Source organism: Somniosus microcephalus, chromosome 2 (assembly GCF_052327205.1).
Source record: "Somniosus microcephalus isolate GS21.2 chromosome 2, FLI_Smic_1.0, whole genome shotgun sequence".
Taxonomy (NCBI): Eukaryota; Metazoa; Chordata; class Chondrichthyes; order Squaliformes; family Somniosidae; genus Somniosus; species Somniosus microcephalus.
In genome coordinates this window covers 322,079,882-322,151,970 of record NC_140988.1, presented here as the reverse complement: position 1 = coordinate 322,151,970, position 72,089 = coordinate 322,079,882, and the positions used below count along the sequence as shown (strand labels likewise).

Sequence of the window (72,089 nt, the reverse complement as noted above, 5' to 3'; positions counted from 1 at the left end):
CACTGTAGCCTCCTGACATCCTCATCAGAGCCCACCCCTCCTCCTAGTTTAGTGTCGTCAGCGAATTTGGAAATATTGCATCCAATTCCCTGATCCAGATCATTTATATATATTGTGAACAGCTGGGGTCCCAGGACAGATCCTTGCGGCACCCCGCTGGTCACTGCCTGCCACTCCGAAAACGAGCCGTTTATTCCAACTCTCTGTTTTCTATCCGCCAGCCAGTTCTCTATCCACGTTAATACATTGCCCCCAATCCCATGAGCCTTAATTTTGCATGATAATCTTTTGTGTGGAACCTTATCGAAGGCTTTCTGGAAGTCAAGGTACACCACATCCACTGGCTCTCCCCCATCTATTCTACCAGTTACCTCCTCAAAAAATTCCAGCAGATTAGTCAAACACGATTTACCCTTTGTAAATCCATGTTGACTCTGTCCGATCCTTTCCCCATTTGTCAAGTGCTCCGCTATTTTATCCTTAATAATGGACTCTAGCATTTTGCCCACAACCGATGTAAGGCTTACTGGTCTATAATTCCCTGCTTTCTCTCTACCCCCCTTTTTAAATATTGGGGTAACATTAGCTAGCCTCCAATCCACGGGTACTGTTCCCGAGTCAATGGAGTTCCGGAAGATGATCCTTAGAGCATCTGCTATCTCCAGGGCCACCTCCTTAAGTACCCTAGGATGTAGTTTATCAGGCCCCGGGGATTTGTCGGCCTTCAGTCCCCTCAACTTACCCAACACCATATCCCTAGAGATACTAATTTCTGTCAGCTCCTCCCTCTCATTAGTCCCTATGTTTGCCGATATTCCTGGGAGGTTATTTGTGTCCTCCTTTGTGAATACAGAACCAAAGTATGAGTTTAATTGGTCTGCCATTTCCTTATTCTCCATTATATATTCTCCCGAATCGGACTGCAAGGGACCGACTTGGGATTTTACCAGTCTTTTCCTCCTGATATACCGATAAAAGCTTTTGCAGTCTGTCTTTATGTTTGCTGCAAGTTTACTTTCGTATTCTATTTTCCCCTTCCTGATTAATCCCTTTGTCCTCTTTTGCTGTATCCTGTACTGCCCCCAATCTTCCGGTCTGGTGCTTTTTTTTGCCAGTTGATATGCCCTTTTTTTTGATTTTATGCTGTCCCTAATTTCCCTCGTTATCCACGGTTGAGTCACCTTTTTAGGTTTATTTTTATGCCAAACCGGTATAAACATGTTCTGGAATTCTTCCATTCTATCTTTGAATGCTTGCCATTGTCTATCCACTGTCAATCCCCCCAGAAACACCACCCAATCAATCTTACCCAATTCCCGTCTCATACCCTCGTAATTCCCTTTATTTAAGTTCTGGACCTTAGTCTCTGATTCAATTTCCTCACTCTCCATCTCGACTGAGAGCTCGATCATATTATGATCGCTCTGACCCAAGGGGCCTCGTACAAGAAGATTGCTGATAAGTCCCTTCTCATTGCACAATACCCAGTCTAAAATGGCCTGATCTCGAGTCGGCTCCTCGACATATTGGTCCAGATAACCGTCCCGAAAACATTCCAGGAATTCCTCCTCCTCAGAATTTTTACTAATTTGGGTAGTCCAATCAATATGTAAATTAAAGTCACCCATGATGACAGCTGTGCTCTTATCGCACGCTTCTCTAATTTCCCTTTTTATGCCTTCCCTCACCTCCATATTACTATTTGGAGGCCTATATATCACACCCACTAACGTTTTCCTCCCCTTGCTATTTCTCATTTCTACCCATACAGATTCCGTTTCATCCGAGTTAATATCCTTCCTTTCCATTGCATTAATCCCCTCCTTTACCAGCAATGCTACCCCACCTCCCCTACCTTTTTGCCGATCCTTCCTAAATATTGTATATCCCTGGATGTTAAGTTCCCAGCCTTGCCCACCCTGCAGCCACGTTTCTGTAATCCCAATCAAATCATACTTGTTTACCTCTATTTCCACAACTAATTCATCCACCTTGTTCCTAATGCTTCTAGCATTAAGATACAAAGCCTTCAGGCTTGCTTTTTTCACACTCTCATTATGAATTAGTTTGGCCCTTTGTGTTTCTCTCCTTTGCTTATTGCTTCTCACCTTTCTACCATCTATTTCTGACTTCATATGACTTCCCTCTTTTCCACTACCTAGGTTCCCATCCCCCTGCCAAATTAGTTTAAATCCTCCCGAACCGCCCCAGAAAATATTACCCCGAGGACATCGGCTCCCTCACAGTTCAGGTGTAGACCGTCCCCTTGGTACAGGTCACTCCTCCCCAAGAACTGGTTCCAATGCCTCAGGAATTTAAATCCCTCTCCCTTGCACCACTGCTCAAGCCACGTATTTAGCTTATCTATCTTACTCTCTCTAAACTTATTAGCTCGTGGCAAGGATGGATCCTTGGGGATGCCAGAAGTAACAGTGCAGGGTGGGAAGAGAAGCTATTACTGCAAATGCTCTGGCTACGATCTGACGGGTAAGAGTGGAACTAAGCGAGGGCAGTCCCACTGAGCTAGACAACAGAGAAGGAAACATTGGAGAAGGATGGTACGATCAGCTGTGTCAAAGGCTGCAGAAAGGTCAAGAAGAATGAGCAGAAATAATGCACTATGGTCACAGTCATAGAGGATGTAAATTGTGGCTATGATTAGAGCTGTTTCAGTGCTGTGCCGGGGCTAATTGGAGAGATTCAAACATAGAGCTGTGGGAAGAATGGGAACGGATTTGAGAGGTGACAATATATTCAAGGACTTTGGAGAGGAAGGGGTGATTGGAGCTATGGCAGTAGATTTCAAGGACAGAGGGGTTGAGGGTGAGTTTTTTGAGAAAGGGAGTGATGATAGCAGTTTTGAAAGGGATGGGAACAGTAGAACAGCGCCAGAGACCCGGGTTCGAATCCGGCCTCGGGCGACTATCTGTGTGGAGTTTGCACATTCTCCCTGTGTTTGCGTGGGTTTTCTCCAGGTGCTCCGGTTTCCTCCCACAGTCCAAAGATGTGCGGGTTAGGTTGATTGGCTATGATAAATTGACCCTTAGTGTTAGGGGGATTAAATACGTGGGGTTACAGGGATAGGGTGGGATATGTGTAGGGGTTACGGGAATCGGGTGGGATATGTGTCGGTGCAGGCTCGATGGGCCGAAATGGCCTCTATCTGCACTGTGGGGTTTCTGTGATTCTGTGAGTACCTGAGGAGAGAGAGCTATTTACAATGTCAGCTAGCATGGGACCCAGGAAGGGAAGATGGGAGGTCAGCAGTTTGGTGGGAATGAGGTCAAAGGAGCAGGAGGTTAGCCTCATGGACAAGAAGTGCACAGAGAAACTAGAAAAAGACATGGGTTCAGGGTTAGGGCATGGGGGTATCTGAGGGGAGGTTTGGCTTGCTGAACAAGGCAAAAGGGAGGAATGTAGCAGAGGCAGCTGAACAGATGGTCTCAATCTTAGTGACAAAGAAGTTCATGAGCTCCTCCCACTAGTTTTTGGAGGTGAAAGGGGTTTAAGGAGAAGGTTGGTAGTGGAAAATAGAAGCTGTGGGTCATCTTTGCTTTCCAGAATGTCTCCTTCTTCTTAGGCAGTCCCTCGGAACCGAGGATGACTTGCTTCCGCATTAAAAATGAGTTCTCAGGTGACTGATGAGTCCAATGCGGGACCTACAGTCTCTGTCACAGGTGGGGCAGACGATGGTTGAAGGGGCGGGTGGGTGGGGTGCTTTGGTTGACGTGCGCTCCTTGCGCTGCCTGCACTTGGCTTCCGCTTGCTCCCAGCGAAGAGACTCAAGGTGTTCAGCGCCTTCCCAGATGCTTCTCCAGAATGTACTTAAATAGTGACCAGATTTGTCAGAGGAGAGTTAGGCCCGATAGTGGTCCAGACAGATCTGGTGATGGATGGATCAACCAGTTGTGTGCCAGATGTGCTCAAGTCTGTGTCCTTTGTACTTAAGTGAGTGCAGATGGTGGCCATAACAGGATGGGAAAAAGTCAATGTTTTACTGTGGACAAGGGCATCAAAGGTGGAAGAGAGGGAGTGGTGTTGATCAGAGACAAGGCCATCTTCAACCACTCCCTTGCATCCTTCCCCACTCATATCCCCCTACCTCCTTCGGAACCCACTTCCTTCTGCATCCACCCTGGAAAAAACTCTCCTTCAAGTCATTTACAACTGCACTTTCAAACTTCCAAAACTGCCAAGCCTTTGGCCCTTCATTTTCCATGCTAACATCTGCAGCTACTGATCTGCTCAACCACTACCTCTTCTCCACCTTTGAAAGTGCAGTTGTAAATAAGCTGGCACCTGTGGTGTCCTATCCCTCTGCCCCTAACTCCTAACCATGTGCCCAGTGAGTCACCATGTGTAGACACCTCCTCTAACCTAGTGTGTCTAAAGTCTACCAGTGGTAAAGTCTAAAGTGGTGCCAGTATCTGAACTGGTGCTTGTGAGAGTCAGATCGAGTGACGGTATATCTTCCTGAAGGCTTGACTCTTCTTCCTTGACTGGCACAGGGGCTTCCACATTCTCAGCACCTGAAATGAAAGAGGGGTACAAGGGTTAAGCTTGTTGTGTGAAGGAAGAGCAGAGAGAGAAGTGGATGATGAAAGCATCTGGTGTTTGTCATGCAGAGTGTGTGGGTGAGAGAGAAGTCAGAAGAGACAAAGAGGATTCGGTATGAAGAATCCCTGCACAATGTCACCTCCAGCATTGCCAGTTGCCTCAGCCTCAACTCTGATCCTGCTCATGATGGCCAGCATGCTTTCTTCAAGGGGGGAGCGGGTGTGCAGGTGGCTCTTCCTCCTCCGGTGCTAGCCTGCTGTCTTGAGTTCCACGCCACCTTCTCCTGCAAGAAATAAGGGTGTGTGTTAGTGAGGGCGGGGGGTGCAGGTGGCTCTTCCCCCTCTGGTGGTAGCCTGCTTTCTTGAGTTCCACGCCACCTTCTCCTGCAAGAAAGAAGGGAGCATATTAGTGAGAGTCTTATAAGGTGTTTAGAGAATCTGGCTGTCATGATGGAACAGCTGATAGTGTGTGAGTTGTGCATAAGTGAGGGTTGTATTAGTGGTATGTGTGAATGTGAGGAGAAGGAGGTATGGTGCAGTGCTTGTAGGAGAGTGTCAGTACTATGAGTATTGTGATTAATGAGGCTGCAACGTGGGTTCAAATCCCACCACGGCAGCTGGGGAATTTAACTTCAGTTAATTAAATAAATCTGGAATAAAAAGCTAGCATCAGTAATGGTGACCATGAAACTATCGGATTGTCGTAAAAACCCATCTGGTTCACTAATGTTCTTTAAGGCAGAAAATCTGCCGTCCTTACCTGGCCTGGCCTATAGGTGACTCCAGACCCACATGTGGTTGACTCTTAACTGCCCTCTGAAATGGCCTAGCAAGACACTCAGTTGTAACAAACCGCTACGAAACACAATAATAATAATGAAACCGGCCCAACCACCCGGCATCGACCTCGGCACCAGACATGACAACGGCACAGCCAGCTCAGATGACCCTGCAAAGTCCTCCTCGCCAACATCTGGGACTCGTGCCAAAATTGGGAGAGCTGTCCCACAGACTAGTCAAGCAACAGCCTGACAGTCATACTCACAAAATCATACCTTTCAGCCAATGTCCTAAACTCCTGCATCACCATCCCTGGGTATGTCCTGTCCCACCAGGGGTGGCGGCACAGTGGTACATAGTCAGGAAGGAATGGCCCTGGGAGTCCTCAACATTGACTCCAGACCCCATGAGGTCTCATGGCTTCAGGTCAAGCATGGGCAAGGAAACCTCCTGCTGATTACCACCTACCACCCTCCCTCAGCTGATGAATCAGTACTCCTCGATATTGAACACCACTTGGAAGAAGCACAGAGTAGCAAGGGCACAGAATGTACTCTGGATGGGGGACTTCAATGTCCATCACAAAGAGTGGCTTGGTAGCAGCACTACTGACCGAGCTGGCCGAATCCTGAAGGACATAACTGCCAGTCTGAGCCTGCGACAGGTGGTGAGAGAACCAACAGGAGGGTAAAGCCTACTTGACCTCATCCTCACCAATCTACCTGTTGCAGGTGCATCTGTCCATGACAATATTGGTAGCAGTGGCCACCGCACAGTCATCGTATTGGGCAGGGCACTACCACCGTGCTAAATGGGATAGATTCCGAACAGATCTAGCAGCTCAAAACTGGGCATCCATGAGGCGCTGTGGACCATCGGCAGCAGCAGAATTGTATTCCACCACAATCTGTAACCTCATGGCCCGGCATATCCCTCACTCTGCCATTACCATCAAGCCAGGGGACCAACCCTGGTTCAATAAGGAGTGTAGAAGAGCATGCCAGGAGCAGTACCAGGCATACTTAAAAATGAGGTGCCAGCCTGGGGTAGCTGCAACACAGGACTACATGCATGCTTGCTATAGACAGGGCTAAGTGATCCCACAATCAACGGATCAGATCAAAGCGCTGCAGTCCTGCCGCATCCAGTCGTAAATGGTGGTGGACCATTAAACAACTAACGAGATGAGGAGGCTCCATGAATATCCCCATCCTCAATGATGGTGGAGCCCAGCACAAGAGTGCAAAAGACAAGGCTGAAGTGTTTGCAAACATCTTCAGCAGAAGTGCTGAGTGGATGATCCATATCGGCCTACTCCTGAGACCCCTACCATCACAGAAGCCAATCTTCAGCCAATTCGATTCACTTCACGTGATATCAAGAAACGGCTGAGCGCACTGGATACAGCAAAAGCTATGGGCCCCGACAACATCGCAGCTATCGTGCTGAAGACTTGTGCTCCAGAACTAGCCGTGCCTCTAGCCAAGCTGTTTCAGTACTGCTACAACACTGGCATCTATCCAACAATGTGGAAAACTGCCCAATTATATCCTGTCCACAAAAAGCAGGACAAATCCAATCTAGCCAATTACCGCCCCATCAGTCTACTCTCAATCATCAGCAAAGTGATGGAAGGCGTCGTCAACAGTACTATCAAGTGGCACTTACCAATAACCTGCTCACTGATGCACAGTTTGGGTTCCGCCAAGACCACTCAGTTCCCGACCTCATTACAGCCTTGGTCCAAACATGGACAAAGGAGCTGAATTCCAGAGGTGAGGTGAGAGCGACTGCCCTTAACATCAAGGCAGCATTTGACCGACTGTGGCATCAAGGAACCCTAGTAAAACTGAAGTCAGTGGGAATCGGGGGGCAAACTCTCCACTGGCTGGAGTTATACCTAGCACAAAGGAAGATGATTATGGTGGTTGAAGAGCAATCATCTCAGCCTCAGGACATCGCGGCAGGAGTTCCTCAGGGCAGTGTCCTAGGCCCAACCATCTTCAGCTGCTTCATCAATGACCTTCCCTCCAACATAAGGTCAGAAATGGGGAGGTTCGCTGATGACTGCAGTGTTCAGTGCCATTCACAACTCCTCAGATAATGAAGCAGTCCATGCCCACATGCAACATGACCTGGATGACGTTCAGGCTTGGGCTGATAAGTGGCATAGAAACATAGAAGATAGGTGTAGGTGTAGGCCATTCAGCCCTTCGAGCCTGCTCTGCCATTCAATGAGATCATGGCTGATCATCCAAATTCAGTACCCTGTCCCTGCCTTCTCCCCATATCCCTTGATCCCTTTAGCCTCAAGAAATATATCCAACTCTTTCTTGAATATATTTAATGAACTGGCCTCCACCGCCCTCTGTGGCAGAGAATTCCACAGGTTCACCACTCTCTGGGTGAAGAAATTCCTCCTCATTTCAGTCCTAAATGGCGTACCCCTTATCCTTAGACTATGACCCCTGGTTCTGGACTCCCCGGTCATCAGAAACATCCTTTCTGCATCTAGTCTGTCCAGACCTGACAGAATTTTATAGGTTTCGATGAGATCCCCTCTCAATCTTCTAAACTCCAGTGAGTATAAGCCCAATCGACACAATCTCTCCTCGTACGTCATTCCTGCCATCCCAGGTATCAGCCTGGTGAATCTTCGCTGCACTCCCTCCATGGCAAGAACGTCCTTCCTCAGGTAAGGTGACCAAAACTGCACACAATACTCAAGGTGCAGTCTCACCAAGGCCCTGTACAACTGCAGCAAGACATTCTTGTTCTTGTACTCGAACCCTCTTGCTACAAAGGCCAACATACCATTTGCCTTCTTAACCGCCTGCTGCACCTGCTTCCTTACCTTCAGCGACTGGTGCACAATAACATCCAGGTCTCTTTGCACTTCCCCTTCTCCCAATCTATTGCCATTCAAATAATAATCTGCCTTCCTGTTTTTGCCACCAAAGTGGATAACCTCACATTTATCCACATTATAGTGCATTTGCCATGTTTCTGCCCAATCACCCAACCTGTCCAAATCGTACAGGTCACATTCGCGCCACAGAAGTGCCAGGCAATGACTATCTCCAACAAGCAAGAGTCTAACCACCGCCCTTTGATATTCAACGGCATTACCATTGCTAAATCCCCCACCATCAACATCTCATTGATGAGAAACTTAACTGGACCAGCCACATAAATACTGTGGCAACAAGAGCAGGTCAGAGGCTAGGTATTCTGCAGCGAGTGTCTCACCTCCTGACTCCCCAAAGCCTTTCCATCATCTACAAGGCACAAGTAAGGAGTGTGATGGAATACTCTCCACTTGCCTGGATGAGTGCAGCTCCAACAACACTCAAGAAGCTCGACACCATCCAGAACAAAGAAGCCCGCTTGATTGGCACCCCATCCACCACCTTAAACATTCACTCCCTCCACCACCGGTGTACCATGGCTGCAATGTGTACCATCTACAAGATGCACTGCATTAACTCACCAAGGCTTCTTCGGCAGCACCTCCCAAACCCACGACCTCTTCCACCTAGAAGGACAAGAGCAGCAGGTGCATGGGAACACCACCACCTCCAAGTTCCCCGCCAAGTCACACACCATCCTGACTTAGAAGTATATCGCCGATCCTTCATCGTCGCTGGGTCAATATCCTGGAACTCCCTCCCTAACAGCACTGTGGGAGTACAATCACCACACGGACTGCAGTGGTTCAAGAAGGCGGCTCACCACCACCTTCTCAAGGGCAATTAGGGATGGCCAATAAATGCTGGCCTTGCCAGCGATGCCCACATCATATAAATGAATTTTTTTTTAATTAAAAATATGTGCTCCACCCCCCCCCCCCCCCTGCATGCCTGATTCAGCTGTGATTGGGTTTCTAGGCCACAATCTCTGGGTTGCTTGTCTGGTACCATAAAGACTAGACTACTGTTTTCACATACTGGTTGTACAGAAGAAGTGATTGTTGTTATACATTTCAAAAAATATTTTTCCTGTTACGACACTTGATTGTGAGCATTAAGTTTTAGGTACTGCTTTTGTCTCCCCCATTATTGCTGTTGTCAGGTGTTATACGGATGCAGTGCCACAGGTACTTTGTGGAAGCAGTACCACATAATAAAGAACTGCGGTAGTAGGAGCGGCCCTTCTTTCTATGTTGAGGCTGATAATTCATCTGAAAATATATGTAAGTTGTGCTAATATTGAATTAGGGAGCTAAATGCTTATGCTAGCTCTATGATTCACTGGTGGAAAGAAGCAGTATTTGAAGTTGAGAACACAGTTCAGAGGATTTTCAAGATGGTGTGCACACAACTAGAGAGAGGTGAGAGGTAATACATACATTGAGGAGTAATAAAATATCCTACATTTATTATCCCCATTATAAAACAATATGTTTTATATATTATTTTGGTAGCTATCTCCATGTATGTGTACAAAATTATGAGGGGCATAGATAGGGTAGATAGAAAGGAACTTTTCCCCTTAGTAGAGGGGTCAATAACCAGGGGGCATAGTTTCAAGGTAAGGGGCAGGAGGTTTAGAGGGGATTTGAGGAAAAACTTTTTCACCCAGAGGGTGGTTGGAATCTGGAACTCACTGCCTGAAAGGGTGGTAGAGGCAAGGACCTTCACAACATTCAAGAAGCATTTAGATGAGCACTTGAAACACCATAGCATACAAGGCTACGGACCAAGTGCTGGGAAATGGGATTAGAAAAGACAGGACTTGATGGCCGGTGCGGACATGATGGGCCGAAGGGCCTCTTTCTGTGCTGTATAACTCTATGACTTTATGTATGCTGTGCAAATGGGATGCTTGGTTTTCCATTGGTGAGAAAGTCAGTGTTTGCCATTATATATCCTCTATGTATTGAATGGAGATGCTGAAACAAACATTAAGTCAGACTTACAGATACTTTTCAAGAGGACTCTTCATCAGAAATGATACATGATAAATAGTCCTATCTGAAATGTTAACCTGCTTTTCTCTTACAGATACTGATTGCTGAAGGCACAGCCACCAATGGTGGGGCAAAGGAACTGGGGGATGGGCAAGTGGCCCAAGTTGGAAGAACGCAGAGTTCTCAGAGGCTTGGAGGGTCGGAGGGTCAGAGGAGGTTACAGAGATAGGGATGGGTGAGCCCATGGAGGAATTTGAATACGAGGATGACAATTTTAAAATCGAGACATTGCTGGACTGGGAGCCAATGTAGGTCAGCGAGCACAGGGTGATGGGTGAATGGGACTTAGTGCGAGATAGGATACAAGCAGCAGAGTTTTGGATGAGCTTAGGTTTGTGGAGGGTGGAAGATGGGAGGCCAGCCAGGAGGTTATTGGAATAGTCGAGTCTCGAGGTAACAAAAGCATGAATGAGTGATTCAGCAGCAGATGGGCTGAGGCAGGGGCGGAGACGGGTGGTATTATCCAGGTCTCCCTTTTGCTCCACACCCCTCAGCAGGTTTTCATTAAGTGTACACTCCCATTCCTTGTTTCGCCTTAATATATTAAAATAAATTATAGGAACATAAGAAATAGGAGCAGGAGTAGGCCATTTGGCCCTTCGAGCCTGCTCCACCATTCAGTAAGATCAGGGCTGATCTTCTACCTCATCTCCGCTTTCCTGCACTATCCCCATATCCTCTGATTCCCTTAATATTCAAAAATCTATCGATATATTCAAAAATGATCTTGCACTTACCTACATTAACTTGCATTTACCACCTGTCTGCCCATTTCCCTAACTTCTGTCTTCTTGAAGTCTTTTACAGGACTCCTTGGTGTTTGCCAAACCCCTTACTATTACTCATTTGTCCTCCTCCCCCACCAAAAAAATCTTTCTTTCCCATGCGTCAGGTCTAATTGTTTTGATCTTTTTTTTTGAAATACAGCCAGCGTAGTTCAAGTAACAACAAGCCTTTTTTTTATTGAAACGCACTCAGGCATTTACTAAGAGTTCATTAATAAAATCCTTAAGCTTGCCGGGTAAGTGGAGAAACACTATTCCAGTCACATTCAGTTTGCAGCCGGGGCATGGATGGAGGCTGCGCTGGTGCAGTGTGTATGAGGAGTGTGGGGGTTTCACAGAGCAACGCGACGTATCACCAACGCAACCACCTACCATTTCTGCATTGCAGAATTTTGAATCCGTCCATTTTCATTTCACATATATAAACCAGAACAATAGATTGTCAATATAATCGACTTACTTTTCTTTCTTCCCTCCCCACCCTCCCTCCCCATCTTGTTAAGATAAGCGAACAGATATGGGTCTGCTTTCGTTTTGCTGTTGAGGTGGTGCACGATGAGGATTTGCAGGATGGCTCGTATGGCGAGTGTGCTGGGTTTGGTGATGTTAAGCGTCGCTCTGCTTATTCTATCATTGATCAGCTATGTCTCACTCAAAAAGGACAACCTCTTCGCCACTCCGAGATATCTAGGCTCGGCCGGCCCTAGAATGTACATGTTACACAGTGGATTTCGGTAAGTTTGTGGGGGGGGAAAACCCGCCCTTTTTTAAAAAAAAATGTTGGGTCAAAGTCAATAGAATCTGTGGACAATTAGACGTTTTCTCAGTTGCAGCCCCCGGTGCCCGCCTCGCTTCCCCAATCGATTGGATCAGGCTTCAAACCACAGCAAAAAAAAAACGCCTGCATCATTTCTTTGTTTTTGTCAGAAAGTAATAATGGTATTGTTTGAGAAAAGGCACGCAGGCCCGTGCATCACCGCAGGCACACAGCATCATATGTGTGTTGTGATCCTGACATGTTCAATCTCTACCCCCCCTCCGCCCCCCTCCCTTCAAGCACCACTATTTAATCGGCATATTTTAGATTCATCCCCCGCCTCCGCGTCGTTTCATGTAAAATAAAATGGGGGTGGGGGTTGATGCCAGATGTTTGCGGGATAAACGGATTGTCGTGGTTTGCTGAGTGATGTGCAGCTGCCTGCCGCTCAGTGAGTGGAAGCACGGTATCCGCACAGTGGTCCTTGCAGGGCCCAGCGGTGCTGCTGAAGCGGCAGCGCTCGCCGTCGGGGTCTGTGGGCTATTTACTGCTTCCCACAGCACCGTGCTTACGGCCATCCTTTATTTAAGGCGGGGGGTTGGGGTAAATGCTTCAAACGGAAGTATTGCTGTTGTTTACGTGTGTGTGTGTGTGTGTGTATATAAACACAAATACAATTGTCCAAGTTTCATTGTGATAACAGATATGCCCAATGCTGTATCTGTAAAACAAATAACATTTGGGTTCTTTTGTGTGCAAAGGCCGCAGCATTGCTGGCCTTGGGAAGCAGTACGCGCACGCTTGGAAGAAAAACTGACTTGACATTATCATTAAATAATTCAAATTTAAAGATGAAATCGAGAGCACGATAGAGAGGAGAGCATTATAACCAAATGTGCATGTTCCTTTTTTTTTAAAAGCCAAGGGAATTGATACAGTGTCTTATTTTTTGTAATACCCAGAGTGTAATTAATTGCCAAGGAACAATTCCAAAACTAATTATTTCATGCCTTTCTTATTATCATTTTGCAGTTTAAAAAATCGTCTGAGTAAACAACACAACTTTGTGCAAGCATTCTTCAGTCTACATGCATATGAATGGAAATCTGTTTAACATTTCCCTGTAAATAATACGGGGGTGGGTTCCTTTTTCTTACAATTGTTGGAATTGAGATGGTATAAGAACATAAGAAATAGGAGCAGGAGTAGGCCATTCGGCCCTTCGAGCCTGCTCCGCCATTAAATGAGATCATGGCTGATCTACTGCCTCAACTCCATTCCCCGGCCCTATCGCCATATCCCTTGATGCCCTTACTGGTCAGAAATCTATCAACTTCTGTTTTGAATATACCCAATGACTGAACCCCCACAGCCCTCTGGGGTAGAGAATTCCAAAGATTCATCACCCTCTGTGTGAAGAAATTTCTTCCCATCTCAGTCCTGAATGGCCTACCCTTTATCTTGAGGCTATGGCCCCTGGTTCTAGACTCCCTAGCTAAGGGAAACATTCTCCCAGCATCCATCCTATCAAGCCCTGTAATAATTTTGTATGCTTCAATGAGATCCCCTCTCATTCTTCTGACTTCAAGAGAATACAGGCCTAGTTTACTCAATCTCTTCTCATACGACAGTCCCGCCATCCCAGGAATCAATCTCGTGAACCTTCGCTGCACTTCCTCTATGGCAAGTATATCCTTCCTTAGGTAAGGAGACCAGAATTGTACACAGCACTCCAGGTGTGGTCTCACCAAAGCCCTATATAATTGGAGTAAGACTTTGCTGGAGTAAGACTATAATACAACTCCTCAAACATGCTATGAATATTTGTCTAATGCAATATGTCCATGGTGCAGATTTAGAGTGAAGACTCCTTTGCACACACAACAACAACTTGTATTTATATATCGCATTTAAGACAAAAATTGTCACAGAGCTAAAGGAGAGATTAGAACAAGCGTCCCAAAGCTTGGTCAAGGAGGTAGGATTTAAGGAGTGTCTTAAAGGTGAAGAGGTTTAGGGGAGAATTCCAGAGCTTGGGGCCTAGGCAGTTGAAGGCACAGCTACCAATGGTGGGGCAAGGAAGTCAGGGATGCAGAACATAAGAACATAAGAAATAGGAGCAGGAGTAGGCCATTCGGTCCTTCTAGCCTGCTCCGCCATTCAATGAGATCATGGCTGGTCTTCTGCCTCAACTCCATTCACTGGCCCTATCGCCATATCCCTTGATGCCTTTACTAGTCAGAAATCTATCGACTTCTGTTTTGAATATACCCAATGACTGAGCCTCCACAGCCCTCTGGGGTAGAGAATTCCAAAGATTCACCACCCTCTGTGTGAAGAAATTTCTTCTCATCTCAGTCCTGAATGGCCTACCCTTTATCTTGACGCTGTGGCCCCTGGTTCTAGACTTCCCAGCCAAGGGAAACATTCTCCCAGCATCCATTCTATCAAGCCCTGTAATAATTTTGTATGCTTCAATGAGATCCCCTCTCATTCTCCTGAATTCAAGAATATACAGGCCTAGTTTACTCAATCTCTTCTCATACGACAGTCCCACCATCCCAGGAATCAATCTCGTGAACCTTCGTTGCCAGAATTGCAGCAATCGAGCGTTACTGCACTCTAAGTAAAAGAGAGAAGATCCAACTAGAGGTAAATATTTTAACAAAGCCAGGAAAACAATCCAGTGTAAAATCAAGTAATTTTTAAATTAACAACGATGAATAGAATAGATTATGAGTTCTACTGGTCATTGGTCAAGAAAAGAAGTGCAGTAGATAATATTAAATCCATTTTTATTGTGCAAAATTAACGGAACTGTTCTGAGCACCATGTGTCTCAAAACCCCTTCATAAGAAAGAAAGATCTGCATTTATATAGCATCTTTCACAACCTCAGGACATCCCAAAGCGTTCACAGCCAATGAAGTACTGTACTTTTGTAGTGTAATCACTGTTGTAATGTAGGCCTGAACACTGGGTTCAGAAGTCAACACATTAACATCTGCAAGCAGGTCTGTATCCACATAGCTACAATGAAGAGTGTACACCAGTAAAGGTAAATGTCAAAGAATGATTGCAACTGGCAAAGTTTCAGAATTAGAAGCTAGCAAATGTACGATATATTAAAAAGGGGGACAAATCGGACTTGGGCAACTGCAGGCCCACTATCCTAATGTCACAAAAAGGTAAAATGATGGAAACCATTGGGTGGAGAAGTACCATAAAGCAACAGGTGAGTAAGAAACAGCCAGCCTCGATTTAGAAGGGGAGATCCTAGTTGCTGAATCTCCTGGACCTATCTGAGTAAGTTGCCAATAAAGTAGGTAGTAGAACGCTGGGTGATAATTGTTTATTTGGACTCTCAGAATGCCATTAACCCACATGAAGGTGCCACATGAAACACTGCAAATAAAACTGAAATCATGGGAATCCAGAGTAGTACTTGGAACTGGATAAAAAGTTGGATAAGAAGTATAGAACAGAAAATACTCACGAGAGGTCTAGTGTCAGGCCATAGGGAGGTTCTGAGGAAGGAGGGTAAGAATCAATAGTTGACAATAAGAAAAACAATTTTAAAAAACTAATAAAACTTTGGAATACCTAGCCAGGACCATGTCTACTGGAGCTGTAGAAATATACTGGTGAGACCATACATGGGAGTATGGAGTACAATTTTGCTCACCATGTTTCAGAAGATGCATATATTGGAGTGGGTGCAAAGGAAAACAATAAGATTGATCACAAGTATAAAGGGGAGAAACTATCAGGAAAGATTAAAGAAAGTTATGCTGTGCAGTATAGAAAGAAAAGACTAAAGGTGGAACTTCACTGATGTTTAAAAAGTGGTGCAGATAATGTGAACCAGAATATTTCAAGGTAAGTGAGATGAGTAGTGCCAGAGAACATAGATTAAAATTAGTGCATTTAAAACATGTTTTTGATACCGAAAGGCTGAAAATATTTGGAATCATCTAGTTAAGTGGCAGAGTGAAAGATATTAGGGGCTTTCAAAATACAGGTGGGTGCAAGGGTGAGTGAGTTGGAGTACTGTAGAGAATTGCGTGGCTCAGCTGAGCACCCTTTCCATCCTTGGCCTTCTTACCTTCTTGTGACGAGCATTTAGTTGTGAAAAGATAGAGAGGAGCTCTCAGGATTCTACAGTAGCAAATTAGATAATGGGATCTGTTGAGGACTCTAGGAAAAGGCATTGTTGCATGAAAACAAAAGCGACCAGGAGTTTACACGGGAGAGCTCCGAGGGGAGGGACGGGAGTTGTATTTACTGACAGAAACAATTAAATAGCCAAAATAGTAAATATGCTCAATAGGCAGGGTAATCTTTTTTTAGATATTAAAAATAGCTTAATCATTATTTCCTGGGATGCAGACAATGAGTTCGAGTTCTTGAGGCCTCTGAGCAAAATAATTTGTAGAATTCTCAGCTCTAACTTAGTTTTGAGAAGTAACCTTATATGTGTACTTGGATAGTCGCATGGACGGCACATGCTCACGTTAATATAAATGGTCAATTTCAGATCATAACCTCGGCCCCTATTAATTTTTTACCTGTAATTTTTCCACTCCTCCCACCGCCCCCCCCCCTTTCCTTTTGTTTCACTCTCCCACTTGGCAGCTATCTCTTGCCCTGCCAGTACACTTCACACCTAATCTCAGCCTATTACCATCTCGTCTGGCTTTGAATACCTTTTATTGTCTCTTCTACTTCTTTTGTCTCTTTCACTTCTTTTGTCCAATCGCAGCCTTGCCTTCGATCTATTTTCTTTTCTTTCCAGTTTTGAAGAAGGGTTCGACCCGAAACGTCAACTCAAATTTCTCTCCACGGATGTTGCCTGACCTGCTGAGTTTTTCCAGCATTTTCTGTTGTTATTTCGGACTTCCAACATCTGCAGTATTTTGCTATCAAACAAATACTCTCGATAGGTTTAAATAACGTTTATTAGTTATAATCAGTGAAAATTTGATAACGGGTTCAGATCTTTTGCACACACATGTCGGTTCACGAACCAATTAATTGGACTGAGCACTGTTAATTCATGAGTAGCATAGTTAAACCGACAGGACAATAATACCGTGACGTGGCATAGTGGTTAGCACTGTTGCTTCACAGCGCCAGGAACCCGGGTTCGAATCCGGCCTCGGGTGACCGTCTGTGTGGAGTTTGCACATTCTCCCCGTGTTTGCGTGGGTTTCCTCCGGGTGCTCCGGTTTCCTCCCACAGTCCAAAGATGTGCGGGTTAGGTTGATTGGCTATGATAAATTGACCCTTAGTGTTAGGGGGATTAAATATGCGGGGATAGGGTGGGACATGTGTTGGTGTAGGGGTTACGGGTATCAGGTGGGATATGTGTCGGTGCAGGCTCGATGGGCCGAAATGGCCTCTATCTGCACTGTGGGATTTCTGTGATCTGTGAAATCGTCACTTCTAATTAAACCTTGACGGCAATTTTTCTTGCAGGTCACAGTTTGCTTTGAAGTTTCTGGATCCTTCTTTTTTGCCAGCTGGAAATGGCTTTAACGACAATGCTCATGGCAAACCTGCAAAGTGGACATTCAACACAACTTCATTTTTACAGCAAAGGTAAGTCATTCTGCAAAGTAAAGAAAGGGGCGAGAACTTCTTTCATCTTTATTCCATATTTTCCGATGTTTTTGTTTTTATCTCTGCAAAGTACATCCTTACCATAAAAGGGGGAGCTTTCAAATAAAGTCAGAGCCCTGGTACGGTTTTTAATATGTAGAACAAAAAGTGATATCACTATTAGAGATGGGTGTCACGAATTAAACAAAATAACTTCAGCGATGACCAACAGAATCTCAATGGGATGTGTCTCAATGGACTGGGATTACGTGATATCAGTAATGGGCATAGAGCCCAATTTCAAAGTTACAGCTTCTCAAAAGCAAACGTTTTAATCATTAGGATATGTTTTCCTTCTCAATGGCCCTTCTTGGTTCGATTTTTTTCCCTACAAGTTTAGACCTTGTCGTTTTAGCACAACCTGTTTTTACTGGGAATGCTTTTACTGCGCTCTTATAAGTACGTGTTCTGAATTCAAACCCATTGCTGAGAAGGAACTGACCTAACTCGTTCTCTGTATTTTTGCTTCAGAAAGGACATCAGTCGCTATGTCGACGTTTTTAAAAATTTCACATTGGTGAAGAAAAGCGTGCGAGTGGGACAGTTGCTGCACTATGACTATTCCAACCACAAATACGTTTTTTCTGTAAGCACTAGTTTTCGATCATTGCTCCCCGAGGCGCCCCCGATATTAAAGATGCACTACAACATTTGTGCGGTTGTTGGGAACAGTGGAATCCTAACAGGAAGCGGTTGTGGAGCTGAAATAGATAAGTCCGATTTCGTGTTCCGCTGCAATTTCGCGCCAACTGAAACTTTTGAAGAAGATGTTGGGAAAAAAACGAATCTCACGACCTTCAACCCGAGCATCCTTGAAAAGTACTACAACAATCTATTAACCATCCAAGATCGGAATAAGTTTTTCCTGAATCTTAAAAAGCTTGATGGAGCCATTCTTTGGATCCCTGCTTTTTTCTTCCACACCTCTGCTCCGGTGACAAGAACTTTGGTAGATTTTTTTATGGAGTATAGAGCGCAACTGAAGATCCAGTTGGCTTGGCCTGGGAACATAATGCAACATATCAATAAGTAAGTATGTAAGGCTCAAGGATTTTTTTTACGTGCCATTTATATAAATATTCATAAGATGGTGCACAATAGTTATGCCAGTTATAGTCTTAATTGCATATATATACATATCTTTATGGTTTTAAAAACTGTGTTGTGGCCATTTAACCTGTCGATTTTCTTCTTCGTTTGTCGACTGTATTGTTCCTCGTTGGTTGCATGACTTTACTTTCCTCCTTTCAAATTGATTGGCTACCTTTGCATTCTCCAAACAAATTTCTCCGAAATTTAAATTTTCTCCCCCTCGCAGATTGACCAAAAGGCCACAGACACAGCCGCCATCGTAATTCCTTATTGGACCCATGTATACCTCTAAAAGTGAAATGTATAACTTAGTACGCACCATAAACAATTCTAAAAATAATCACAAACGAACACATAAAACGCATTTCATCTTCCAATCTTTTCCCACATGGTCCAGTGTGGCCTCATGAACATTCCCGGCCTCGGGTACACGTTCCCTCTTTCGCCTGTTTGCCAGTCTGCCTTGGACCACCGGCGACATTCTCCCCGCCCTCTTGCTGTTTCCTACACACTCCAGATAGCCTGAGCATCTTATGAGGTCCCGGTATCTTCACTCTCCTGGACTCACCGGCTATCCTCCATTTCAAAGAGCGAGACCTGCTTCTGCTCTGCTACCCGGGACAGGCTCGACTTTGTTTCCCAGGCACAAGCCACCGCCCGTAGAACACCTGAGTTCCCCATTCTCTCTCCGACAGTTTCAGTTCTGAATATTCGAATCATTCAACTATTGAATATTTATTCAACGAATTAGTAATAGTCAAATCATTCATCTGTTGTAAATTTGTAGAATAATTTGTAATATTGGATTCAAAATTATGCTTATGCAATAATTTGTATTTACTTAGGACCCCCTTCCCTCAGTCTCTTAACCCGAGCCCCAGCCTCAGATTCTGGCTTTCCACTCCTTCCCAAACCATGTCCACATCTATCCCACTGCATCACACGGACACATGAAGACAAGATGAGAGAGGGAGAATATTACATCTACAGCTATCAGAGGTTTGGAATTCCAATCTGTTTCCATGCCTCCATGACGGGCGATAGGAAAATGTGGGAGTGTCAAATATTAAGAAAAGGATAAAGAGAAAGAGAGAAATGATTCGTATAGAGAAAGCCATGTGGAAATAATCGGCGTTGTAGACATACTGAGAATGTAAGAATGCAGAAGATGGGAGGCAGGCTAGGAGAAACTCACACAAAGGGAGAAGAGTGAAAAATAGTAGATTCCGAGATACACGAAGAGAAAGCACTGGAGAGACGGGCAAAGAGTGGAAGATAGATTGAAAGAATGTCTGAGAGAAAGAATAGAGTCGGAGAGAAGTAGAGACAGTTGCAGGAAGGGGGGGTGCTCTTCGTGAGAAAATCCACGGTAGATCGATGTTTCTTAATTGAAAAAATATTTTGTGAACTTTTTGTTGTTTTACCGTTGAACAGATATTGGAAAACTAAACAGCTGTCGCCAAAGCGCCTAAGTACAGGCATCCTGATGTATACATTGGCTTCTGCCATTTGCGAAGAGATTCACTTGTACGGATTTTGGCCTTTCGCGTGGGATCCCAACACAGGAAAAGAATTGCCATATCACTACTATGACAAAAAGGGGACAAAATTCACGACCAAATGGCAAGAGTCCCATCAGCTTCCAGCAGAATTCAAGCTGTTGTTCAAACTACACACTGACGGCTTGACTAAACTGACTCTTTCACATTGTGCCTCTTAATACGATGCTTTTGAAGTGCCAAGGCATTTTTTTTTCATTCTTGTTCGGTTTATGTTTCAAAATGCATTTTTGTACCCAATGCGTAAGCTCTCCATAGGCGACGCTTCGTGTAACACATCTCCAAGTAATTCCAACACCGTGTCACTGACGTGTTCATGAGTTTCCCTGTACTGTGCTAGTAAAATATTTTATATTTCAAAGTAGTCGGAAGCGCTTAGACGTGAATTTTGGGGCTTTCTTTTAATTCCGCGAATGAATGTATTGAACCATAAAGAATCTGTTTATAGCTGTCAATTTACGGACGGGAATAGCTGCATTACAGCGAAGAGTGGTGGGAGAGAATGGGCTGGCGATATCAGACCGAGACAGGATGGCCGTGCCAATCTATTGACGACAATCTAGCTTTCAGAATTATTTAAGCCTGGTATGTTAGGTATGGCACCCAATCAAATTAGGGATGGGCAATAAATGCTGGCTTTGCCAGCGACGCCCACATTCCGTGAATGAATAAGTAACATTTTTTTAAATCCTTATGTTGAAACCGCTACAGGGTGCGGGTGAAAAACTTAGAACGAGAGAAACAAAATCCCAGTGACTTCGCTCAGGCACGTGTATTGTCTGACCAATGACCTGTTTCAATGATGCCAATATAATAAAGCCACAGTCTGCATGTTTGGTGTGCTCGGCACGGGAAGTTGCTACAATCAACGTTATTTGAGACCCTCCTATTTTTTGTTGTTGAATTTTAGGTCAATTTCTTACATCTTAACATGAAGCAGCTAGCGAACTCTGTGTATCCTGGCTGATTTTAAAAAGGCCGAGAAGCCCGCAAAATAAAATGCAACCCCACATAAATAATATTACCAATGACAACGGTTCAAACAAGAGAGTGCAATCATTTTATTAAACGCCTCAACACAACTCTTTTAAGACAATTCCGTTGGAAGAGACGCTGCGTTAGACTGAAAGACACGGTCTTCATTAGTAGAATGTAAGAGTATTGCAAAATAATTGTTTATTTAAGCATATCCATAAATGGGAAGCGTTTGCTCTCTCTCAATCCTGTTTATATAGAATATCCTATATGGTTGTCAAAGTGGACATGCAAGTCTTTTTGTATGTATGTGTCAATCTTTTTCTTTATCATCAAATGAACGGTAAATGTATTACTTTTGTACCGGTATTTTAAAAAAAAGGCTTGTTTTATTTCCTTCACAGCTTCAAAAGCGACCAAATGAGTTTTGAAGTTACAGTGAATGCGTTTTCTTTGGTTAGTTTAGCAGCTACAAAGTTGCTATATGTCCCTGTCTCCGTGTTAAAGCAGGGTTTTCAAGGAGGGAATCTATACTTTATGTTGTAATGCGAAATTGAAGAATTTTGTTGACTCATGTCTAAATATTTTTCTCATGCCTGCTATTGTTCATCTATATTAAATTACTTATTAACTTCTGTGAGAACTTCGTTTTAATGGCTTGACCGCATTGTTGGTAAATGTATAAAGACTTTGAAAACAATGTTTCGCAATCATTGGTGGTAACATCTTAAGAGCTCCACTTAAAACATGAGAAAAAGTTATTTGTATTTTTAAAAATCATTTTTGTATTTATAGTATCATGATAAAAAAATTCAACTTTGCTTAAAGACTCCGGAGCATGCTACTAGTTGGCTTCAGTCTTGTGCGGTACTATGAAAATGAACCGGTTGATATTTTTGAATTATAGACAGAAAAAGCCACGGCCGAAACAAATAATACTTGATTGCTGTATTAACAGGTTTCCTCGAAATAAATAACGCGCCTTAGGCTTAAAGAATAAGTTGGAGCACACCGTGTCTGATTGATGTCGGTGCATAATTAAAGCTACTATTTTCATTTTGCCTTAACTAGCACCGTATAATTCCTCAATGTCGCCTTGAAAGATGAAAAGTCATGTTATATATTGAAGATAAATGCTTTTAATTTTGTGTCTGTCTATAGAGCTTCCGAGATAAAGCTTTCATATAAACCATTAACTTGGAGATTTGGGGCTTTAATATGGTAGTTGCGTATTAAATATCAATAAAAACTAAGATGCAGTTAACTGTAAGCCATCTTTAGCCTATAAATTAATTCTACGAATTACAGACTCTCTCCCTCTATATATACACGGAATTATGCGGTTTTATTTCCCACATACGCAGCAAGCTTGTATTTGGTCCTCTCCCAAAAGTTGTTTAGTGTTGTGCTGTAAAGTGAGACTCCTTAATATTTGTATTTATTCCACACTACACTTACACTTCCGGCCATTCTTGGTGAGAGGGGGAACAGGAGAATGCTGACTGTTGCTTTCCCTCAGCTGAATCTTTGGTTTACTGAGTCAACCACGGTTATTTGATCAATATTTTAAAAAATCCATAACATTAAAAAGGTTTCCGCCTACAACCACAGTGCCGACCTTCAGAAGGCATGTCCCTTTCACAATTACACATACACATGAAAATGGCCAAACCCGAGACTTTGAGGTCATTTTCCTTTCCTGCTTTATTAAAACCTATTTGCCCGATCCCTCAAAATAAATTCTTATTATAGAAAGGATGAGACAAGGCCCATCGCAAAATCCAAAGAAATACAACATTAATAGGATCAAATAACATTAACAATGAAAGCATTTTTGTAATCAAAGTCAGAACAATTCACACTACCTATATGCGCGTTAATTATGCTCAGTGTCTAAAAGATATTTTTAAAAATTCAAATATAAATCTAAGTTTTATTTGTAAATTTGGCCCGTCTAGTAAAGACAGGCTTCCCTTCTATGATATTTAAATTATTATTATTAGAAAGTCTAATGATTATTTTCTGCTAAAACTATTACACCGTATAGGCAGGTATTTAAGAAAGTATCCGTCCATGAAACCTGTTAATAAAGATGCTGTAGATGCGTGTATTTTAATTAACTATACCTGTTATGTTGTAATAACAAGTATACAGACGGCAAGGATACGGATTTCCCATTATTTCCGAGCAACTAAAGACTAAGGCTGAAAGAATGTTCCATCTTGTATAACCTTAACTGTACCAACAAACTATATTTCACATATATTTCTAGATGCGGTTAGGTACACAGCTTGCAAGTGACAAATACTTAGTACTTTTTTCAAGCGATCGGGTTGTACCTGTAAAACACACTACCTCGTATTAGTAGGATCACTTGCCTCAGCAGAGTTTGGTTTAAGCGCCAATCCCTTTTTCACTGCGATTCATTAACAACCGTGCGTGACCGTACAAACTAGCACTTGAACAGTTTAAAGTTGCAGCATGTGGACCAAGCATCGGGGAAGGTTCATATTGTTTGCGAATAGTGGAACTTTAATATCCTATCGAGAGCAATTTGAAAAGCGGGAGGGAGAACTACAGCACTCCGAGAAAGAGAAAAGTTATGCTGGCCGAATAGACTCTGCGAAAGTTTATACCATTCAGGTGAAGCATTGAGAAACAAGTGAACTTTTGAAGAAGGGTCAAACCCGAAACGTCAACTCAAATTTCTCTCCACGGATGTTGCCTGACTTGCTGAGTTTTTCCAGCATTTTCTGTTGTTATTACTTATTCAGCATTGTTCGGCAACTACCCAGCACACACACGTGTGTTTATTCAGTGTGACTGGTATATTACACATACATTAAAGCCCCAGCATCGATCAGTGCACACGGAAACTGTTCCTCAGTACCTGCATTAATCCTAAATTACAACACTACATTTCGTTCCTCGCACAACTTTTAAGCACAAAATATCCCTGAATCTTGTAACTTCCAAGTTGCTAAAGAATTACATTTTCAGTCGACGTATTGCCTTTATATCACAAATTTAAAATTCGCCCTCGGATTTACAGGAACACTGTTAATGGAGAATGCTTCTATCTATTTATGCAACACGTCCGCGTCTTTCCTTATTCATAAATTATGAGGTGTATGTCAGTTAAATGGCAACTAGAGTCAGCGTGTATTTATCTATACTCCAGCCAGTGAACAGGTAAACTGATCATGCTTAGAACAGTGCTCGGGTTAGAGAGGTCCAGTCTGTGCTTTCATCTGCGATTTCCCAATTTAAGAAGATGGTATAATAAATATACAACAGACAGTAAATAATATATAAAACGCCGTTTTCAGAACAATTCATCAACAACAAAAGATACAATTTTTAAATAATACAGTTCATGTCGAAAAAGCTCCTGTTATTTATTCGGAGAGTTTACCGATTGAGGATTCGCGAGCTAAAGAATGACCTGCGCAGAGTGATAACTGATACCAAACCCTTCAGATAAACTTCGATGTGTGTTGTTCACATACTCGCAAGGTACAGATAAAAGGACATAGAATAGACTCGTTTTTCAAGTTATCTTTTGAAAATAATTTAGGGGAGAAATAATTGTAAGCTTTAGGGCCAAAAATAATGGGTAAATCAAGTTTGAATTAACGTGTCTCCAAATTAGTTCGGTATAGTTTGATATTTCAAATTATTTTAATGTTACTATTTACTGCTCCAGCATTCGCATTATATATCTTAAGTTACATTTTAACGGTTCGATCAGCAGTAAATTGCATTAAAATATATAAGCATAATTTCGTAATGTAAATGCAGGTAAATTTTATTTACACCATCCCTTAAATTAATTGAATTGTGCAGATTGATATCAATAAATCTTAAAATATATTTGCAATCGCAGTAGTAATTATATGTTCATATAAAAATCATGGAAATCTATAGGCCCTTTCCGTAACTTTAATCTATAAATGGTTCATCCAGAAATAGTTATTAGGGTTACTTTGTGTATGCCATTTTCAGAACGAACCCCTTAGACATATAGTTCTGCACAAAACTGGATTATGTTCTGTGCTGTGATTTGAAACACTAATCGTATATGGATAATTACGATTAGCAACGAGCAGGATTTTCCAATAGGAGATCCTCATAGTTGACAATGTACCACTCTTCCTGTAAAATAAGTAACTTCAACACTGGTAGAGGATGGTAAATGCTCCTAAAAGAAAATTGATCCAAGCCGATCTGTTTCTTAACAGTTGGTATATGTATATTACTTGTCCTACCAATAGTGCTGCAAAACGGTAACGCAACTATAAGCGATGGAACCTAACCTAAATATGGATTAGGAAAAAATGGCAAAGACCAGAGATGGTTAACAATTATTGTACCCTGCACGAGTAAGCTTTAAATTATATCAGCCAGTATAGACATAAATGAGAATAATTAAGCACAAAAGTACAGCGTGAGAGCAGAACTGAGCTAACTTGCAAAACCTTCCCTTCGGTATATTGCAAGAAATTTGGTCCAATTGGGATTAGTCAAAGTAAATGTCTTATTCTGCATCTATTTAAAGGGAGCCTTTAAAACAAATTGCAAAATATCGCGCGTTATAATACATTCAACGGCATCAGTAGTCTCAACAGGAGTTCGTCACATATTCGTTGTAAATTAAGTTCTTTTTTAATAGTTTCAATTCATTTTCATCACTTCATTTAAATGTATTTGAATAATATTTACCCCACATCATTAAGCCGGTTGAATCCAAGCTTTAAAAAAAAAGTCCACTAAAAAGAATGAAATTAACTAGACGCCGGTTGGTGCTTGGCAATGAAAGAACTGCAACTCCTCCCTATTTTTCAAATTGCATCTGTCTTACACATTAATCGATAACATAAAATCAAAACTTATGATTAAAACAGGCATTGCTTCAGGCGTTAAAAAATCAAACGAAATTGATAAGGGGCTTGATTCTGCATAATAAGCACGGCGGTTAAATGTGAAAATGAATGAAAAAGGTCAAAATCGTACAGTTTTCGAAGTTTAATTTTTTGACTTCCTCTTGTTTTCCTTTTCCAACCAATTAATTTTTTTCTACTAAAAATAATACGGTGATGTCTTAATTTAGGAAATTAGCGCAGTTGTACAGAGGATTTGTGGAATACTTGTTACCGGGTCTTCTGTAAATTGTTTTATAACAATCTCTTAATGCGTTTAACTCCAGTGTTAATGATTAGATAATCGTATTATCATGTAAAACCAAGCTGAAAGTTTAAAGGACAGCGTTATATAAAGCTGCTCTAGCTCATTCCTCCCATCTATCAGTAACTATTTCTAATATACCGGTGGGCAGAGCAATTCGTTATCTGTGAAGTTTAGATTGCGATAAAAATCACAATCTTCGCATTGGCCCTCCAAAATGGGCAGCGATTATTGATTTTGTACGTGAGCTGTTCTCAGAAGATTGGAGTTTAAGTCTGTCAGGGCCAACAAAGCGTAATCACTTTAGAAAGTGTCAAAGTTTTGCCTGTGCTCCTAACCCTTGCTTTCTTACCAACATCTGTTGTGTTAACTCTGGGGTGTCCGCGTGTCCTGGCCACACCCAACCACTGGACCGTTCTTTGCACCTAAATTCCATTTGTTTTTCCATCTAGTTAATAACAGCATGACAATCTAACAAAGAATGGTGTAGGAAGCCACTGGGTTGTTGACGAGTACAAATAGTATTAAAAGAGCTATTACTAGTAATAATCCTAACAATGCGCATTGAGTCAAGACTGACAATAGTGTAATGTATTAATCAGATTCTATTGCATTCTTCTATTGTGCCTGGGTAGAGTTGACAGTCTTAATGCAAGCAAAAGGTATATCAAATACTTGAAAGGATTACGAATATTTCAGTCATGTAATGTATATTTAGTTAATCTAGATCTTGTAGAACAAAGACCTCGTTGTCGTCGTGTTTGTGTACAATCTGGACATACTTCCGCGATTAAAAATGAGATTTCAAGCAATTTGAAAGTTCCTTATTTCTAATAGCGAGTGTTTAACTTAGATGGTGCAGGAGCTGTTGAGGGAAGTTTGACTACTTCAGCATGTGTCTGCCAGCAATACTTTGCACACAACTTGCACTTATTAAGTAAAATTGGAATTAATTGCGAAATATAACATGCAGCGATGATAATTTCGCAGCCCACGTGTTAAAAAGGAGGGTCCGATTAATATAGTAACTCTGAATTTCATTTTAAGTGATTGTTAATCACCTGTCTTATAACAATATAGCTCGGGGATGCTACTTAAAATGTTATATTGCTTTAAGAACTTCTCTGGAGTTTTTTGTTAGATGATAAAATAGTTTGTATCTTTTTCGTCATTATTTATAAACCTTCGTAACCTTGGCTGAAATATTTTCATGATAGCTATTTTTAAAAGATTACTCGCTGTAACGATAATAAAACGCAAGAAAACATAGTAAGAAACGGCAACGTGCTCTAAAAGGAATAGAATGAATAGGACGGAATAGACTCTTCCCTCGAATTCTTCTTGTTAATATAAAGATTAGTCAAAAGATTATAGAAGCTGCACAAACACAAACTTTTGAATTTTGAGCTGTATGAATCTCACCAGAACCACAAACGCTGGGCGAAATTAAACTTTAATGGCACACATGCACGTCACTCTTTGAACACGGCAGCTCCAGATGTGAAGCAGCTTTGCATTCAGACCCTTCTTTAAAATCAACTGCAACTTCTGCCTCCCTTTGTAAGGGACAATACAAAGATTTTATGCGTAGCTGCCTTGTAACAAAGGTACCTCACGCCAGAGATTGTCTCCATTGCTTGACCTCTTAACAATGAATTGTTAGAAAAGCTACTTCGGTCTCAGCTCTGGAGATGAAAAGTTCTGAACTGCAATCGTAGAACTCCCCGTTATCCGCCTTTACAACAAATAAGCAGGGACACGTCCATTTATTTAACGAGCTTTAAAGTATATATTTTTTTTTAAACCTCAAAAACTCTAAAATGTCACATTTTGAAGGTTCAATTGTGTTATCTTTGGACAGTGTAAATCGACTAAGACATATGTAAATACCTTATTACCAATGAAATAATGAAATAATTTATGGTCTTGTTTACTTTATATTTGCCTTAACGGTCTTCGAGCTGCGTATCAACAATTTAAGTAGAACAATGCTTCGTTATATGTGATTTAGTTTAAAAAAAGAATGGAACACCTTTTAATCAGAAAAGGGTTAGACACGCTAAGGAATTGTGCATTGCAATTGACAGAAGAGAATTTGCAAGAGTTTAATCGATTCCAAACATTTTTTTTTTTGTTATCGTTTCCGCGTTACTGATTAAAAGGTAAAGTGCTACTTTAGAAAATGAAGAGCTGGCTTTCCTGGCACTGCGGAAAGTTGGCCTGCACTTTCAATGTTTGCGGAATAAGAACACACATTTGATATCAACTGAACAACTAGACAACGCAGAGAGATTTCAAAACACAAATGAGATTATAGACACATGTACAAAGAAGTTAAATATATGTTTTTATTTAATAATACACGCGTAGTTGAATTAAATTGTTTCAAGAGATTGAAAAAGAACGATTTGTTGTATTGCCTCAACGTATGCCTTCACCAGTTTACAATTCACTCGTGCGTATTTTACATAGTCCCCCTCCCCCTCTGTTTCCTACGCAAATGTTTTCACTTTAGAAAGGACAATTCTCGTATTTTGGGGCTGCATTCTGTTATATTGAATGATCAACATCGAGCAGTACAATTGTAATGTTGATCAATTAATATAAACACAGGGTTTTTTTTCTGGAGATAGCGTTGGCCAGTTAGATCAGGCGACGTTACAGTTTAAAGTAGGATTGCAAAGGAACACCGTGCACTTACCGCAGATCTGTTCGTATAGTTTGAGCTGTCTTATTTTTAGTTCTTCGTGGCGGTGCTAGCACACAGATACATGCATGGACTGACTGTTTGCAAGTAACGCTGGCATGGGGTCTGCGGCAAACTGAGCTCAATCAATACCCATTGCACTCACATGCCAGATGGTTTGTGAGAGAACCAAATAAAACATTTCAGATCGACCCACGAGCACTCGTCCTTTTTTTAACTGTAGGACATTCTTCACTAACGCAATTCTCAATCGCTGTTAACATGTTCAAATGATACAAAACTGCAAATGCTCAGTTTGACATTGTAGTCAGAGCTTTTTATTTTATAAAAAAACTATTTTAATCAGTTTTTAAATGTGCTGCTGACGGGCTAGATTTCGAGTAGGGAATCTCGTACAATTAAATATAGGCCTCGAGTGAAGTGGAGAAGATTAATCAGACTAATAGCGATTTTATCAAGAAGGTTTAACCGTTTTATTTGAATCATGCAGCAAAAAAGGTGTTTGGAGAATGGTCTATTCCTTACCTTTAAATATATGATGCACTTACAACTCACGCTCCGTTTGCCATTTATATATTTATTCCACCAACTGGGCTCTGATGGTTGAAGCGACCCACCTGAAACATGAACCTATTTTCTCCCTTTCAGATGTTGACTGGCCTGCTGGGTATGCCCAGCATTTCCAGCTTTTATTTCAGATTTCCGCATTTACCGTTTTCTCTTTTCTATATTTTACCACTGTTTGCTAAATGTTAATTAAGCAGAACTTTGTATTCGAAGCAATTAAAACAGTTCGGACAATCGCTGGAAACAATTCGGCAGTGTTTGTGCTTTATCGGTAAACCTATAGCCAACATACAGGGAACTCTTTTCATTTTATGGATTGATTATTTAAACAAATCGAACCTCATTGACCGTATGCTAATTTTTCACTTCATATCGAAGTAGGATTTAACTTGCAAGCTAACAAACTAAGCAATGTAAAGTTAGGTTGCCAACAATAAATACGGCGAGCTGAGAGCTAATGTTAAACGCATCGGAGATCTACTGGGTTTTAACCACATGTTTGTTCTCGGTCTATAATCGTCACCCTGTTTCGGATCACTTTACATAACATACTACACGGAGAGAGGATCCTGGAGAAAGAGTAGAGGGTGGGGTAGATCATTTGGAGAGAGCAAATGAGAGAATATGACCAAAGATGAAGACAGAAAAGATAAAGAGACAGGAATGGATGTAGAGAAAGATAAAGGGTAGAATACGGAGAAAGAGAGAAGGGAGAATGTGGAGAGAGGAACATGGAGCAAGAAGGGGAGACTATAGAGAGAGGGGCAATATAGAGAAGACAGAAACGAGAATATAGAGAAAGTAAGAAGGGGGGACATGGAAATCGGGAGGGGGACATGGAGCCAGAAAGGGAGACTGTAGAGAAAGGGAGGAAGATTGTGCAGAAAGAGGGGAAGACTGTGGAATAAGAGAGGGGAGAATATAGAGAGAGATTATAGAAAGATAGGGGAGAATGTGGAGAGAGTAAGGGGAGTATGGAGCATGCGAGGGGGTAATCTAGAGACAGAGAGGAGAATATGGAGAGAGACGGGGAGAATACGGAGAAAGGAGCAGAATGCGGAGAGGGGAGAATATGGAAAAAGTCATAAAGAAAGGAAGAAAGTGTGTGCAGAAAGAGAGGAAGAGAAAGAATATCGAGAAGGAGAATGTGGAGGGAGGGAGTGAGAGATTCTGATACAGTGTTAGAAAATAAGTTGTTTAGTTAGGTGGGACAAACTTTTACTTTTAGAAAACAAATATTTAAATCTTAGCAATTCTATTATTTGAGCCGTGAAAATACACCAAAACTGACCAGCATAAGACCTGGATTCTAATTCGATGTCGTGTATTTGCTGAAAGGTGTGGGGGTTTTATTATGTATCTGTCCATCTCATCCTTTACCCTGACTTGCAAAGTCAAACTTAACACACACACGCGCCCGCACACCAGCTAATAAACTGCTGCACCCGTGTCATTATAAAAAGTTAGCCTGCCACAAGATGTCTGCTCCTCGACTTTTAACTGTGACTAACACTGTGACTGACGTCAGTCGCGCAACGAGCTGCACTGAAATCTGTTTCAGACATTGGAAATGTTCGATTGTTGCAAATCAATTCTCTGAATAGAACAGGTACTCCCTACAACTTCTCTCTCCAGTTTCTTACAAGTTTGCTAACAGCTGAAAGTCACTGGAGGGATATTTATCCGTCAGACCCCGCTGCTCTTCCCTGACAGATGATCAAAAGAAACTAGGTCACGCGTTTCAAGCTCTTGTCCAACCCCTGTCCTTAATTACTGCCCCCCAAACAATGGGCACATCTGCGCAGCCTCCCCACCTTCTCTGCAAAGTCAAAACCTAGAGGGGGAAAAGAGCAGATCACACAAATACTCGGCTACCCTTCACACTTGAGTTCATTTTCTTGCTCTCAGTCTCATCTCCTCCCCCCCCCCCCCCACCATCCCGCCCCTCGCCGATTGAAAAAAATTCAATTAATTTGTATGAAAATAAACCAACTCATATAGTTGATTCAATAATCAGTTCATTTCAAATAATATATATTTTTAAAGTGTTGTTTTATCTTAATCAACAGTAATAATACCTATATTTAAAAATAACTGGCTCTGTTTCCGTATCATTCACTTATTTTCAAGTTCTGCCGGTATACGCGCATCATCAATAAGATGTCACTGTCTGATTTACGATTTATCTATGGCCCCCCTATAATTTGTATCATTTACATCTAGCCGAAATCTGACTACAGCAGAGGCTATCTGCGTGCCCACATTCCACAAAAGCATGAGAAATGATCAAACGATAGATCTATATCGACTCTAATAAATAGAAACGTCCAATCTGCTCTCTGCAGTTTTACTTGAGGAAACTCGTCAGTTCTTTGCTTAATATATCGAGGCAAATTATTGTCAGTCGCTATCAGACCGAAGGCTGGGAAGAAGCGGTTAAGCTGAATTGATCCCTCAGTGCGGCGGTGCGCCGGGCCCGCAGTCATTATTGAAAACAGTTGATTATATATTTACAATAGAGATGGGACATTTTACCCATTAGTTAACACGAGGAGTACAGTGGGGTTGTTCTTGGGAAGTGTGCGGTGGTGAAAACAGGAGGTAACATGTCTGCGTTCAACAAATAGCAATCGATCGTTAAAGTTTCTTTTTAACAGGATGAAATTGCATGAAATTGAATTAATTGCGATTTTCACGGTTTTAGTTAGTATACCTTGAATATTTTCAAAAGAGGAAGCGTTTTTGAACCAACTGTGAATAACCCGCAATCAGAGCCATAAAATATATGGAAAAGCTTCTTTTAAAAATTAATCAAATTAGTTTTTTCAATAAAAACGCATAATTAAAATGATCTACAGACTCTGTAAAGTTGTATACACTGGTCCAAGACTTCTAACTTGCATTTCGAAGTGTTAAATTAACATAGTAAATTAACTAGCGGTTATCAAATTGATCAAAATAAAGGCAGAATAGATTTACAAAAAAATAAATATTTATATTAAAATTACTTCGAATCAAACGTCCGGATCAGTAAGAAAATAATTATTGGAACAAGAGCAGGACAAAACTGACTTACTTGGAACCCGGAAGTTAATATAGTTTGAAAAAAAATGCTAAGGTCGCTGGCGCTGTGGTGAAGGCTGCTTGTGGACGGAGGGAGGGAGGGAGGTAGGAGGGGAGGCAGATTGTACACAACCCGTCAATCTAACCTGATAACGGACATCCCGCCCCCCGTCGCCGCGATTGGACAAACCTCCCCTAGCTCTCTCTACCCAGGCGGGTGGGAGGGAGAACGGGAGCCTCTCATAGGCTCGGGTCTGCTGTCCATCAGAAATATCCCCCACCCTTAGGTTAGCAATTTAGGTTGAACCAGGAGCAAACGCGTCTCGGGCTGGCTCCAGCTGTCTAAACAGTCGACGTAGGAGGAGGACAGGCTCGGACATGGCGAGAAACAGCACTGGCCCGTCTGAGTGTTATCGGTGATCTTTGCAACCCGTGAGGCCTTAACATTTTCATTTTTATCTTTATTTCTCTTCATATATATATATTTGTGTGTGTATATGTATGTGTGTATATATCATCGATACATGCATATATATATGTAGCAAAAAATTCTCCTTGATTTACCAAGCCCAAAGAAACAATTATAATCTTTAATGGACTGAATGAACAACGCGTATAGATGTATAGCCAAAGAGGTATATGGCATGAACCCGGAGATTACAATGGACAGCATTGGGAATTTGCATGGTGGAATAGGCCATGAGCAATCCACGGGCGATCTGATGAACAGTCACCAGCGGCAGGCAGTTTCAGCAGCTCATCGGGAACTGACGACCAGATCTGCAATGGTGTCCAGTATGGCTTCCATTCTGGATGGGACTGGGGACTACCGTCCGGAGCTCTCTATCCCTCTCCATCCGGCCATGAGCATGTCCTGCGAGTCTCCACCTGGCATGGGCATGAGCAGCACCTACACCACACTAACGCCACTCCAGCCCCTGCCTCCCATCTCCACCGTCTCGGATAAGTTCCACCATCCTCACCATCACCACCACCACCACCATCACCACCACCAGCGGCTGGCGGGCAACGTTAGCGGGAGCTTTACCCTGATGCGGGACGAAAGGGGCTTGCCTGCTGCCATGAACAATCTCTACAACCCGTACCACAAGGACATGCCCGGGATGACTCAAAACCTCTCCCCTCTGTCCAGCAACCCTTTGGGAAACGGCCTGGGCTCCATTCACAACACCCATCAGGGCATCCAGGGCTACGGCTCCAACAGCCACGACAAGATGCTCAGCCCCAACTTCGAAGCTCACACGGCTATGCTGGCCAGAGGGGACCAGCACCTGTCTCGGGGTCTTGGAGCCCCGTCGGCGGGCATGATGCCACACTTGAACGGCATGCATCACCACCACCACGGTCACTCAAGTCACCATCAATCTCACGGGCCCGTGTTGGCTTCAAGCCGGGATCGGCCTCCCTCCTCCTCGGGCTCGCAGGCTAACAGCTCGGGCCAGCTGGAAGAGATTAATACCAAAGAAGTAGCACAAAGGATCACGGCGGAACTCAAACGCTACAGCATCCCACAGGCCATCTTCGCTCAAAGGGTGCTGTGCCGCTCACAGGGAACCCTCTCTGACCTTTTAAGGAACCCCAAACCTTGGAGTAAACTTAAATCGGGACGGGAGACCTTCAGGCGGATGTGGAAATGGCTTCAAGAGCCTGAGTTCCAGAGAATGTCAGCCTTAAGGCTCGCAGGTAAGCCAGGGGATAATGCTCGCACGTTGAGACTGTGAAGAGGGAATTGGTAGTGCATTCGTATGTGATGTGGGAGGGGGGGATAAACTCACAATAACCGTGCAAAACAACCAAAAATCATTGCAATTGTTATTTGCTGTGCTCTAATTCATCGCCAAGAGAATATTCAATAGAAACTGCCTTTCTTTGTGGTTAGATGCACCCGTGCCAGTATTGCGGGGAGACCCGCGTATTTTTCTGTTTTTCCCCATTCCACCCACCGCAGCGCTCCTTCAGGGTTCCCCTTAGTCCAGTGCTCGCACAATAGCTCCATCAGAAGACAATTCACTATTCCCTCAATGAAATGACACACCCACAATCGTAACGTGGAACGGCATCAACATCTGATTACCATTCAATTAATGTACCTTAAAAACCCATTTAAGAATGCAGTGTTCAAATGCTTCCCCACCCCCCTTGCTTGATGACCATCAACACATTCGCAGTTGCACTATCCAGAATCCTACGTGCTGCCAGCCTGTTTAACCCATGTCAGACTCTGAACTGCTTTTTTTTTGTCTCCTTTGTAGCACAGTAATTCCCTTTACTAACGTTAACTTCAGCCCCCCTGCTAGAGATCTGTAAGGGCTAAAAATCGGACTATTGTTGTCCGCACTTGCTCATGCCAGCTCTGCATCGGACAGAAGCAATTCGACCGATTTCTGTTAAGTCTGCAGCACTCGGTTAGTTCTCGGGTTCTTCATCTACAACGCCGTTATTTTTTTTTAAACAGAATTCTGCCACCGCTTTTTGTTGTTCTGCTTAGTCCGTATAATATGTGAATCAAAGAGAAAACATATACAGTGTTTTACGCTTTTCACAGTGTTGTAGGGTGCCGAGTGACAAGCCTTGAGCTGTTTTGCGTGTATTTAAACGAATAGGTAAGACTAGTGCAGTGCTATAAGTAAACGATCGTTTTGTTGTGGTGAATCGCAACGATTGAGAACGAGCTTCGGTGGTTGGCAGTGGGATTGGGAAATCGGAGGAATTGCGTTTCCGCCCTCTAGCGGCCGTGTTGGTCCCTCAAATCCGAGCTCATCCCTATTGTGTGTGTTTGGACGCATAGAATTTTATTTGTCTGCAGTTGGGGACTATTTAATATAATGTAATTAACATTGCCATTTTTGAAAGACTGTTCAATGCATTGCTCTTAAATCTTCTTTAATACCCAGTAGGCGCGATTATGGAATTCTACCCTACAAGACAAATAAGTGAAAGTAATATTTGATCACATTGGGAGAGCGCATTTTATTTCAATATATATGGAAAAATACTCTTGCATTCCTTGGCAAATAGGTAACTGTTCAAATCCATACGGCGCCGAGAGCCATCATTTAACCTTCGTACCTCAAAAGGACAATGGAAGCAACATCTATTACAATGTCTAATTCGATTCGATATCTTTATTTGACTACGTAACGTGAACTCGCTCGTAAATATGTAGATTTGGAGGAGATAAATATTTTTTTTCGCTCGTTGGGGCAATCAGTGATACGTGGCTATATTTCATTGAATTACCAGTATAGATTAGAGGAATAATATAGCTCGGGTTTGTACGATATTTCGCATTTATTTTAACATGCAAATATAAACTTTGTGTTGTGTTTGCTTTAAGTGAAAATATCAGCACCATTTATTATATACAATGTTTTCATCACTGCTGTCATTATCCGCTTAAACAAATCAGGGACGATGTTGTAAACCACGGCCATGTGTTGTAATTGCTGTAATTACTTCTTTCAATTAAACTTGGCTTTTCCCTGCATTTAGTGGAGAAACTCTATCCTTATACAGTGCGCCACAAAAAACGCGGTGCACATCGTGTATGTCGTAACCGACTGCGTGTATTTCGCTAACATTCTTTAATTTTTTTCTCTACATTTATGTTTTCACTTATCACACAACTTCCAGATTGATTAGGAAATCAAAATTCTTAAAATTATAAGCAATTTGATTGCTTTTCATTTCTGGGGTTGCAACAGATATGAAAAAAAATGCAATTATTTTAAATCATGTCACCATGCCAGAAAATACAAAACATGTTGAAATATTTGAGATCACAGGTTGCCAAGTTCGCGGGTACAACCGTACTAGAATTAAATCTATTCAATCGATATAGGTGATGATCAGAGTAGGCCTATCTGAATCGTCTTGTAGCCATTAGCTTCTGAATTCAGCTGAGCTGCTGACCTGAAAGAGGTGGAAGAGACATTTTGATAACGGCCTTGAAATAGTCACCCCGTCTATCCGTCTGTTTGTCTGTCCCTGTATCTATAACATTATGTTCATGACTGTATTTTCGGTAAAAGCTGACAGTAAATGATTGCTGATTCAACAAAATTCAAAACGCAAGCAAAGCCACACAAGCAGGCTGACAGGAAAAAAAAAATGATGTTATAATTTGGTGTTTGCATTTAATGCATTTTTTATTTGATTGCACTATTATCAATGAATTTCACCCCACATCCCTCAGGTAGGCGATCAATTCTGATTTGAATAATTAAACTGTTTATTGCCCAGCTGATTTGGTATTTACAAACACAATGCACAAAAAAGAACAACCTTGGCAATAAAGTAAACATTGAAAAAATTATCTGTTTTATATAAATCAACCCATTATGCGGGCCCTGTGCATTACCCCATCACTGCTGCGGAAAATGACTTCAGAGATTCGTACCGCACGCGCTACAGCATGATTTCGGAAGGTATATATTCTTACAACACCTTATTAACTCCAGCTAAATACAGACCAGGAGATTTTTTTTTTAAAGACCAGAAGGACAACAACATTTCATCCAACCACTTGAGGCGAGTACAGTGTGGGTTTTCTGGTGTGAACTATATTGCTAATTTTTGAAACATTTTATTTGTTAAAAAGATTTTTTTTTAAATGTGCCGTAGCTGGATTCTCTTTCTTTATTTTGTCTGAAGATATAATATGCTTACTGGCAGTGCTTTGAAAAGAAGCCCAGAAGCCGCAGATATGAATTATTAATGGCAATCTCTGCATGACCGGTTGCTTGCTGCAACGTCACCCTTGCCTCGGTTTTAACCAGGCAAAATCTGGGGACTCATTCGCCGCTGGAGCTGATAGCCTTGTCAACCAGTATCTTTCTCTCTCGCGCCGGCTCCATAAATGATTTATATTTAGAACGCCCACTTGGATAGAATGATAAATAAAAAGGAATCGCTTCTAGAGATGCAAGAGCGTCTGAATGCCGAATGCCATCTGTAAAACCAATAAATTCGCTGCCATACCGACACCAGCGTGTCTCTGTTAATCCCGGAGTTTTATTTCCAGTCACTCGGATCAGTTGTTAGTTGTTGTTGCTGCAATTGGCAAATTAATAATTGAAACCCTCCCGCACCTGATGTTTGCCTCTGGCAGCCCCTTGTGTGAGAGAGTAACACCTTCCTACTGTTCATTAATAGAAGAGGATTCCTGAGAGCACTGAGGGCAAGGAAAGATATATTGGGGCGGGGGGGGGGGGGGGGGGCGGTGGTGAGAGTGGAAGGAAAGAAATGAAACAGTGGCATTTATTTTGATCACAGTATTTAAATAATGTGGTTATGTCACTATATAAAAAAATCTGTGTATATGGACGTGGATCGATGAGGATAATCTTTAGAAGATTAAAAGGGCATTAATGCTGGCAACAATAACATAAACCTAAGGACCCGGTTAGACATTGATTTGAAACCTGATCCGACGTTGTTCCAGTAAAGCTGCCATAGTCTTCCCGGCATTGTCGTCCACATTATCTTCCCTTTGTCTCCTGGTAGTTTGAGTTCCCTCCTCGCTACCATTTTAAAGACATTTAGTTCACAGCCCATGACAATGATAGCTCACGTGTTTTTTTTTAACAGTAGTACTATATTTTATTATCGATTTTTTTCCCTTTTTGCATTATGACCAAAGATGTAACGGTGTTATTGTTCATTTTGCTGATGTGGGTAGATTACGGTTTAAAGAGTTCCTCCAAAACATTCTTAAAGTAAGTTTGTCAACATGTAACACACAAATGACACAGGAAATTGACGTATTTTTTTTTAATGTCCTTGAATCAGAGTCTTACTGATAAGTTATTTTTCTTTTGCGAGACTATGTTGATCTTATTAAGAGCCGACAATGATACTGACATGTGACCTCAGATACAGTATTCCACTTTAACTCAAATTAATTCATTAAAGTTAGAATCAATGCCCCAGTATTGTCCACAAACAAAAACCGCCAAGATGATTATTTACTGTTTCCGTCTGGGATACTAATATATATATATGGACTTATCTAGGTGGAAAACTTAATACGCATACCAGAGACCGCGTGTTAAGTGACAGGAACCCAATTAGCGCAGCAAATTGCAATTCAAAACGATTGGGTATCTGGCGTGTGTAAACCTCGCCGGCACGGCGTACGTTCGACGCTTCAGCACGGTGACGGCTGCATTCCAACATCCTTGTTTAAATGCAGATTCAGACGTGTCTCTGATGTAAAAGACCGTCAGTTAAAAAAACTTCTTGCCTTTAAGCATTAATCACACACTCTTCAGGGACCTCGAAATAGGTATCATTAGGAATCAACGGCAGTGTAGGAAGAGATTATGTTCCAGTGCGGGGGAGGGGGAGGGGGCAGACGCTGCCCTCCCATCATCATCCTATAATACTGAATACAGTTACAGCTTCCAAGTGCTGTTGAATGCAATTACCATTTAAAATTGGTGCCGAAATCTCAGCGTAGGCTCGAGTACATCTTTCTGATTATTTTCACAGATACAATAGAAATCGTCAATCTCCTGGCAATTGAATATTTTGCTGTTAGATTCAACATTTACAATAGACATTATTTTGACTTGAATAGTATTTGTTTTAGCAACCCACTTAATACGAACCTAACCGTACTTGATCGTCACAGATTCTATGTATGTTAGTTGAGCTCAGATCGTAATTATAGCACCCACACCGGTAGCCCCAAGTTTTGGAAAATATAATCCATTGTTCCTTATTTATTATATTTGCAGCTATTTTCTTTTTTAAACATTTTAAACATAACTGTGTGAATGATTCATATTTCGTTAGCCAGGCAGTACTGTAAATGCTGGCGCTGTGTTCATTCTTTCAGTACAAAGCGCTTTCTAATTGTTTGACATTCTTTCTAACATTTAACACCATCATGTTCTGTACCAAATATATTAATTTGTCACAAAATACAAATAATTGTATTGTATCTTCTTCGGGAAACCTCGATGAATCTGCAAAATATATAAAATTTAAATGTTAAAGAGTAAAATGTACAAGGAGACCACGTTTGGAAAATTATTTATACATTTTAAAATCATATAACTAAAGCTCAATTCGCAAACATAAAATGTATCTGTTCAGATACGGCGCAGATTTTTTTTACAAAGATTATTTCGCTGCAGTGTTTGGGGGTTATTTAAGTACGAGGAGCGGAGCGACGTCAAACGTTATACATGTGGGCTATACATTATATACAAATTTTAATAACATAATTGTATATCGATATTTATTGTTCTCCTGGGATCTTCCCTTCTCACAAGGACATGTAACACAATCTGAGAAAACAGCCGAGTGCAATGTACATGGTGCCGGTATTTTGCTCATGTTTAAGATTAGTTTCTTAACTCTGGTCTAATAGAACTCCACAGCTTGACTTACACACAATTGGTGGCCTCTCTCTCTCTTTGTGCACAACGTCCTTTTAAGGATATATAATTAAAATATAATCCTAAATAAAAATTATATTAAAAAACAATACAATAGAATCCCATAATAAATACTGTTAGTGTAGCGTGGAGTGACGCCCTTATCATCGCCGTGACTATCACAATCTTTGCACTGTAAGTGATTTAAGATATTGCAGCTCCCCCTGTAAAATTCAGTTCTATCCTTGACATTGAGAATTTCTTGATAAGGATCAGCTCTCGTGTTTATTCTGACAAATTTGACAATCTTTTCAGGGTTGATTTATGCCGCATACAAGTAAAAAAAATGTTCTTATCCCCCACGCTCCTGCTCGTTCTGAATGTTGCTGTTTTCTACCGTTTGTTTATTTCTTAATTTCGAATTTGCTAGCGAAACGTGTTTCTGAATATCAATCCTCCTTGGGTTATTGGACGGAGCGCCGCGTTCTCCTTTTTTCTTCTTCTTTCCAAGAGCTCTATCACAAAGAACTTTGCTCTCTCCGACCGCGGGTCAGTGCAAACAAGCCTTTGTTTTATTTGTGGTGTTAGTGACTCGCTGACATCGATTTTCATTTTGTCACAACCCGAGTAAAAAACAATGGAGAAGTGGCCCAGTGAAGCTCCCCGTTTGAGGTTTTATCAGCAACGACATTCATTTGATATAGGAATAGGGAAAACCTTCGCCATCGATCGCATTGATCCAGCCTTTCCCTTTAAGGAAACCGCACGTTTAAAGAAGCTCTTGCATAGATTTACTGTTTACCCGGATGCTGTTCTTTTTAATACTGTATTGTCATTCGATTTGTTATTGCTGGGAAATACAAGAACACCTAAAACAAGTGTTCTACAAGCAGGAGGCACAGGGCAGACAATGACAGAGGGGCGTCATTACCACAAGGTTTTTGAGGATAGGGCAATGCACCAATATACGCACCGTCCTAATATGCTTTGCTGCTGAAGTTGTAGCATTCTTAATACGTATAATCTTTATATTATTTTACTTTATATTAATTCTATATACATTGTAGATTATAGACATGTATTATGAGTCGTATACTGTGTATGTCAGTTGCAATCAATATGCATTATAGATAATATACAGCATTTATATAATACACAGTATATATAGTATAATCATTAAATCATAGGCTATTCAATCATATATCGTGCACACTGTGAATAGTACAGATTACAGGCAGGATAAACACATATATGCGCTATCCGTTAGTTAACATCCATACATTATGATGGAACATATAGTGTATGTGCACATTATAGTTTAATATTCTATATGTAACATACTAGCATACGTTGTATATATTACATATTTAATAGACAGGCACATTTCTATTATTTGCCGTATATTTTAGTAAAAGAATAATGGAAACGCAGCATTTAGTTACTAACTTGTATTCATTTTAAACTTATCTTCATCACTTTTAGTCGAGGGAAATCTAACAGGCGAATAATTTAGAACTTAAAGCGGCGATGCAGTCAGCAGAAATATCAGAGCTAAAACCGAGCACTCACGTCTGTTAATTATGTCCGCAAACTTTACTATAATGCCAGACATTTTATAGGTCGCCTATAGCTATGTGCCTAGATCAAATATAGGTGAAATATATACATAAAGATGTATTTAGATATAATGTTTTAATGATTTCTGTTTACGAAATACGTTCCAATAAGACGTGGATGAAGAATACGTGATCAAATACTTAATACTTACTATTTCTCTATTTAAACATTGTGGAAAAGTCATCTTACACAGTGAAAACCCTGTTTGTATTAATGACCATATACCGCTTGACGCTGGTTGCTTTAAAGTCAAGCAAGATGAATGGAGTTTAATGTAAACACAACTGCTTTGTGTAAATTTGGTATCATCGGTTCGGAGGGTCCTGGTTTCTTTTTCTTTTGTTCCACTTATTCAAATAAGAATGTGACGGCCATAAAGTTTCGTATCTGCCTAGTTAGTTTGACCTATCGGTAGGAAAACCCAACAGAGGTTTGATTCGAATTACAAATACATGCAGTTCTTGAACATTAAAAAGAGCGAGTGAGAGAGAGAGAGAGGACGGGGGCGTCTGTGATGATCCCAGCCTGCGCTGTTTAACTTCACAGGTAATTAGAAGCCATTATTGATTTTTTCATTTGTAATCCTAATGGGATGCGTGGTTTTGCAACCCTCGTCTTCTGAACTCACGTATGGTTAGATAGTTATGCAACAGCAAAACGACATTGAAACCCCCCTCCCTCCTATAATAGCAGGTTAGAATGAATGTACAAGATAACCGAGCAAGGCAGAACATATCTTGCAAATACATACACTGAAAAGACCAAGAGACGAAGAAGGGGAGAGAACTACAGAGATCTCATAGATAGAGACAGAAAGCGAGAGGACCGATGCAGATGAAGAGGAAAGACAGATATGGCCATATCACAGACAGACTTAGAGAGCTAGACACAAATTGGACAAGTGGTCTGACGAAAAAAAAGCGACGGCTGTGCCGCTCTTACAGACCGAGGGCAGGTAGCGAACTGAAACCCTATTCATTCGCCGGTGGGATTTTTAAACGTTGAAGGATTGGTGTTTTGCACTTTGGATTAGAAGAAAACGTGCGGGCGGACGGGATAAAAATAACAGGTACCGTGTGTTATTTGTAATATTTTAAAAGTTAGCATATTAATTATACATACAAATCCTATTTTTATTACAACAGTATTGTCAGCGCATTTTGTAAGTCTTTATTTTCCTTGGGTCTTTGACGTGGTGTTGTCACAAACGAACCTCATCAAACTGACAGAATTCGAACAATTTTACGAACTAATAATGTCAAAATGGGAGGCGATCTCGTTGTTTAACCTGGACTGGATGTGGCTGCAGCAAAATGCTCTCACCAATCACATCTCAGGCTCGGGGATTACCACTCCTCCAGCAGTGTGCCTGAGCACAGCCACACCGTCTGAATAGGAGCCTACAACCGCTTCACCAGTTTTAGATAAATAAGGTGAATTTAAAAAAAAATGCCTAGTAATTAAAATCCCTAGCGATCATTTTTTGTAAATGCTGTGGCTTGTTGGAAGGTGTCAGGCCGAGTGTAATAGACGGGGCCTTGTTTTTGTTTACGGTTAAAGCGTAAACGACTCAAGATCTGACATTTCCCCCCAACTAAACCGTCCACCCAAACAATCCCACTAAAGTAAACATTGTGTCTCTCTGGTCTATTTCGTGAATAAACGGCATTTGGTTTTTTAAAAACAGAACATAAAAACAATTTAAGGAGCACTGTGCGAGTTAATGGGTTTATTAGTCTGCTACTGAGTTCAAAGGGCAAGGTTCAGCGATGGTGCCGGCTAATTGATTCATTTGCAACATGTTTCTATGGTTGCAAATTGTTGGAGAAATTGCAGGAATTACTGCTTTCACACTGGCATATGCAGATTGCTCTCTCTCTATATGTATATTTATATATATATATAGTCATGACGTCCGTGTTTTAAACCCTTTACTGTCTTGTTATTCTAGTGCACAGGGTGGATTGTGCAGGCACTAGGCCTAGTTAGGAAGCAAGATTAATTAATCGCCACATTAGTGGATGTAATTAGCGTTTAAACAGCGTCATCAGATTGACTTTTTGACTGTTGAGTCTGACTGAGAAATGTGTGCTCGCTACCCGTACTGGGTATGCATGTTATGCCACTGGCGTGTGTTGATACTGGTTTACTGCAGTTGTACTCAGCGATTTGCGTAACTGCGTTACATGTATTATAAATCATTTAAAAACATATAATCCGGAATAGAGGGATGGAAATAAAGGATGGCAATAGCAGGATGCTGCGTTTCCGAACACCGATTCTCAATTTGAGTGAAACTGTTTAAAATATGCAGAAAGCCAAAGTAAATAAACAAGTTCAGAATATAAATGTAATGGAATAATACCAATGGTGAAAATGTTGCAGAATTTGACTTATAGACAACTTTACTCAAACACCTTCCAAACAAATAATGCAGGGAACAGGGTGGTTGTTTTTTTTAAAATAAACGAGATCCTTGTTATGGCTGTAGGATATGTTTAAAAGCGCCAGACATTCCAACAGCAATTGGAGCCCAACAATTGCAAATATTTGTGTTTAATTTGTTCCGGTCGACTAAAAAGACATTTGCAAACATATTTTGTCATTCACATCGAATTAAATCACATTCTAATGATAGGCGCTGTCACATCGGTGCATCTTTCCGGGTTGGGGTGGGAGGGGGAGGGAGGGGGTTCAATTGTAAAAATTGCAAAATTATTTCATAGAAATAATACGTGACCTCCTCACCTGATTTCCAAAGGTTAGATATTAGTTAATATCTGATAGTCAATCTCTGCGAATGTGTGCTGGGCATTGTGCCCGGCCGGGGTTCGTGTCTGTGCTTGAAAAGACTAGAGTTTCAACTGAGAAATAAAATAAAACGCAGCAAACTATTTTTAATGTCGTATTTAGCATTACGCTCGCGCGGAAGTATGAGTAAAACTAAAACCAGGTCTTGTAAAATCTCATCCCGATACGCGAAGAGCTGGTGTCTGACAGCTAAAGTGTATAATTAATCGACTGACTGATTGATTAACTGATTAATTCGATGGCGTAACACGAGCTATCTTTTTATTAGCATTCGTGTTCATGCTGCTTGTTGACATGACAGACGGTTCAGTTTGTTTTGGAAACTGGCTACATACGCGTGGCTTTATTTTTCGTTTGGGTTCAGATCTTTGGATTAGAGGAGCGGCCATCAACAGCTACTTTATTGTGACACTGGGGGTCTTTCTGTGAGGCAGTGCAAGCTATTGAAGTTGTTGGCACGCTTGTTTGCCGCCACTGAGATCAGCAATTTAATGGATGGACCCCGAAAGGGTCAGAGCCCAGTCCTGACATTAGTTTTCCCGGAGAGAATTGTCCCGGGTCAAGTCCAAAATGTCCTGAGTTTTAAAAAAAAAATAAAGCCTTGAAATCTCAGGCTCTTTGAGAGCTTTGAAAAGATATTGCAAGCCCGCGACAGAATTAAGCCCCGCTTCCCATCCCCGCCTCGTCCCGTTGCATTTTTTTTGGTGAATTTTTCTTCACCCGCAAACAAAATCCTGTTTGACAGTTTAAATTACGAACAGCAGTGCTTGACCTTTGCAAGACAGTAATTTACATTCATTGTGATAATTGGGGAGTGCAGAAATCGCCACCACTAGGAAATCTTTCACAACTTTCTCCAATCATAGTCTCCAGACCCCAGCTTGAAGGATCTTTGGAAGGATTTCATCTTTAATTCCACTCTTAAATATCTACTGCAATGGATCTGCTTTAAAAATAAAATAAAATAAAAGTGTTCATACCAATAGATTAAACCTAATTGCCGAGGCTAACCTGGTGTGCAGTAGAGAGCAGGCCGACCCGAGTCTCCATCCCGGGGATCTGTGCTGAGTTAGCTGTTTCTCGGCTGAGGCCGCAGCACTGAAGCTACGGTTGACTTCAGTGCCCTTGAGTTTGAAAAAAAAAAATTCGGCCAATGTTGCCGTTCTTCATCACTACCCAGTGCCCCTTGCTGGAAGTGTGGATGCTGGGCAAGGACAGGATTGAGCACAGCACTGATGCCATCCAATGGGGAATATCTGCAGGCTCAAACATGAAGATTGAGATACCAGGAGGGCGAATGATATCATGACACTGTACCCAAGTCAGGAATCAATGCATTCAGAAGAGGAGGAAGAGAGCTTAAAAATGGCCGATAAAGGAGATTGTTTTCTCTAACACACACACACAATCACTGAGGACACAGAGCTGTGGCATTGTATTCGTTCCTGTCTGCTGTCCACGATAGTCAGCTTGTGCAATTCATACGGCGACAACTTGTGTTCATTAACGAGTTGGATAAATGTTGCTAACTAGCACACATAACCTACAGATAGCCCCTGCTTTCTGCTACTGTCAGTGCAGTTTAGTCTATCAGTGATGGCAGTAGCTGATTTTCGAGGCCCGCCCATGTTGAATAATAATTACCTCTAATATTTACTCACTGCCATCGGATCATGTTCGGAATAACTTATTGACTAATTGGAGTTACGCCATCGCCGAACTTTACTCGTGGAGTTGATCAATAACCAAGAGCCGATAACCATCTTGATTAGCCGACCAGTGTTGACATTCCTAATGTATGGATACTGATACAATTCTTCTTTTAGTTAATCATATTCTTAAAAAATAACATTGCCTAATTTGATGCAGCACAATGCATTTATATTCTTCATTGAAATTCAGTTCAGTCGAGGTTCGGGTAAAGTGATAACATTAGACGGAAGTCAATGCTTATAGAGGCCGCTCGACCGTATTTATGATATTCATCTATATTATTCATGGCGATTAGTCATTCAAGTCCTGCTTTTACATTTTTCAAGTGCGGTTTCGGTGGGAAACTGCAGTAAGGATTTGTGTGTTATTACCTTCCCCATCTTCGTGGTTTATTAGTAATGACGATAACATCTGAGGCGGCCCCTTGATCCTCGGTTGATTATTCATAGTGCTTGTCAATCATTAGTGATAGAATAAGCTTTTGTAGTTATTCTACAGTTTATCTGAGATCAGTTTCGCTTGCAGCGGGACACAGCGCTGTCCCAGAGAATTGCGTGTACAACACTGCCATCTTCTGGCCAGAGACCCTTGACACATCGCGGGGGCAATAAAATATTACTTTTCTAACATTAAAAATCAATAGTAATTACGTTTTCTGGAAGCTTCACAGATATGGTATTTAACATACAGCGTGGAAAGATATATGTACTGTTAACACAATTTCAGAAAAAAGGAAGAGATAAAACGAACAATTGCTCCCAATTACAGCTGTCAGTTCAGCACCGTGGACAGGTCCTCGAGGAGTGTCCGGACCCCGGAAAATAGCTGATCCACAGGGCGCTGTGAAACTGTATTTGTAAAAAGATGGTGATGGCATCTCAGTTGCTCATAGCTTCATAAAAAAAAGATAGTCTGGTCTGTTGTGCATTAAGTCTATATTATATCTGATTGTTGTTAAGGTGAATTGGAATAGGTACAGAAATACCCTTCAAAACAATTCACTTCCCCCTACTTTCTCCATTCCTCTTCTGAAAGCGTTGCGTAATGCTGGAACATATTTAAATAAGCGCTGGCTGCTTGGTTCAAGTCGCCATTCTGCACCCGTAAGCACCGTCAGTGTGCGCCCATTTGTGCCATTCGACCAGGACACAGCAGAAGATAAGCCTTACCGCAAACTCTCCCCGGCAGAAGTCGGTGTAGAGGAACAGGAACGCCAAATTATTTTACCCATTCCAAACCCAAGAGGTTGTAAAGCCTCTGCTGCTGATCCGGATCAGACTCCGGATCCCATCTAAGACACTCTCTGGTTTTTCTTCCTCCTCTCTCGGGATACTTGGCTGCAACGGGGTTAGGAAGTGCCGAGTCATGATGCTCCAGCCATCATGAGTGTGGAGCAGGCTTGATGGACCAGCTGGTATTTTCCTGTCTGTCATTTTCGTATGTTTCGTACATCTTATTGGCCCATATCCAAGAATGTGCAATCCCAGCAGATGGGAGCCAGCGTTTTCACATGACACCACTTGACTTCCCAGTGATGCAGACACCCAGTCAGTAGCTGGTATACTGCAGCCCAATTAAGGTCAACCTTTTGTTCAAAGAGATCGGTCATCTAAAAAATTTTTGGAAATTAGAGGATCTGATCCACGTATCCCCTGGGTTCAAAACATTAACTGGACCCTACCAGAGCTAGCGGAGATGTGGGGCGGCGGTGGAGGCAGACAAGTTACCCGTTCACGGTAGCTATCCAGTGATTCTTGGAAATTATACACATGGGCATCAGGGAAGAAGAGGGTGTACCCATGGTGGAAAAGCCGACCAATGTTAATGCTTACACATTAATAATGGTTAGAGTACCAGAGGGCACACAAATGGCAGAGAAATTAAACAAATACTTTGTGTCTGTCTTCATGGAAGAAGATACAAAAAACTTCCCAGAAATAGTGGAGAACCAAGGGTCTAGCGAGAATAAGGAACTGAAAGAAATTAGAAAAAATAGTACTGGAGAAATTAATGGGACTGAAAACCAATAATTCCCCTGGACCTGATAGCCTACATCTTATGGATTTGAAAGAGGTGGCTATTGAGATAGTGGATACATTGGTTGTCATTTTCCAAAATTCCATAGATTCTAGAACGGTTCCTGCAGATTGGAAGTTAGCAAATGTAACCCCACTATTTAAGAAAGGAGGGAGAGAGAAAACGGGGAACCACAGACCAGTTAGCCTGACATCAGTAGTAGGGAAAATGCTAGAATCTATTATTAAGGACGTGGTAACAGGGCACTTAGAAAATAATAATAGGATTGGGCAGAGTCAACACGGATTTATGAAAGGGAAATCATGTTTGACAAATCTGTTAGAGTTTTTTGAGGTTGTAACTAGCAGAATAGATAAGGGAGAACCAGTGGATGTGGTGTATTTGGATTTTCAGAAGGCTTTCGATAAGGTGCCACACAAGAGGTTATTAAACAAAATTAGGGCTCATGGGATTGGGAGTAATATACTAGCATAGATTGAAGATTGGTTAATGAACAGAAAACAGTGAGTAGGAATAAATGGGTCATTTTCGGGTTGGCAGGCTGTAACTAGTGGGATACCGCAAGGATCAGTGCTTGGGCCTCAGCTATTCACAATCTACGTCAATGATTTGGATGAGGGGACCAAATGTAATATATTCAAGTTTGCTGATGATACAAAGCTGGGTGGGAATGTAAGTTGTGAGGAGGATGCAGAAAGGCTTCAAGGGGAAATAGACAGGCTAAGTGAGTGGGCAAGAACATGGCAAATGGAATATATTGTGGAGAAATGTGAAGTTATCCACTTTGGTAGGAAAAATAGAAAAGCAGAGTATTTTTTAAATGGTGAGAGATTGGGAAATGTTGGTGTTCAGAGGGACCTCGGTGTCCTTGTACACGAATCACTGAAAGTTAACATGCAGGCACAGCAAGCAATTGGAAAAGCAAATGGTATGTTGGTCTTTATTACAAGAGGATTTGAGTATAAGAGTAAAGATGTCTTACTACAATTATATAGGGCCCTAGTGAGACCTCACCTGGAGTATTGTGTACAGTTTTGGTCTCCTTACCTAAGGAAGGATATAGTTGCCATAGAGGGAGTGCAACAAAGGTTCACCAGACTGATTCCTGGGATGGGGGGATTGTCCTATGAGGAGAGATTGAGTAGACTAGGCCTATATTCTCTGGAGTTTAGAAGAATGAGAGGTGATCTCATTGAAACATACAAAATTCTTACAGGACTTGACAGGATAGATACAGGGAGGATGTTTCCCCTGGCTGGGGAGTCTAGAACCAGGGGTCACAGTCTCAGAATAAGGGGCCGGCCATTTAGGACTGAGATGAGGAGAAATTTCTTCACTCAGAGGGTGGTGAATCTTTGGAATTCTCTACCCCAGAAGGCTGTGGAGGCTCAATTGTTAATTATATTCAAGACAGAGATCGATAGATTTTTGAATATTAAGGGAATCAAGGGATATGGGGATAGTGCAGGAAAGTGGAGATGAGCTAGAAGATCAGCCATGATCTTATTGAATGGCGGAGCAGGCACGAGGAACCAAATGGCCTATTCCTTTCTTTTTCTTACATACATACAAGATGAAAATAAAATACACAGAGAACGAACGTGAAGTAATTATTGCACAATTTTATTGGTCAGGTTTTGTTTTAGTGTAGGCGTGTTCTGTAATTAATCGGTTAGAACACTGCTCAGCTCCACATTTATTGCCATCAGCTGATTTTCCCCCCCCCCCCCCGACCCCACGTCCAGTAACTCGAAACCTCAGGTAAAACAAAGTGATATTTTAAGCAAGATTCGATATTGTGCAGACGAGGATAACGTCAGCCCGTTTCTATAAATCCTCAATATTATTATTTTTTTTCTTTTCCTTCCCAGCGTGCAAACGCAAAGAACAAGAACAGAACAAAGAGAAGAGCAATACACCAAAGAAGCCACGGCTAGTTTTCACTGACCTCCAACGCCGAACTCTTTTCGCCATTTTCAAGGAAAATAAGCGCCCTTCCAAGGAGATGCAGATCACAATCTCGCAACAGCTCGGTCTGGAGTTGACCACCGTCAGTAATTTCTTTATGAACGCCCGGAGGCGAAGCTTGGACAAATGGCAGGACGAAGCCATGTCGAGCCCAGGCGCTTCATCGTCGACCTCAAGCACTTGTACCAAAGCATGATTGAGGACAGTGCACCTGAACTGGGCACAACTCAACACCTTTTCTTTCTTTTTTTTTGCTTTTTGAAGAGGCTGTTCAGTGGTGAGTGCATAAGCACAATCTTCATCAACACACTTTTAAAAAAAAAGGGACGGCACTTATTTGAAAGTGTCTGGCATTTAAGATTTCTCCCTAAATCATTTGAGCCCTTGCTGTAAACTGACAACTAAGCCGAGAGCCTATTTGGTGAATTTTCCGACGTTATCAGGCAGAGCACATCGAGCTGTGTTGCTGAGCAATATGTCTAGTGCTTTGCCTGAAGATAATTGTGACACAATAAGTTCAGTTGTGAGTTGCTTCAATTGTCAGTTTCTGGTAGCTACACAATGATTTTTGATGCGGTGAAACTGGCACAGACACTGACAGTAAGTGACGTTCATTTTGAGCGGTTTTTTTTTAAAAAAAGGAACCTCAATAGAATTATTGGAGAACATTTGTACAATCATGCTATCTCATCACTAACCAGGCTGTTTAAGAATGGGCTGCTAGCGGTGAGTAGGCAAGCACAAAATATCAAAGGCATTTCCGGAGATTTTCAGTCCTGCGTCCGCGCAACACGACACGAATCTTGAATGATGCTAGTAAACGTGCCCTCACCGCTAGAGCCACCCCTTGGGTGGAGCTGCTAGTGGTGGGAATGCAAGCACAACCTTCAAGCACATTCCTCCCAATCACCAAATCCGCGTTATTCTGTAATGTCCAATCATATGGTCTGTTTTGTTTTTGTTTTCAGAAGCTATCAGGAGCATTCGGTCGTGAAGGCAGCTGTTTGCTGCAGGAGAAGCACATATTGTTTGTCTTATTAGTTGTAGATTACTATGCATTCACACACTTAGATTCTATTCTTGGGCAACACTGGTTTAATACTGCAAACGCACTGAGTAGCCCGTGTAAAGGGGGCTGCCCATGGTGAGTGCAGAAGCACAAACATTAAATAGTTTTATTTTTTCCTAAAACTAGGCATCAATACACCTTCTTCCTACATGTGCACATTCACCACTGAACGGGCCCTTTAAGAACACCATTGACGTGTTCAAAGGCAAGCCAAAGGCTTTAAAGACTCTCGTGAAGACACTTGATACTTTTTTTTCTATTTATTATTAAATCGAAACCAAAGAAACTTTTTTCTGCACCTAATTGTTCTGCAACAAACTTGTAAACAAAAGAAGCACGTCAGGAAACAACGTACGCACTGTGTTTCAATGGATGTCTTAGTCGTTTTGGGAAGCAGAGTTACGAAAGGGTTAACAAGCAAAGTAGCAACAACAAGGGAGCAATGCCACGGATCATTGCTGCTTCATTTGACGACACTCTCCGCCTCTTAAAGTTGAATATTGTCTTTAACGTGTGCCTATGCAGTTTTTGAGAAACGTTGTACAGAACAACAGAAAACCTCTTCCGCTTCAACCAAAGTCAGCTTCACAGAGACATGGATCTGTTTTGTAGTTTTTATGCATTACAGTTGAGTGCTGTTGGCACTGTTGGCCTGTCTTTCAATGTTCGTCTTATTGAGAGAGGGAAATGCCCACTCAGTATCACAATTTCCTCCTAATTAGCAATTCCAATGGAACAGGATACCAACAAATGGATCCAAATGTCTCCAAGCACAAGATGTTAGGGTGCAGATTAAACACCTCTACCAAAGATAGCAACCCATTCCCATAGCTCGGTAAAGGTAACTAAATATGGGAGTGTTTGCAAACTGTATATTGCATTACATTAGTTACTAAGCATTACTGTGGTGTCTGATTTTAGCCATATGCATTTAACAAGCATTCAACATAGCCAATGGTTATCAAGTCTCAAGTTGGATAATTTAAGTGAACTTTAACCTATCATTAATAATTTTGATGATTAGTCTATCGTAAATTAATGCAGTTCATACAATATTAATATATTCCAAATTATTTTACTTGTATTGTATATCTAGTTTAAAATGTATAAACTTTTTATTTTGAAATGTTGACATGATAATTATTTATTTTAAAAGGTCCAGATTCAATTGATCCATAGATTTTTAAAAGTTCACTCTTCATCTTAAGCACAAAAGAGTCCATTGGTGATGTTTGTTAGTGAACTTAGTAAATGATTACAGTCGCTAGTGTATCATTTATACTTTAACCTAAGTATTCTATGAGTTTTTTATTCATTGTGCGTTGATAGACGTTAAGCTCAGCATCTTGTGCATGGAGTCCCTGCGCACGTCCAAGACGAGTTCAACTTTCAAGAACATCAGGAAATCTACGATAATTTTACAAAAAGAAGACAGTGCAGTATTGGTATACTGTAGTCCAATAGCTTTATCCAGGAATGTGGAAGCTTATATCCTTAAACAAAGCTATATCCAAAGAAACCAAACCAGTTGGACCAGCAAACTGAAGGTTGACCCCCACAGAGAGAATGACAGTACTTTCCCTGTGTGGCTCTTATTGTTTTGTATGAACTCAGATGTTAGAAATATGCCGTATTGTGGTAACAAGTTCAGATAGTTGACAGTGATATTTTCATTGCTAGTCACAATACCCATATGCCATGTAAGTGATTTAATTAACAAAAGTTGATTTCTAAACAAGTTCGTAAATTTTTAAAGTGCTTTTGACTGTAGTTTAGAAATCAAAAAGCTATATTAGCTTTATTATTATTATTTGTATTATTTGGGGTATTTATTGTGAACTATATATTTAAACAGTGATTTTTCTCTTATTTATCAAATACTATAAATGTATTTAAAATGAAAGATGCAGTGCTTCAAATGGCCTCTAGTTATCACATTGTCTGCTTACTTTATAAAGCAGAAGAAGTTAATTCCTTTAACTTTGATTGATTTTCTTTTGTATTTTATTAGAACAAATACAAATTACCGCTGGGAGTAAAATTGCAAGTGCATAAATATACATCTAACACAAGTCCAATTCTGCATCCTGTAAATTCATAGAAGAGAATTGGAGATTTAGATTTTCTAAATTGTACTAATAGGCATCCTGTAATAGTTGAACATTATGCTTTCTGTGCAGAAACTACCTGAGCCAATATCTCAACATGTTTTCATTATCATTATCTATTTTTGGATTTTAGCACCTTTAAGCGCTGCATCTTTTATTCTCAATTTTCAATGCCAAAGAATTATCCCACTATAAGCACTGAAAGATATCCCTTCAGTCTTATTAGTAATAACATGGACAAGCAATGATTTTATATGGAACAATACAGCATGTACTGATGGGAAAGTGAATACACAACAGGAAATACTTTAATGATCTTTCCACCATTGTTTAGCCCTGTGTCCAAATGGCTTTAGACAGCTTCTTTCGATTGTGAAGAAGTCTTTAGCGTTAGTGACAAGAGACAGAAAAAAAAACCCTGAACTCGCTGCTTCCAGGTATGAACTATGTGTAAAAGCTCTTTCTACTTCTAGTGAGAACCAAAGAGGCTACCTCACTGAATTTTTCCATTTGTAATTTTAATCGCGTCGATGATACCAAAGATACCAAAGATTTCTTTCTCTGCACGGTCTGCGTTTTGCTCCTGCTCATGTATAGACTGTCTCCTAAATACAGCTGCAACTCAGATACCCCAAAGATCTAAATGGTGGTCTGCACTCATTCTAAATGTGTGTTTTTTCTGTGCTGTAAAAAGACAATTTCCTTATTAGAATCCATCATCAAGAAACCAAATGTACTATGTTTAGTAATTTTTGTACTTGTGGTCAATTATTTTAAAAAAAGCTAATGTCACCAGCATTTTGCTGTATTGTGTTTATTGTGATAAATATAGATCTAAAATATGCAGCAGTTTTGATTGGAGTATATTTAAAATAATTAATATTTCACTGTATGGAGATGCTGTTTTACAGAATTCTGTCCTTTCTAAACTAAAATTAGTAAAATCTACTAACAGGACCCAGGTAACACATAATTAAAGAGAATAATTGTTACCTCAATATAGGGTGTGTTAATATTCTCATATAATAGCAAGGTGAGTTGGTAAACATGGCAGATTCAGTTGCTATGGTGCCACTCAGATTGTTTCATCTAGCACTGTCTAACACACAGCTGTTTTCTCTAATCTAAATGCAAACATCCCCCTGTCTAAAGTTAGTTCAGTCATTATAATATGGGGCCTGATTTATAGTTAATTAGTACAATGTCAATTTAAATCCTAAAAAATCTGAGATTGGTTGACCAGCAATTATTTAGGTCCTGTTAAAGGTCTTTAGATTCAAGAATACAAATTCTTGAAAAAAATCTAGATGAGAAAATAATAATACTCAGTGAATAAATCTCAAATTTCAGCAGGAAAAAAAAACCCTGAAATGAATATTAAAACATTTCATATAGTGAACCAAATACCACTGCCTAAATTGAATCTTCCAGCAGTTCCTTATGATCTAATAGGGAGCTTTGAGTTAATTAAAGCACTTGTGCTTTGCTTGCTATTTTAAATAGCACTCTTCTCCCTATATACTTATATAAAACCTGCTGGATCAATAATTACAGTGGTACTAATAGATAATTCAAGTTTACTTCATAACAAGCTACACAAGGTTTTTTTTAGTGTATTAAAATTTCTTTCAATCTATTCGTATAAAATGTACTCTCGCAAACTTTAGTTAATCAGCTTATTTTTGCAGCCCAGGGGAAGAAAAAAAATTCTGCCATGTAATGTTACCAAAGTCATGACATTTTTACTGATATTTAGAGAAGAAGGCTGGAAAGATTAATTTGCATTCAGTTGAATTTATATGTACTCAGATTATGTCAAACCAAACCAGTGCCTAGATTGTCTGATGTTTTAGGTCTTTGGTAGCTGTAATATGCCCAAATCATATCCCATTTAGGAATGCACAGAAAAAATAAATAAATACACATCCTGAATCAGTGGCCACCATTACCAAAATACCTGTACTTAAAAAAAAAAACTAAAATCTAGATGCACGCTTTAGTTGCAAAGTGTGATAAACCACGGGACGAGTGCCTTGCTTGAACCAAAGCGGTGTTTCTTTCCAGTTCCTAGACCTCTGTGCATTTTTTTATTCCTGTGAATACCTCAGCTTCGAAAAGGCCACCAATTTTTTTATTGCTGGTGAGCCGCTATACTGTGGTGCTTTGCAATGCAACCATGCAAAGAACTAAACAAAGATACCAAAGTTTTCTCTCTATCTCAATCTCTATCTTCTCTTTCTCTTTAAGATACCAAAGCTTTAAAAAAAAAGAACTGATTGAGTAGGTTGGCAGCGCAGACCGTGCATTCCTTACCGAATTTTCTCAGATATACCTCATAGATAATAGTGTCTAGGGTGATGTTATTATAGCATATGTAATAAATTATTCACTCGTTTTTTGGTAACTGTAACTATGATATAAAAAAAGCTTTATACGTTTTAAGTTGTGATTTTTGTAATAGGTGACAGGTGCGCTTATGAAAGGATTGTAAATGTTTCATGGAATTTGGGAAAGTTGCAGAACGAGCCCAAAGTTTACAGTTTTCATATTCTGAAGAAACAATCCGTTGTTTTTTTTCCTTTGTGTGTGTGTGTGTGTGTTTAAAATGCGTTTATTTCCACATTGTCCTACATAGACTTATTGACTAATTGTTATGTGTTAAAAGTGTAGTGTTAAAATTAGCAACTGCCAAACAGTGCTATAATTTTATGCATGAGGTTGTAAAAATTTAGCAAAGGTGATGCATTGTGATTATCGAGAGTAATATTTTTTAATTTAAGAAAATAGATTTTTTTTCTCTTTTTTAAAAATAGATTTTATTTATGCATGAGAGCCTGTTATTTGTTAGACATTGTGGAACAGTTGTGTATATATTGGACTGTGAAAGCAAACGCAGTTGAATTGAATACACTGGAAAAGTTGGCGCACAGGGATTGGGATGGGTTGATGTGTCAATTTAAAAACAAATCAAAAATAGGACTTAGCGTAAACAAAAAGTCAAATCCTGCACACAACTAATAGGATCCTTCAAACCACACTACTGCCACTTACAATGGCTTTCAACAGTCGGACATTACAATAGTGAGAGAAAGCATTTTCCAGATCAAGAAAACACCCAAACAGAATTAATTCAGTTATAAGGTAGAATTTCTGATGTGTGGATGTTTATAGCTAGAGCTCTTGGTCGATCTGATCAAGAGGGAGGTGACTTTGTTTTGTTATTTATTTGCCAAAGATGAGGATGGGGTACATAAGTTTGGACCAGAGGAGAGACAGTCAGCTGATGTTTGATTATATGTTTTTTTCTCTTCCAGAAAGCTATTAGTGTTCTTCCACAGGACAAAAGAGTGACTCAGTGTATAAAAAATACATTTCTGATACTTTTTTTTTCAAATTTAACTTGGGACAAGATTTTGGTTTCAAATCTCACTAAATGCTTTTAAACCAAAAGGTTTGATTGTTTTCCTTATAATTTTAAAGGTATGAAGAACATAATAGGAGATGTGAGTTGATGCAAAGGTTGTTTGTGTATTAATCAATACTGAGTGAAAGGGAGTTAATTATTATTGACTAATGCATGCCAGGATTTAGTTTTTTGCATTTTGCTTAAATCCAATTCTACAGGGCTTCAGTAAACAATATGTGACAATTGTTGAGAATGCTGGTGTTCTATTGCTCTAACACTTACAAGAATGGCTGATTACAACGCATTCAAAGGCTGCAGTGATGGCTGTTTTTCAACCTCTCGGGAAAACACATTGGGGGCAGCTTTAATCTAACCTGCCCGTAGGGAAACTGGCGGGATCGGGTGCAATGCTAGTTTTACACCCAGCCCAATTTTACTCTCCATTGTAGTCAATGGAGTAATATTGGGCAGAGTGTGAACTGGTGTTCCATCTAATCCGGTGGGTTTCCCACCTTATGGGATAGATTAAAATTACCCCCATTGTATCCCTACTAGGTATGGTTTTCTGTGCCTTGATCACTAATATGCTCACCATTGTACTTATTTTTTCCTCTCTTGTCAGTTTAAGACACATGTATTTCCCTTCACTATTTTCCCAGTTTCCTTCCTTCCTCAAAAGGTGCTGACTCATGTTGTGGCACAGTTGCCCTCCAGGATGCCCAAATGCCATTCTTCATGAATGAGTCTAGATAGTGAGGCAGACTAATAGACTGTGCCTATGTTACTGTACCTGGCCAGGAGGAGAGTATCTTTTGGTACTAAACATAAATTTGCTATGACTGGTTCTTCTAATACCTACAGATGTGTCAAGATGGTTTGCATGTTTTCTTCATCCTTCATAGCATCTTGCCTGTGTTACTGTTTTCTGTTGTTCTTGTATCATGCTTTCTACTTCAATTTCTGACATCTGTTCTACCTATCTGATAAAATCACTAAAACAGCTGTGGGATAGGGCTACATGTTGCAGTCCGGTTCTGTCTTTAATGGGACAGTGAGAGTAGTGCCACAGACCATTTAAGATTCATGAGACAAGTCTAATGGGGATAGCACGATACTTAGCTGAGCACCCAGGGAATTCCGTTTCTCCGTAACAACAATGTGGGATAAGGAGCATGATTCTCATGGTACACTGAACCTTTTGTGCATGATCAGTGGAATGAAATAAAACAAAACCTTCTTTAGCAATTTTACAAGTGCCATTTTGCAATGAAACACATAATTAAAGCAAATTGTCCAATTCGTTATGTGAAGAGACCACTTTTGAATTGCAGTTGTTATGATTTATTGCAATATGTAATTTAATGTCAAATTATAATGTTAAAACTTTTTACTCGCTGACTCACCCAAATAAACAGAACTGTATTTTCTAAAGTGAACATTAAGCATTATCCTGCTGCTCTCCTGGTGGCTCAATGAATAAGACTGGTATAGGAAGATACTGGCCAGGAAGATCCCAGTTCAATCTTTGGTCTGTGCTGAATTAGCTGATCTCAACTGGGGAGCAGTAGAGAGTGCCAAAATGAGCAGCACATCAGCCAGTTTCCCACTCTTAATTGCAGCCTAGTAACTCCTGCTGGAAAGCACATGTGTGTGGATGTCAGGTGAAGGCAGAATCAGACTTGGCTACAATGCATCCCCATGATCATGCAGCATACCAACACGAACTGCCTAAGAATAGCCACTTGTGTGAGGTACCAGGGGGAAGCTAGGAGCCGTTGAACTATTTGGCAGGGTGAATCAGCCTTCGGGAGGGGAGGGGAGAAAAGTGATGGTTTGTTTCCTCCTATAACAGAAGTTTCCATGAAATACTCAGTTCTGGTTAGACAGATCACACAGAAAATCTAAAACCAGGGACCGCCTCTCAGGTTAAAGCAAAACAAAAGGAGGAAAAGTTAGTTGAGTCTAATAAACAAAACTGGCTAAGTTTTCTGATGAGACCAGACTGGGGGTTGTAAATAAAATGGAACAATAACAAAGGGCTTTGGATATATTAAGAAATTGACCTGACAAATAGTTGATGTTAAATAACAACAGAAAATGCTAGAAAAACTCAGCAGGCCAGGCAACATCCGTGGAGAGAGAAATAAAGTCAACGTTTCAGGTCGAAACCCTTTGTCAAGACTGAAGAAGCACAGGAAATGATCAGATTAAAAGACCAGTCCCCAAACTGGTCTTTTAATCTGATCATTTCCTGTGCTTCTTCAGTCTTGATAAAGGGTTTCGACCTGAAACATTGGGGTAGATTTTCATAAAGCTGTCGGGAAGGAAGCGGGACTACAACTTTCGGGTTTTAGTCCCGCCTACGTCGACATTCGGCCAATCCACGTGATTTTCCCTTGATTGATCTTGTTAAGCCCGCCCAACGGGCTCAGCAGGCCAATTAAGGGCCACCCAGCAACAGGTGACGTCACAGACTGAAATTTCATCTGTCAAACACTGACAGTCTGACTTCTAACCTGAGTCCTTCTACACAGACTCAGCTAGAAGTCTCACCGGCAATGAAAGTTGAAGGCTGTCACTTTTGACAGCTCGCAGCCATTTTGCTTTCAGTGCCGGCTGAGTGATGGACTCCCGATGCCTGGAGGAAGAAAGGCTGTTAAGGTAAGTACAAGTAATTTAAACTTCTTTACACACTTTAGACACACCAAACACACTTACCTTTGCACTCATGCGCCCATCACTCACCTGAACACCGACATCGCGACCCCTCCAAGTCCTTCAACCCGAGGGCCCGCCTGCTCTAACCTGGCGTGGTTTGGAGCCGTCGGGAATCCCACACGACACCCCTCAAAATAGGGATTCGGCTAAAAACTGCCTGTTAACTACCTGTTAACAGGCAGTTAATTGGCACTAATCCCTTCCCGCCTCGGGTCGGCGGGTCCCAGTGCGGGGCGGGTACCCGCCTCCCCTGAAACTTACGTGGAGGCGGGTTTTGGACGGGATGGTGTCGGGACCCCCAAAATCGGGATTTCCCCCCCCCCCACATGCCTGAAACCCCGCCTGACGGCTTCAGGAAAATTGACCCCATTGATTCTATTTCTCTCCACGGATGTTGCCTGGCCTGCTGAGTTTTTCCAGCATTTTCTGTTGTTATTTTGGATTTCCAGCATCTGCAGTATTTTGCTATCGAAGTAGTAGATGTTGTTTAATATGTATAAATGCAAAGTGATGAGACTGAGGAAGGGGAATATGGCATAGGGCTATAAGCTAAATGGTATTATTCTACGCAATGCAGGAGAGGGATCCGGGGCTACTTGCGGTTAGCTACCTAAAACCATCGGCGTTGTGTGTGGCAACAGTAAATAAAGTAATCAAGACTTTAGGTTATAGAATCAGAGGGATAGAGCATAAGTCTTAGGAAGTGATAACAAATGTGTACAAAGCACGTAACTAACTACATCTGGAATAGTTTGTACAATTCTAGTTACCATTCTTCATTGGAGAGGGTGCAGCGAAGGGGAATTGATACCTTGGATAAGGTAACCTGAGTTTTAAGGAGAGGCTACAGAAACTGGAGACCTTATTGAGGTGTTCAAAATTCTAAAGACTATAGAGCGTTGAAATGACTATAGGTGATATTAGCAGATGAATGCTTAGTACGTTAATATAATCTCAGTGCTATTTTAACAGAGGTGTTAACATGTTTTAAACAGGTTAACATATGCATTAAAATAGTGGACAGGAGAATGTCATGGGAGCATGTTAAATCGTTGTCCATTAATATCATTAACAGTAATTGGGTAAGTTGAATCCTCATAATATGTTTGACATAACCACAAACACTACAGCAAAGGTGGCATGCACACAAGCTCAGGGTAAAGAGACAGTTTAGATTGAACTACTTTACCCAGATGGTGGTGAATATGTGGAACAGACTGCCCAGGGACAATGGAGGAAGATAGTGTTGTAAATTGAAGAAGAAACTGGTTTTATGTGACAGAGAAAGTGATTGAAGGGTATGAGAGATAGAGTAGTATATGATATTTTGGGGACTGGCTAGATGGACCATAATGGACCATAACTTAGTCAAAAGCAAAATACTGCAGATGCTGGAAATCTGATCTAAAAACAGAAAATGCTGGAAATACTCAGCAGGTCAGGCAGCATCTGTGGAGAGAGAAACAGAGCTAACGTTTCAGGTCGATGACCCTTCGTCAGCTTTGTTTCTCAGACTCAACTAACTTTTCCTCCTTTTTGTTTTACTTTACCCTGAGTAGAGGTCACTTTTTTTAGATATTCTGTGTAATATAAGCAGTCCTGCATATTACAATCTTCCTATGATTCCTGGTACGCACTGTAACATGATTGACAGGCTTTGCTGTGAGCAGCACAGATACATGATATAGAGGAATACACTAAATTCAATTCAACAGAATATAACAGAGGTAAAGACTTTGAAAACTGGAAACCTGAAGTGTGAACAGAAAATGCTGAAGCGTTACAACTGAAATGAAATCCTGTCTTTCTGCTTCAAATGCTGATCCATTTGCTGTGTATTTCCTGCATTTTCTGTTTTTATTTAAGTAATTTAAGGTTTATTGAGCAGCTGTTTATTTTTGATGGGCCATTGACCACAATACAACTAATTCTGGAGACAGAATTCTATTAATACAATAGGATTCCTTAAAATGGTACAGTCTCGAGCTCCACAATAGTACCATGTATGGATATCACCCTCATAACTATGACTACAGAATACAGCCAGCGGAAAAGAGATGCATTGGGTTAAGAATACCTTCAAACCAGTTATACTAAAATAGATAGTTTCTTTCTAAATTTTAAATAAGACAGTCCCAGCTCTAATTATAATGGCTTAGATTTAAGTAAAACGGTATAATGTTTCTCAGGAGGTCAGTCCGGTCACTTCGGACAAGCAGTTTGCCTTGAAGGTCAAATAGGTACAAATTGGCACTGGCATTCTTATTACATCTGCAGAAAATTCACTGTAAAAACCTAAAGGGTATAGACTTGACTAGCAGGAGCCAGATTTTCACAAGTGTCACTGCTACCTCTAAAGCAGATGTTAGTGACTGACAGTAGGCAAGGAAAATTATTGCAAGACTTTCAAAGTGTCACAAATGCTGATGGAATAATGTCCTAATCATAACCAGTCCTTAAGAACAAGCATTTCTGTACCGAACAGTGTCCCTTTGAGGACTATTTTTCACCTTTCAAAAATCTTGTTTCTTCGTTCATTTTTAACATCTCCAAAGACAGATATTTTGTAAACATCTAATGCTGAATGTTATACAGTAGAAATATACAAATGAGCAGAACCAAAGAGCATTTTTAAAGTGTGTAGTGTTCCTCAGATAAGCATTTATTTACTTTGCATATTTCTTATTTGGAAATATTATTCCAATCCTCAGAGTGGTAAAAATTGGAAGTTTTTATTAATAATTAATATTTAAATAAATTTATGTAGAGATAAAAGAAGAAAAACTCTGGAAATTCTGAAACTCTGAATAGGAATGCTGGAAATATACAGCAGCTTCATCAGCATCTGACAGGTTAGCATTAGAGGGGTAGCCCGTTCATCAAACTGGAAATGGGAAGAGAAGCAACTCCCTTTGTTAGAGTGAACAAATACATTTGAGAGGGAAGAACAACAGGGAAAAGTTGACAGTCAGGTATGTAACTAGTATCACAAAGCGACAGTAAATGGGCTCAATAACTGTGAACAAATATTTAAAAAATCTGGAAAAAGGTGAAAAAGCATTGGATGTTCCAAAAAGACCATACAAACTGAAGGAGTTTTCACAGGAAACAACGGGTGGGTTGGAGGCGGGGGCAAAGTGAAAGTTGGAAAAATCATTGTGTGCTTCTTAGGGATAGTAATTAGCATAACTGACCCTTGACCTTTGTCCATTCTCTTGTCTCCTCTTTGTTTACTCATACAGAGGAGCTCCCCTATCTTCTAGCTTCCAATTCTGAGAAGGATCTATAGCTGAAATGCTAACTTCGCTTTTTTTTCTTTTCAAATACTACAAAGACTTGCCCTGTACTTGAAGTAATTTCACAATATAATTAAAGTTACTTGCGAATGATAGAACAGGACTAAGATGTAGATTATTTACATTGTTTTCATCGTCAGTCAGTGTAAGTTTACAAACTAGCTTATCATATTTCTGAAAAGTTTTGAAAACCTTGATCATAACAACCTTGTGAAAATAGGCTGCCAGCCACAGGTCACTGGACTTCAGCATCCATCTCAGAAGACGCATTAATTTGGTACTAAATTTTAACTTGTTTAAATTCTATGAGTAATATTAAATCTAAAAATAAGTTCACCCTAAGAAATAGCAGGTTATGTTGAAAAGTTAAATTAACAACATAAGTGTTTTGCCAAATCTTTTGGAACTTACAGTAAATTCAGTCTTGTGACATCAAAAGCTGTGGTTATTGACACTAACCCTTTGATGTCACAATTCTCATTTCTGGACAAGAATCATGAATTCTTGTTATATCCCATAATGACATTTTAGTTTAATACATTCACAGGTTCTAATCCAGTTCTCTTCAAGCTCGTTGCTGTTATTATCTGATGTTATGAAATATCGAAAATCATCTGAAATATATTAAAAATACAATTACCCATTTAATTGGTGCTAACATGTTTTGAAATTCTGTTAGGTGATGGGTCGTTACTGATGTTTTGATGGAGTCTGTAATGTCGTAATTCAGTCCATTATCACCCCCTGGTGAGACAACTTTTAAAGGCTGTGTTTATGTCTACACAATGGAAAGGTGCGCCAACAGTTTTCCTGAATTTAATTAATTTCAAAAACAAAAGAGAACCTTTAGCTTTATGTCACAGATTTGGCATCCTATTTGCTTTTGTGGTTGCATTGTTTTCTTTGATAAAGAGCATTTCTTCATCAAGACTTCTTAGACACTAATAGCATCGCAAAATAAATGTAGAAGCAACTCTCAAGTATAATTCAGCAGTAGGATACTTTCTGTGATATCTATTATATTTCAAAAAATATATAAACATAATTTTCAAAGCTCATCACCTGGCCAAGCCTGCTATTCAGGGATTTGGATGTGCTGGGTGAGAACTTGCGTAGTGACATGATGTCCGGTTTATTAGGTTAAGTACTCACTAAGGATTCTGTATAATATCCATAACGCTTCCCATTTAGACAAAATGTGGGAAATGATTTATAATTTTTTGAGACAAATGAAATAACTACATGTCTTTATTCAAAGTCTTTCAGTGATAAATTAGATATATGTTCTTGAAAGAGTTATACATGGAAGGAATGCTCCTTTAAAAGTCAAGTGGGAAGACAGTTTTCAGCCTCAAAAATAGGCAAATTATTTATTTCAAATTGTAATCAATTTATTAAATATTAATCTGGTGTTATGTTGTAATTTTGTTCCCCTTTATCTGCAAGCATTAATTTCACAATTTGAGAAGATAAAGGCACACACATAATGGCGGACTTTTTGAAATGGGCGATTCATCACAGCTCAGCCAATCGGGAGTTGAGTTTTGAGTGGACTGTCCATGAATTTCTAAAATGTCCCCATGTTTTTGGTCAAGAGCAAAATGTGGTAACCCAATGCACAATTTTTCTAACTTTGGGCCATAACATAACAACATTACTTGTAATCTTCCTCTAACTTTGGGCTCAAGCACCAGTGCAGGCTTTTTCCGAGCTAGTATCCCATGTGGAAAAGCTTCAAGAACTTCAAGAGAATGATGCCAAAATGGGGAGAATTTGTACATCTTTAGAATGTTTCTGGCAGCTAAGCGAATAAAATAGGCTGAGAAAGCTGTGGGTTGAGCAACTTGAGAGAGCATCTAGTCGCTGTGAGCTCTGGCAATTTAAATCCTCATATTTTGGGTGTCATATACACAAAGACATCTCTCTGCGGATTTGAAAACATACTCATTGTATATCTTTGCGACTAGTTCAGGAAAGCATTCAGAGTTTAATAAGATATAGTGAAACGTGTTATGCAATCACCCCATGAACTCAACCAAATTTAAACCAAGGATAAATCCAGGGAACAAATACTGAAATTTTATTCACTAACTCATTTTTATTGTGGTTTCTAACGATGATCCAGATGGTTAAAGGTTTACTCTGCGTGCATGTTTTGGTTTTCTATTTTTTCCCTCTTTTGAAAGCAATAGTGACTCTTGCTGGGATATAGTTCCATGGGCACCACCAGCTTTCTGATACCTCAGCCAAAGACTGCTTGAGTCTAGTTCTGCACAGACCAGAGATTGAACTTGAGATGTTCTTGAATTAAATGACTCAGTAAATACCAGGTGGCATCTTTACCAATTAAGCTATCAGAGGAGCTCCAGGTGTAGATTTGTGTCAATGATGTCACTATACCGCAATTTGTACCAGTCTCTTGTAACTGTGTTAAATCAAATGTCTGTCTTGTTGGTTTCTGGAATTCAAAATAATGGGTGTAATTTTTGACTTCGGTGGGGATGTAAAACGGGTGATGTTGATTGGCCGCCGGCTGTACACCTCGCCGGATTTTCCTTTCCGATCCAATATCGCCTGTTTTACATCCCTGCCGAAATTGAAAGTCCCGCCGATTGTGTTTATGAGACTTTGGCAGATTAAAGATGACTGGGTTTCACTATATAACCAAGGCTTCTCGAATTTTAATTAATTTTCTCTGACTTTTGCTGCACTTGGTAAATCTGAATCAAACTGTTACAACTTAGATAGAACTTTCAAAGTTGTCTATCATGTTTAAAGGATGACTTAATCAGTGATGGGCCAGTCCTACTACATAAATGTGATTTAACATGATGCTTGTTCAAGTCCAATTGTAAAACATCAAAAAGCTGAAATGAAGGAAGAAAAAGCCCCCTTTTCAAACACTTGGGAACAGAGGTCACCAGAATTTTTTTTTTTAAACTTGTTTTAAATAAATGTTTAGAAATATATTTTAAAGGTATTGTTAGTGATACCTTTTAGATAATCTTTTAGACCTGCAAAACATTGGATGTAGTTATGTGTATGAAAGATAAAGCCCATGTTAATTTGCAGTGCATTTCATAAAATGCAAACCTTCATCATTTAGGTAATAATCATGCAAACTTTCTGAAAATGAACAGCTCAGACATGATAAGTATAAAATGACTATCGAATATTGCTTTTGTCTGTTAATTAGTGATAGCTTTTTTAAGAATCTGAGCAATGTTTGAAACTGGGTTCACTACAGTCAAGACTGCATTATTTTTTATTGCATTTGATTATCTCACAGCAAAAAATAAGTTAGCAATGCAAACAAACTGTTAACAGTAACAGCTTCCTGTGTGCATTTTATTAAAACCGAAATATAAGGGTAAAAAAAAACTATAGGCTAATTATATTGAACAGTTTGCTTTGCATTGCACAGCGTTACAAAATATGCAATATAACTAGAGGTTTGGGAATTTAATTCTAAACTCATTCTATTTCCAGTATAACTGCAACCAATGCAAAACCATTTTAAAATTTTGATTTCTAATTTATCAACAAGACACTTGGCTCTTTCAGCAGCATTTGGACCGCATGTAGCAGAATACTGCTTGTGTTTTAAGTATGTATATGCAGACATCTGTTTCCTCCCACATTTGAGAGTGGAGTGGAACCAGTGATATAATTGAATGCTGCAGACTCACACCACTTTAACCCAGTTACTGATGTAAAACCAATACCTGAAGTACGTCTGTGTGCCACCCCCTGAAATCAAAGTTACACTGAATTTGAAAAATGAGGAAAAGTTGTGTTTTTCAATTGTCCAGGCTATCCTCTAATTGGAAGCCCATTATTGGTATTCAATTGCTATTTTACAAGAATAACTCAGGATAAGTCTGCATTCACCATTTCTTGAATTTCTCCTTGTTACATTAATACACCTTTTTTTCTTTCAATTATTTTGCTTATGGCATGATGAGAATGTTATTCTCTTTTCATGAAACTCATTCACTTGCAGCAGTTATCACTACATCGGAACACTTGGCCCAATGTCTCCAACCCTTCTCCCATCTATCTATTCACTATATATGCACACTGTTAACTGTTCTCCAGACAGGGCAGAAAAATTAGTTAACAAGAAGTATGTATTCTGGTCCATCAATTCGAACTTTAAGAAGGAAAGCCCATAAAGAGTCATTTCAGTTCAAGTTACTTCCCTAAAGAAAATAAATTAGACTATGCATTTCTTTCCTTGTTGTATAACATAATCTTGATTTATTGAATTATTTTTCCTCTAATGATTTCAGGTCTCTACTCGCATCCAAAGCTGCTCTAATGGTGTAAGCTATGTATTCATTCCAAAGTGATTTTATTCGCTTATATGGAAGTCATCACTTGGGCTGGCAAGGATGCCAATCCTGAGATTCCCGAGCTGGGAGACGTTAGTTCCTCAAGGCATCTCCAGATCAGCATCCAAGCTAGTTCAAAGTCTCAAATTCCATGTAAGTGAACGGAGCCACACCAGAATGCATCTGTTCCACTCATTTAATCTACATCTTCAGAACAAATGGTGGGTCTGCAGGGGAGGAGACGACTCCCTAAATCAATGTTATCTTGTACAAGGTAGGAGATACATTGTTCATTTAAAAAAAATACACGTGGGGAGTACTCGGCTTTCTTTTAAATTCCTGCCACAGGTTTTAATCAGTTAGTGGCTGAGAGACATTCCATTGAATGAAGAGTGCATCTGGCTGCCAGTGGGTGTGGGGAATGGGCTGAGGGACTTTGAACATTGCATTACACGCTGGCAAATAATACCTCAGCATCCATTTAAGCTAAGAAGTAAAGCAAAAAGTGGAGGGTCCTATGGGTACAGGCTCAGCCATATTTCAAATTACTTTTGAAAAATCAATTTCTCTCCTTGAAAAGAACAAAATAATAAAACAAAAACAATTGGTCATTGAAATAACAGGAATTCTCTAGGATAGAGCTGCTTAGAGTCTGGAGTATTCCTTAGATACATTTATTTTTGTATTTATTATTGTTACAATGTTTTTTTGGTATCAAAATTAATTCACACTTTCTTTTACCAAATACTATGCTGCTTACGTAGCATCCCCGCCCCCTCACTATCTGTGGAGTGCATCTACTATATGTCCAGAATCTTATACTGCAGTGATGTCAGTGTGATTCATGCTGATGGAAGCAGTGTGAGACCATCTCAGAGGTCATCTGCCATTGTTTCAGCTTTGCACCCACTGCAGTCTATTTAAAAGCTGAAAAATAATTTAACTACAAAAAATCTTTTAACATTTTAGTTCTTTGTTTAATGCTAACAAAGTGGCAACTATCCCATCATTCCGTTTCCAGAATTAAACATGGTCACTGGCATTTGGATGCTGGTAAGCAAAGTTCCGTGTAGGAACACCAAGCAACACAGAGGAGCAGTGTGGAAGGGGGTGGGGGAAGGGACGGTTGGCGGGTGGTCAGTGAGCACTGCTCTAGTCAGTGTGGGGTTGATAATATGATGGCGGGCGTCTGTTACCTTGAAGCGCTTGGGGTCCAGTCCCAGAAAAATTGGAGATGGATATCTGAGGCCTGCAAAGCACTGAGGTGCCCAGCTTGCCCTAACGTAGCCGACAAGTGCAGAGTTCGGCCAGGAGCCTGCACACAAGCTGTGTGTTAGGCTCGTGAGGTCCCCAGTCTCTAGGTTAATTAGGTGGCAGCCCTATTGCCATACCACCTGTTTAGAATGGGTGCGGAAAGGGAGGCTGGTGTTCATTTTTTAAAAAATAATCAGACACTCCTGCCCTTTCTGCCCCCTTGGCAACCCTGGTTCCCTGGCGCTAGTGCTTCCATGCTCCCTGTGCCGCTCTGCCCTCCCCACACACCAGGAAAGTGCCCAGTGCACAAATGGCAATGCTTCACTGGCTGCTCGCATCGATACTGTGGCCTTCGAGCTTCCGGGCACATTGAGAGAGATGCACCCAGAGCACCAGTAAATACAGGAAACTTTGTGCTATCCGGCACCGACGGGACCAAGCTGTTGCCATTCCCTCAAAACTGCCGGACATACCAGTGCTAATGTTGAAAGATACGGAAGCTTTTGAGCTCCGTATCTGTCAACAAACCCTGTACAGCTTCTAAACAGTCCAAGCGTCTCTGTAGCGTCTCTGTAGCTTAGCAACAGCTTCAGCTGACCTTGCAGAGCTTGACTGTTGAGGAAAAAAGCGAGAAGAGGAAAAAAGCGAGAAGAAAAAAAACCTAACGAAAACGGCTCCTGATTTTTGCCGGTGGCTCGAGCATTCCGGACAGTTAGCCTCCGGATAACACAAAGTTTCCTGTAATACTAATGGTCTGACCTAACGTTATCTGGTGAAGTTAGCTCATTTTGCTTGTAGCACCAGCACCAACAGTGCTCAGGTACTCAGGCCACATTATCTGCCCCAATATTTACCAACAGCTTAAATGATTTAAAAGGAACATATTAAGAATGTTACTTCAGGTAGTGACCAGAGCAACCCTTCCCCAGTTCTAAAGCTGGTAACAGTGTCAAACTGGTATCTGCAGTATAACTGGAGCATCATTACATCACTGTCACTATAGCAGCCTCCTGAATGGACATCTTCAGTCCATGCTAACTTTGAGCTGTTCACCTTTCAGTATTTAAACAGGTTTTAACTGAATTTCATAGTTTCATCCAGATGTGAATGTTATAGTGCAAGGGATCACAAACAACATATTTAAAGCGTGTTTTTAAAGACTATGCAAAGGAAAAGGTTTTTAATTAAAAATCGTGCGAAATTCTACTGCGTTCCTCCTGCTGTCAGTATTTGAAAGAAGTGGATACTTACAAAGCAAATTTTGACAGTAACTTTTCTTTCCTCCAGTTGTGTGATTAGGGTTACAATTTTTTGCGTAAACTCACATACTCCTTTAATTGTATTTTAAAAAAAACACACAATGCTCATTGTTAGTTAGGTTCTTCTTCTCATGTTTTTATTATTTATTAAGCTTAATGTCTGCGCCTGACGCCGTGCAATATCCGTAGCTGTGTAAAACGCGAGTTACAACCTGCTGTATCAGTGTTACGTGTTTCAACTATTGCATAGTTTAAGCTTTTATTGTCGTTGATGTTGACGTATCCGGGCACTTTAAAAACCTTTGCAAGGTTCCCAGTCCTTTCGAGTTTCAGTTGCTTGTTTGTACACTGTTTTCTTGCTGTTTAAACATATGCCCTCCATCAGGCGCATAAAGGTGTTTTGTCTGCATCATGCTGGAATATGTTTTTCTTTAAATTATTTTTTAAATTTCCGCTATCATCAAATGGTAGTGCTGTAAATTCTGCAATTAATGTCCAATAAACTGCTTTTATTCATTCCAGACTGAATTTGGAGTAGTTTGTTAATCGCTTTCCTGTCTGTTCACTGCTCCACCAGCAATTATATTGTTGACTGTTGTGAAATTGCATCCAGATTTATCTTTGGAGGAGGGTGGGAATATGAGATTTGCTGATTCATTGAATATATCTTGTTGTAAAAGCCTTTATTAAGTTCATCTGAATGCTTAGGGAGTCTGTCAGCTGTGGCTCAGTGGGTAGCACACTCGCCTCTGAGTCAGAAGGTTGTGGGTTTGAGCCCCACTCCAGGGACTTGAGCACAGAAAGCTAGGCTGATGCTGCAGTGCAGTGCTGAGGGAGTGCTGCACTGTTGGAGGTGCCGTCTTTCGGATGAGACGTTAAACCGAGGCCCCGTCTGCTCTCTCAGGTGGACGTAAAAGATCCCATGACACTATTTCGAAGAAGAGCAGGGGAGTTATCCCTGGTGTCCTGACCAATATTTATCCCTCAACCAACATAACAAAAACAGGTTATCACATTACTGTTTGTGGGAGCTTGCTGTGCGCAAATTGGCTGCCACGTTTCCCACATTACAACAGTGACTCCACTTCAGAAGTACTTTGTTGGCTGTAAAGTGCTTTGAGACATCCGGTGGTCATGAAAGGCGCTATATAAATGCAAGTCTTTCTTTAGGTTTACTATGGTACTGAGCCATTCAGACCAGGAAATTCCCAGGTTGAATCTTTGGCCTGTACTAAGTTACCTGAACTCAGCTTCAATGGCAGTTAGGGCTGCACAAGTGGCAATCCTGGGCTGGGAAGGAGACAATCAATCAGGGTTCCTATTCCAGATCACCAACCAGCGATCCCTGTTGGAAGTACATGTGTGTGTGGGTATCAGCTGAGGATAAAATTTGTCTTGGCTGTGATGGCCCAGTGGCTGAGTAGCCTGCTAACCCTCACCACTAATACACAAGATACTGGAGGCAGAGCTTTGCCCCTGGAATCATATTCCAACAAGGAGTCAACACTCGCAGGAGATGAGAGGAGAGAAGAAAACTGTACAGGAGAGGAAGCTGCTTCACCTTCGTGGGGACATAAAATGTGCAATATTGAATCGGCCGCCCGTTGTTATACACAAAGAGTAATCAGGTTGAGTGTATGACAGGCAGTCGATCCGATATCATCTGTTTTACACCCCTGCCAAAGTTGGCGGTTCTGGTGATTGTTTCTATTTCAATATTTCTACAAGATTACCCATAAGCAGGCAGCAACACATGTGATCCGATGAATAGGTCTTAGGTTACACTGTTCAGCAGCACTACTGTACACAAATCATTGACAAGGCCATTTCTGATCACTACCTTGTCTCCCTCACTCTTTGCCCATTTTGTACCCCCCCCCCACCCCCCTGCCGCCCTCCCCCCCGAACCTCACTACCCTCTCCTTCTGTCCCTGGCAAAACTTTACCCCAGCTCCAACATTAATACACTATCTAACTCCCTTCCACTGGCCCACCATAATAGCACTGCTGCTGTCACATTACCTAACAGCTTCCTTGGTTCTGCTTTTGATGCCTTCATCCCTTCTGAGTCACACATGCTCCCTTGCCCCTGTTGTTCCCTTGGTACAGTTTTTAATTCTGCACCCTTAAGGTTGAAGTCTGCAAACTCAAGCACACCTGGTGTATGACCAGCCTAGTTGTCCACTACCTGACTTAGCTAGTACACGGCAAGCAAGACCAAATCTCCCTCTTCACAGGATCATCTTCAAAAGGTAAGGATGCTTCTTGACTCCTCAATGGCCAAACACCTCTCCTAACCTCCTACCTCCATCTCCCCCATTCTCGCCTCCAAATTCAAATACAAGCACCTTCTGGAATTCCTCAGCTCAAACTATCTGCACAGGTGCCTCAGCAGCCACCTACTCCTCCGTCTTGCTCCTGTCCCCAGTAATTTCCCTA

At 40.8% G+C, this 72,089-nt stretch overlaps 2 protein-coding genes across 2 annotated transcripts; both read left to right on the top strand.

The window, feature by feature from the left end:
• The first annotated feature begins 11,350 nt into the window (after positions 1-11,350).
• st8sia3 (ST8 alpha-N-acetyl-neuraminide alpha-2,8-sialyltransferase 3) lies at positions 11,351-21,768 on the top strand. Its single transcript, XM_085974457.1, has 4 exons — positions 11,351-11,824; positions 17,325-17,447; positions 17,979-18,536; positions 20,034-21,768. Exons 1-4 carry the CDS (start codon positions 11,646-11,648, stop codon positions 20,317-20,319), a joined length of 1,146 nt encoding a protein of 381 aa, XP_085830583.1. The 5' UTR covers positions 11,351-11,645; the 3' UTR covers positions 20,320-21,768.
• Positions 21,769-32,997: 11,229 nt separating this feature from the next.
• Positions 32,998-58,924, top strand: onecut2 (one cut homeobox 2). The gene is made up of 2 exons (XM_085974445.1): positions 32,998-34,358; positions 50,110-58,924. Exons 1-2 carry the CDS (start codon positions 33,257-33,259, stop codon positions 50,400-50,402), a joined length of 1,395 nt encoding a protein of 464 aa, XP_085830571.1. The 5' UTR covers positions 32,998-33,256; the 3' UTR covers positions 50,403-58,924.
• Positions 58,925-72,089: the final 13,165 nt, after the last annotated feature.

Excerpts from the sequence above, each read along its gene's own strand:
- st8sia3 (XM_085974457.1), top strand. The coding sequence starts at position 11,646 with ATGAGGATTTGCAGGATGGCTCGTATGGCGAGTGTGCTGGGTTTGGTG. Across the intron at positions 17,448-17,978 it reads ACTTCATTTTTACAGCAAAG|AAAGGACATCAGTCGCTATG; the intron begins GTAAGTCATTCT and ends TTTTTGCTTCAG. Across the intron at positions 18,537-20,033 it reads ATAATGCAACATATCAATAA|ATATTGGAAAACTAAACAGC; the intron begins GTAAGTATGTAA and ends ACCGTTGAACAG.
- onecut2 (XM_085974445.1), top strand. The coding sequence starts at position 33,257 with ATGAACAACGCGTATAGATGTATAGCCAAAGAGGTATATGGCATGAAC. Across the intron at positions 34,359-50,109 it reads GTCAGCCTTAAGGCTCGCAG|CGTGCAAACGCAAAGAACAA; the intron begins GTAAGCCAGGGG and ends TTTCCTTCCCAG.